The 72,089-nt window shown below is 37.6% G+C and overlaps 1 protein-coding gene and 1 non-coding gene across 3 annotated transcripts; both read right to left on the bottom strand.

Annotated features, from left to right (window-relative positions):
* Positions 1 to 19,538: 19,538 nt before the first annotated feature.
* On the bottom strand, positions 19,539 to 19,646 carry LOC148573964 (small nucleolar RNA R71). The gene has a single exon (XR_015906774.1). It is a non-coding gene; the product is annotated as a small nucleolar RNA R71 (small nucleolar RNA).
* A 38,342-nt stretch (positions 19,647 to 57,988) lies between these two features.
* Positions 57,989 to 62,793, bottom strand: LOC107627222 (uncharacterized). 2 transcript variants are annotated; one of them, XM_088505408.1, is made up of 5 exons: positions 62,505 to 62,793; positions 62,136 to 62,279; positions 61,743 to 61,852; positions 61,003 to 61,066; positions 57,989 to 58,817 (listed from the first exon to the last, which is right to left on the bottom strand). In XM_088505408.1, the coding sequence occupies exons 2-5, from the start codon at positions 62,191 to 62,193 to the stop codon at positions 58,399 to 58,401; spliced, it is 651 nt and encodes a 216-aa protein (XP_088361534.1). In that variant the 5' UTR covers positions 62,194 to 62,279; positions 62,505 to 62,793; the 3' UTR covers positions 57,989 to 58,398. The 2 variants fall into 2 exon arrangements, with proteins under 2 accessions (XP_088361534.1, XP_088361535.1); XM_088505409.1 differs by having other exon boundaries at positions 61,743 to 61,843.
* Between the last annotated feature and the right edge of the window lie 9,296 nt (positions 62,794 to 72,089).

The following is a 72,089-nucleotide window of genomic DNA, read 5'->3' as shown; positions in this document are numbered from 1 at the left end:
TCTGATCTAATTAAAACCACTCAAAGTTTCATGACTGAAACAAGGTCCTCCATTAGAAATTTGGAGGCACAAGTGGGTCAGCTGAGTAAGAAAGTTACTGAACTCCCTCCTAGTACTCTCCCAAGCAATACAGAAGAGAATCCAAAGAGAGAGTGCAAAGCCATAAACATGTCTCACATGGCCGAACCTGGAGAGGAGGAAGAGGCAGTGATCTCCACTGAGGAAGACCTCAATGGACGTCCACTGACCGCTATGGAGTTCCCTGATGAGGAACCATGGAAATCTGAGGCTCACACAGAGACCATAGAGATTCCATTGAATCTACTTCTGCCATTCATGAGCTCTGATGAGTATTCTTCCTCTGAAGAGGATGAAGATGTTACTGAAGAGCAAGTTGCTAAGTACCTTGGAGCAATAATGAAGCAAAATACCAGGTTGTTTCGTAATGAGACTTGGGAGGATGAACCTCCATTGCTCATCAAAGAACTGGATGACTTGACTAGGATGAAATTACCTCTGAAGAGACAAGACCCTGGAAAATTCTCAATACCTTGTACCATAGGCACCATGACCTTTGAGAAGGCTCTGTGTGACCTAGGGTCAAGCATAAACCTTATGCCTCTCTCTGTAATGGAGAAGCTAGGGATCATTGAAGTACAAGCTGCAAGAATCTCACTGGAGATGGCAGACAATTCAAAGAAATAGGCTTATGGACTTGTAGAGGATGTCTTGGTAAAGGTTGAAGACCATTACATCCCTGCTGATTTCATAACCTTAGAGACTGGGAAGTGTATGGATGAATCCATCATCCTTGGCAGACCCTTCCTAGCCACAGCAAAAGCTGTGATTGATGTTGACAGAGGAGAATTGATCATTCAAGTGAATGAAGACTCCCTTGTGTTTAAAGCACAAGGATATCCCTCTGTCACCATGGAGAGGAAGCATGAAGAGCTTCTCTCAATACAGAGTCAAACAGAGCCCCCACAGTCAAACTCTAAGTTTGGTGTTGGGAGGCCACAGCCAAACTTTAAGTTTGGTGTTGAACCCCCACATTCAAACTCTAAGTTTGGTGTTGGGAGGTTCCAACATTGCTCTGAATATCTGTAAAGCTCCATGAGAGGCACTGTCAAGCTATTGACATTAAAGAAGCGCTTGTTGGGAGGCAACCCAATTTTTACTTATCTATATTAAATTTATATTTTCTTTTGTTATTTTATGTTTTCTATAGGTTGATGATCATGTGAAGTCACAAAAAAATAATTGAAAAATCAAAAACAGAAGGAAAAACAGAATGAAAAACAGAACACCCTGGAGGAGAAACTTACTGGCGTTTAAACGCCCAGTCTGGCACCATTCTGGGCGTTTAACGCCAGAAATGGGCACCAGACTGGCGTTTAATGCCAGGAATGGGCAAGAAGCTGGCGTTAAACGCCAGAAATGGGCAGCAACCTGGCGTTTAACGCCAGGATTGACAGCAAGGGGCATTTTGCACGCCACATGGTGCAGGGATGCGAAATCCTTGACACCTCAGGATCTGTGGACCCCACAGGATCCCCACCTACCCCACCTCTCTCTCTCTTCGTCACCCATTCACCAATCACCTCAATACCTCTTCCCCAAAAACCCCTCACCTATCAAATCCTACCCTCTTTTCCATAAACCCTTCACTAATCCACATCCATCCATCATAAACCCCACCTACCTCACCATTCAAATTCAAACCACTTTCCCACCCAAACCCACCCTTAATGGCCGAACCATATGCCCCTCTCCACTCCTATATAAACCCATCTTCACTCCTTCATTTTTACACAACCTAAACACTACTTCTCCCCCTTGGCCGAAACACTAAGCCCCTCCATCTCCTCTAGCTCTTCTTCTTCTACTCTCTTCTTTCTTCTTTTGCTCGAGGACGAGCAACCTTCTAAGTTTGGTGTGGTAAAAGCTAAAGCTTTTTTATTTTTCCATAACCATTAATGGCACCAAAGGCCGGAGAAACCTCTAGAAAGAGGAAAGGGAAGGCAAAAGCTTCCACCTCCGAGTCATGGGAGATGGAGAGATTCTTCTCAAAGGTGCATCAAGACCACTTCTATAAAGTTGTGGCCAAGAAGAAGGTGATCGCCGAGGTCCCTTTTAAGCTCAAAAAGGGCGAATATCCAGAGATCCGACATGAGATCTGAAGAAGAGGTTGGGAAGTTCTCAATAACCCCATTCAACAAGTCGGAATCTTAATGGTTCAAGAGTTATATGCCAATGCATGGATCACCAAGAACCATGATCAAAGTGTGAACCCGGATTCTAAGAATTGGCTTACAATGGTTCGAGGGAAATACTTAGACTTTAGTCCGAAAAATGTAAGGTTGGCATTCAACTTGCCCATGATGCAAGGAGATGCACACCCATACACTAGAAGGGTCAACTTTGATCAAAGGTTGGACCAAGTCTTCATGGACATCTGTGAAGAGGGCGCTCAATGGAAGAGAGATTCAAGAGGGAAGCCAGTTCAACTAAGAAGGAATGACCTTAAGCCCGTGGTTAGGGGATGGTTGGAGTTCATCCAACGCTCAATCATTCCCACTAGCAACCGGTCTGAAGTTACTATAGACCGGGCTATCATGATTCATAGCATCATGATTAGAGAGGAAGTAGAAGTTCATGAAGTTATATCCCAAGAACTCTACAAGGTGGCAGACAAGTCCTCTACTATAGCAAGGTTAGTCTTCCCTCATCTCATTTGTCACCTCTGTAATTCAGCTGGAATTGACATAGAGGAAGACATCCTCATTGATGAGGACAAGCCCATCACTAAGAAAAGGATAGAGCAAACAAGAGATCCCACTCATGGACAAGAGCATGAGAAAACTCCTCATGAAATCCCTGAGATGCCTCAATGGATGCATTTTCCTCCACAAAACTATTGGGAGCAAATCAACACCTCCCTAGGAGAATTAAGTTCCAATATGGGACAACTAAGGGTGGAGCACCAAGAGCATTCCATCCTCCTCCATGAAATTAGAGAAGACCAAAGAACCATGAGAGAGGAACAACAAAGGCAAGGAAGAGACATTGAGGAGCTCAAGCACTCCATAAGATCTTCAAAAGGAAGAACAATCCGCCATCACTAAGGTGGACCTGTTCTTTAATTTTCTTGTTCTTTATTTTCTGTTTTTCGAAAATTGTGCTTTATGTTTATTTATGTTTGTGTCTTTATTACATGATCATTAGTGTCTAAGTGTCTATGCCTTAACGCTATGAAAATGAATCCATCACCTTTCTTAAATGAAAAATGTTTTTAATTGAAAAAGAAAAAGAAGTGCATGAATTTCGAATTTTAAAATAGTTTAATTATTTTGATGTGGTGGCAATACTATTGTTTTTCTGAATGAATGCTTGAACAGTGCATATTTTTGAATTTGATTGTTTATGAATGTTAAAATTGTTGGCTCTTGAAAGAATGATGGGAAAAGGAGAAATGTTATCTGATGATCTGAAAAATCATAAAATTGATTCTTGAAGAAAGAAAAAGCAGTGAATAGAAAGCTTGCAGAAAAAAAATGCGAAAAAGAAAAAAAAAGAAAGAAAAAGAAAAAGCAAGCAGAAAAAGCCAATAGCCCTTTAAACCAAAAGGCAAGGGTAAAATAAAAAGGATCCAAGGCTTTGAGCATCAGTGGATAGGAGTGCCCACAGGAATAAAATCCTGGCCTAAGCGGCTAAACCAAGCTATCCCTAACCATGTGCTTGTGGCGTGAAGGTGTCAAGTAAAAACTTGAGACTGAGTGGTTAAAGTCGTGGTCCAAAAGCAAAAAGAGTGTGCTTAAGAGCTCTGTACACCTCTAATTGGGGACTCTAGCAAAGCTGAGTCACAATCTGAAAAGGTTCACCCAGTTATGTGTCTGTGGCATTTATGTATCCGGTGGTAATACTGGAAAACAAAATGCTTTGGGTCACGGCCAAGACTCATAAAGTAGTTATGTTCAAGAATCAACATACTTAACTAGGAGAATCAATAACACTATCTGGATTCTGAGTTCCTATAGAAGCCAATCATTCTGAACTTCAAAGGATAAAGTGAGATGCCAAAATTGTTCAAAAGCAAAAAGCTAAATGCTCCGCTCATCTAATTAATACTGATCTTCATAGATATTTTTAGAATTCATTGTATATTCTCTTCTTTTTATCCTATTTGATTTTTAGTTGCTTGGGGACAAGCAACAATTTAAGTTTGGTGTTGTGATGAGCGGATAATTTATACGCTTTTTGGCATTGTTTTTAGTATGTTTTTAGTATATTTTAGTTAGTTTTTATTATGTTTTTATTAGTTTTTCAATAAAAATAACATTTCTGGACTTTACTATGAGTTTGTCTGTTTTTTTGTGATTTTAGGTATTTTCTGGCTGAAACTGAGGGACCTGAGCAAAAATCTGATTCAGAGGCTGAAAAAGGAATGCAGATGCTGTTGGATTCTGACCTCCCTGCACTCGAAGTGGATTTGCTAGAGCTAAAGAAGCCCAATTGGCGCTCTCTTAATTGCTTTGGAAAGTAGACATCTTGGGCTTTCCAGCAATATATAATAGTCCATACTTTGCTCGAGATTTGATGGCCCAAACAGGCGTTCCAAGTCAGCTCAAGAATTCTGGCGTTTAACGCCGGAACTGGCACAAAAGCTGGCGTTTAACTCCAAGAAAAGTCTCTACACATGGAAGCTTCAATGCTCAGCCCAAGCACACACCAAGTGAGCCCGGAAGAAGATTTCTGCATTAATTACTGACTTCTGTAAACCCTAGGCTACTAGTTCTCTATAAATAGGACCTTATACTATTGTATTTTAATCTTTTGATCATCCTGGAATCATGTTTTGATGATTGAACCCTCTTTGGGAGGCTGGCCATTCGGCCATGCCTAGACCTTTTGTTCTTATGTATTTTCAACGGTGGAGTTTCTACACACCATAGATTAAGGTGTGGAGCTCTGCTGTTCTTCATGAATTAATACAAAGTACTATTGTTTTTCTATTCAACTCAAGTCTATTTCTTCTCTAAGATGTTCATTCGCACCCAAGAACATGATGAATGTGATGATTATGTGACACTCATCACCATTCTCACCTATGAACGCGTGACTGACAACCACTTCCGTTCTACATGAACAAGCTTGAATGCATATCTCTTGGGTTTCTAATCTAAGATTGGAACCTTCGTGGTATAGGCTAGAATTATTGGCAGCCATTCCTGAGATCCGAAACGTGTAAACCTTGTCTGTGGTATTCTGAGTAGGATCTGGGAAGGGATGACTGTGACGAGCTTCAAACTCGCGATTGTGGGGCGTGTGACAGACGCAAAAGGATCAATGGATCCTATTCTGACATGATCGAGAACCGACAAATGATTAGCCGTGCGGTGACAGCGCATTTGGAACGTTTTCACTGAGAGGACGGGAAGTAGCCATTGACAACGGTGATGCCCAACATAAAGCTTGCCATGGAAAAGAGTATGAATGATTGGAAGAAGGCAATAGGAAAGCAGAGGTTCAGGAGGAACAAAGCATCTTCATACGCTTATCTGAAATTCCAGCCGAAGAATTACATAAGTATCTCTATCTTTATTTGATGTTTTATTTATCTTTTAATTATCAATTCTCCATCACCATCTGAATTCGCCTGACTGAGATTTACAAGGTGACCATAGCTTGCTTCAAGCCGACAGTCTCGGTGGGATCGACCCTTACTCACATAAGGTATTACTTGGACGACCCAGTGCACTTGCTGGTTAGTTGTGCGGAATTGTGACAAAGTGTGATTCACGTTTAAGAGCTCCAAGTCCTTTGGCGCCATTGTTGATGATCACAATTTTGTGCACCAACAACCAAGGTGGCAACAATAACCTTTGATGGTAGGACAATTCCAACCAAGGTTGGAGAGATAATTCTAACCATGGCTGGAGAGATAACTTTAACAGAGGAGGCAGAAACAATAACGGAAACTAGAGGTAGAATAACAATAACAATAACAGACAGCAGAATCAGAACCAACCTTATAGAGAACCTCACCTTAGACAATTACAAGGAACCCAGCAAAGCCAACAACAAGTCTCTCAGACTACTTATTCTAATTCTTCATCAAATAACGAGATACTCCGTTCTATTGCGCAAGGACAGCAAGACATGCATGCTCAGCTTAACTCTAGTCTGAATGGCTTAACTGCCATTATACAAGCTCTCGTCTCCCGAATGGATTCCTCACTTAATTCCACACATCAACCTTTAAGCTCTAATGGAATTCCTTCTCAACCACTGCCTAATCCCAAGGGTGGCATCAACGCCATCACCCTAAGGTCCAGAACCACACTACAGGAGAGGAACCATGATGGGCCAAACCCTTCAGAAAATGTGTCAGTAGAGGATGTGGTGGAAGTAGAAGATGTTGAAGAGGAAGAAGACGTACAGAATATAGTTGAAGAAGAGGAAGCTCAACCACAGAATGAAGCACCAAAGGAGGCAGAGCTGAAATTCGCGCCCCTCCTATTCCATTTCCACAACTTGTAAGGAAGCCCAGAAAACAGATGGAACTTGACCCCAAAATGGTAGAAATATTCAAAAAGGTCGAGGTAACTGTTCCCCTTTTTGATGTTATTCAATAGGTACCTAAATACGCAAAGTTTCTAAAGGATTTGTGCATACATAAAGATGTGATACTTTCTAACTGTATGTGCCATTTAGGAGCATGTGTTAGCATAATGACTTTGTCCATATATGATACTTTGAGGCTCTCTCCCTTAAAAAGGTCGGCAGCTCGTTTTGTGTTGGCAGATAAAAGCATTATTACAGTAGTTGGAATTGCTGAAGATGTACTATTGAGCATTAAAGGGCTTACATTTTCCATAGATTTCTACATCCTAGAAATGCCCCCTAATGACATAAGAAGACCATCATCAATTCTGCTTAGAAGAGCATTCCTGAAGACTTCAAAGTTCAAGCTGGATGCATTCTCAGGAACTTACTCCTTTGAGATAGATGGCAGAACAGTGAGTTTCAGTTTGAATGAAGCTATGAAGCATCCTCCGAAAGATCATTCTATCTTCCAGTGTGATGTTATTGATAAAACTGTAGCTGAAGTTCACCAGGAAGAACTAGAAGAGAAATACATGGAGCAAGGTTCAAGTGTGGGGACACTTTCTGAAAATAATGAGAAAACTCTACCTTTATCACTAGCCCCGAATGATCCAGAGCCTAGCTATGAGCAGAAATTAGAGTTAAAGCCCCTTCCTCCACACCTCAAGTATGCTTACCTTGAGGACAAGCAGAAGTTTCCAGTCATCATTGCAAGGGAACTCACTTCTCAACAAGAAGAGCAACTACTCAGAGTGCTGAGAAAACATAAGAAAGCAATTGGATGGAGTTTGGCAGATATAGTAGGCATTAGTCCTTAAATTTGTGAGCACAGAATATTCTTAGAAGAGGGAGCAAAGCCTGTCCGTCAGCCTCAAAGAAGATTGAATCCCACCATCTTAGAAGTTGTCAAGAAGGAAGTGACCAGGCTACTTGAAGCAGATATCATTTACCCGATTTTAGATAGTGAATAGGTCAGCCCAATACAAGTAGTGCCAAAGAAGTTTGGAGTCACAACAATAAAGAATGAACATGGAGAGCTTTTGACAACTAGAGTGCAGAATTCATAGAGAGTTTGCATTGACTATAGGCGTCTCAACCAAGCCACTCGCAAGGATCATTACCCCTTGCCATTCATTGATCAAATGCTTGATCGCCTGTCAGGTAAATCTCATTATTATTTTTTAAATGGTTATACAGGATACTTTCAAATTCATATAGCTCCAGAAGATCAGGAGAAGACTACTTTTACATGCCCTTTTGGAACGTATGCTTATAAAAGAATGCTCTTTGGCTTGTGTAATGCCCCTGCTACTTTTCAAAGATGCATGATGAGTCTTTTCTCTGATCTTATTGAGAACTGTATGGAGGTTTTTATGGATGATTTTAGTATATATGGTGATTCATTCAGCCTTTGCTTGGATAGTTTATCTAAAGTGTTAGACAGATGCGTTAATACAAACCTTGTATTAAATTTTGAAAAATGTCACATTATGATCAAACAAGGAATGTACTAGGACATGTTGTGTCTAATACTGGCATTTTTGTAGATCCAGCAAAGGTCGATATTATTTCTAGTTTACCTTACCCCTCCTCCGTGAGGGAAGTCCGTTCGTTCCTTGGCCACACAGGTTTTTACAGGAGATTCATTAAGGACTTCAGTAAGGTAGCACTACCATTATCCAGATTGCTGCAGAAAGATATTGAGTTCAAGTTCAGTAAGAGCTGTATGCAAGCGTTTGATAAGCTAAAAACCGCTCTGACTCAAGCTCCAATTGTAAGAGGACCAGAATGGAGCCAACCATCCGAAATTATGTGTGATGCCTCCAACCACGCAGTAGGAGCAGCGCTGGCTCAGCGCAAAGGTAAGCATCCTTTTGTAATTGCTTATGCATCTAAGACTTTAGATGCTGCTCAGTCTAATTATACTACTACTGAAAAAGAGCTTCTTGCTATTGTTTTTGCTCTGGATAAATTCCGAGCCTATTTACTTGGTACTAAGGTAGTAGTGTATTCAGACCATGCAGCTCTAAAATATTTATTAGCTAAAAAGGAGTCCAGACCAAGGCTAATACGTTGGATACTGCTGTTACAAGAATTTGATTTAGAAATTAAGGATAGGAGTGGTAACCAGAATTTAGTGGCAGATCACTTGACTCGCCTTGAGCACATTAAGGGTGACTCCACTCCTGTTAATGATAATTTCCCATTTGATAACTTACAAGCAGTATCTGAAGTAGTTCCTTGGTATGCACCCGTAGCTAATTATCTAGTTAGCCATACTTTTCCTCCAAATTTTAATAAGCACCAGAGAGACAAGCTGAAAAGCGAGTCCAAATATTATATATGGGATGACCCATATTTATGGAGGTGTGGTGCTGACTAGGTAATTAGACAATGTGCTCCTCAATCAGAATTCCAGTCTATTTTAGAGGCCTGCCACTCATTTGAGAGTGGAGGACATTTTGGCCCTCAAAGAACAGCTAGAAAAATCCTAGACTGTGGATTCTAGTGGCCTACCCCGTTTAAAGATGCTGCTGAATTTTGTAAATCTTGTTCCCCATGCCAAAGATTTGGTAATATATCCAAGAGGGATGAGGTGCCTCAACAGCATATGCTTTTCTGTGAAATTTTTTATGTATGGGGCATTGACTTCATGGGTCCATTTCCAAATTCTAATGGTTACTTCTATATACTGTTAGCTGTAGATTATGTTTCTAAATGGGTGGAAGCAATTCCTACCCGTACTGATGATGCTAACACTGTTGTTTCCTTTGTTAGAAATCATATTATCTGTCGCTTTGGATCACCACGAGCAATCGTGAGTGATCAAGGCACCCACTTTTGTAACAGGAGACTAACAAGATTACTGAAAAGGCATGGGATAATTCACAAGGTAGCCACATCTTATCACCCCCAAACCAATGGAAAAGTAGAAGTCTCTAACAGAGAGATTAAACGTATTCTGGAGAAGACAGTAAAACCTCATAGAAAGGACTGGAGTGCCAGGCTACAAGATGCACTCTGGGCATATAGAACAGCGTACAAGACACCCATTGGGATGAGCCCCTTCCGCTTGGTATACGGAAAGGCTTGCCACCTTCCAGTAGAGGTGGAACACAAGGCTTTCTGGGCTGTGAAGGAGTGCAATATGAATCCTACAAAAGCTGGTGCTGAAAGAAAGCTACAACTAGCAGAACTAGAGAACCTTCGCCTAGAAGCATATGATAACTCCAGGCATTACAAGGAGAAAATGAAGGCTGTCCATGACAAGCACATTAAAAGGAAAGAATTCAGACCAGGGGAGTTAGTTCTACTATATAACTCCAGACTGAGGCTCATGCCAGGTAAACTGAGATCAAGATGGGAAGGTCCTTACAGAGTAGAAAAGGTAGAGCCATACGAAGTTTTCCACCTGCGTCATCCTACTAGCTCCAAATTTCTAAAGGTCAACGGACATCGCCTAAATATTTATCATGGTGAGAAGACAAAGAATCAAAAGGAACTAGAGATCTTCCTCTTGGAAGACCAACCAAGAGATGCAAAATGAGCCTGAAGAGCATCCAACTTAAGGACGTAAAAGCAAAGTGCTAGGTGGGAGACAACCCACCATGGTATGATCATTCCGTTTCAGTCTTAGTTTTAATTTTTCTTTATTTTTATGATGTTAATGACTCTTCTCATCATCCCTGCATATAGCTGCATATAATTTGCATGAGCATTTTTCATATTATTTAAAAAAAAAAAACACACGCACGCGATGCGTCCGCATCACATGTGCGTAGGGAAGAGAGCAAAGTTAAACAGAAAGTCACGCGAAAGCATGGCTGGAGGCGTACCTTAGGCACAAACATGCTCACGTGTCTGCGTCACCCACGCGGCCGCGTCGCCCACGCGGCCGCGTCGTTTGGAAAATGGCCTCCCACGCGTCCGCATCACTTACGCGAACACGTGACCCTGTAAAATAGACATAAATAGGTGTATGGTAGCATGTTGTGATGGAGCTAGGTTGGACTGGTGCTAAAAGCACCAACTACATCACGCGACCGCGTACCCCATGCGGCCGCGTCATTTTCAAAGCATCGCCATTCACGCGATCGCGTCACCCAAATGTTTTGGCAAAATAAGTTTTAGACAGAAAGTTGCGCGAACACGTCGCTGCCCTCGTGCCAATCGCACAAATCAAGTCATGCAACCGCGTGACCCATGCGTCCGCGTCACTTGACAAATTCATATGCCACGCGACCGCGTGAGCCATGCGTCCGCGTCACATGCGGCGCACAGAATTTTCAAATCAGCCAAAATATCTTATCTTTTCCTCCCCAAATCCTAATTTTTCTTTTCCTTTGTTATTTCTTTCTTCCCCCTTCTTCTTTCTCTACTCATTCTCACTTTTTACCTTCTACTTCGTTATTTTTCACCAACCATCATCAAGGTTCTTTTCTTTCTCTCTTTACTTTTTACATTCCCTTATCAATTTTATTTATGTCTTAAAATTTTCTTTTCACCTTTATTATCTATATTTTCCTTATTTTCTTCCTTTTTATTCCTTTTTATTGGTGTTGAAAATTTATTTCAGTCTTTATTTTCCATATTTTGCTTGTGGATTATCATGGATTTGTTTGACAATTAAATATTACTTTTCATAAGGGTTGCTTGTATGTTCAAATTTACTACTTCCAATAACACATTCAACATGCATGCTATGTGTTTCTGAAAAGACCTGTATGGCATTGCACATTATTTTAATTTATTCTATCCCGCTACTTTAATGCCTGCTTTTCACAAAATCCCTTTTATATTTTATTGATTAAAATATAATTGTCAATACAAACAGATTGTTAGTTTGAATGATGAGGTAATCTAACTTGTACATTAAATGCTTGATCTATGCTACTCATGCCTTTGCCAGCATGCCAATAAACATTTTGCATTTAATTCCCATCACATGCATTTACTATCTTACCTTTGATGAACTTTTCACATGTAGTCTAGACCATGTGTTAATGACATCCTTATTTATCATGCATGGATTACCACCCACATTGTTCACTCCCTTGCTCGAACCCTTAGCTTTACATATTACTTTCTCTTTCTTTTTTCAGGATGGCCACCAAGAAAGGAAAGGAGAAAGCCACTCCCAAACCACCAGCAAGAAGAGGAACAAAAAGAGTATTAGTGGCAGAGCCATCTTCAACAGCAGTAAAGCCCTCAACAAAAAGAATCAAGAGGATCATCAAGGTCGATGAAAAATAAAAAGCTTTTCCAGCAAAGGACACTGCGCGGTTTCCTAACCGCTACTGTGAGCAAATGTTACCCATCCTGGCAGAGAGGAATTACAACAATGAATACCTTCTCATCCTCCCAACGCGCATTGTTGAATTTGTTGAGCCGCAAATTGAACAAAGACATTGGGAATTCCTACGGAGACAGCCACGGCAGGTTAATCTTTCATGGGTAGTAGAATTCTACTCTAACTTTCACATGCCAACCATGCAGTCTGTCTATGTCCATCAGAAGCAAGTCCGCATAACTGAAGAGGCCATTCAACAAGCTTTAGATCTTCCCCTTGCTCCGGAAGGATTGGACACATTCCAAGAAGCCTCACTCAAGTGCCAGACATACCAATTTGACTGGGACGCCGTTCTCAGAGTTATAGCACAACCTGGCAGCTTATGGATCTACGGATACCATCGTTCTCGACCTAAGGGAATATCGTCTTCAGCACTTACCTTGGAGGCTCGAGTATGGGCACAGATCATGTCCCATTATGTATTTCCGAGCACTCACGAGTCCTCCTTCACTGCAGACATGGCTATTTTACTCTGGTGTATCCTTACAGACCAACACCGAAACTTACCATGACACATCCGGAATGCAATGAGACACGTACAAATTATGGGCAACTTACCTTTTTCCGCCTTGGTTTCAGATCTCGTCTTAGCAGCCGGAGTCTCCTACAGAGCTGGGGACACCAAAGCCATACTTCCACAGGATGATCAGTATGTCCCTAACGGGAAATATATCAGACCACCAGCAGCCACCACAAGCCAGCCTACAGAACCGGCTGAAGACATTCCTCCTTCGACACCACAAGCACCTACAACAAACCAACTGCTCCATCAGATACTTGAAAGGTTGGATCGGCAGGAACACAAAGTAAAGCTAAGAGAGCGCCGTAACAAGCGCCGATTCACATACCTCAATGAGCTACTTATGGGAAACTACAAAGACCCAAACACCTCGGAGTCCACTTCATTTACCAGCACAGGGAGCCATGACGGTCCCGATGGTGGAGATGCTGCTATCAGCCCCCCTTTGTTCCTGACAGATGGCACCGAGGATGGTGCAAAGCCTTAAGTGTGGAGAGGTCGGTCAGTACCTGACTTCCGGAGGTAATTTCTTTCCCTTAAAACACCAATAAAATATAATATTTAGTTAATTTTTCTTTTATCTAGATATAATAGATTACATAGAAATAGGTTATTCACATGCATGTTCTACTTGATTGAAAATAATAAGTTTCTTCTAAGACCTTATTTTTGAAAAATTTCACTAACTTAAAGCAGAACTTTTGTGTGAAAACTTGTTTGAAGTTGTATTTAGAACATAGTTTAAAAAGCTAAGAACACACAACCTGTGAGATTTGAGCTTAATTGCATGGTTACATTATTATTTTATTCTTGTGTGTTTGCTTCTCTATGATTGTAATCTTATTTTGTTTCATCCTATATGTCCAATGTTTAATATATTATATGTATGCGTATGATTGAGGCTATTATTTGTTTAGCTCACTTATCCCAAATAAGCCTACCCTTTAAATTACCTTTGTCAGCCACTTTGAGCCTTTTTATCCCAGTTGTTCTATATTTTACCACATTACTAGCCTTAAGCGGAAAAACAATTAAATATCCCAATTGAATCTTTGGTTAGCTTAAGATAGAAATTGTGTGTTAATTAAGTATGGGAAAATTGTAGGAACAAGGGTTAATAAGGGAATGTGTCATGATAAAATAATGGGAATTTGGGTACCTACTCATGTGAACTTATGAAAATTTAAAATCCATGTGCATTGATAAGTTATGTTTATTTTTATTTAAAAAAAAGTAATAGTAATTAAGTAAATAAATAAGGGGACAGAATTACCCCAATGCTAAGTTAATGAATTTCAATGCATATGTGATAGAATTAAAGAAAAGTTGATATATGAGTATGTAATGCAAAAGTGGGAAATTTTTGGGTAGCTAGGCATGAATTTAAAAGTATATAGAGTGTATGTTAGGCGAGAGCTTAGGTTAATTAAAGATTCATATTATAGCTCACTTGGCCATACATATATCCTTACCCCTACCTTAGCCCCATTACAACCTTGAAAAGACATCATGATGTTTGCATTGGTATATTAAATATTGTTGATTGGTTAGGTGAAGAACAAAATTTTAGAAAGCATGACTAGAGAAGAGTAGAGTGATTACCCTATACACTTGAGAGATTAGAGTGCGTATACACCATCAGTGAGGGTTCAGTGCTTACTTCTATGTTCCCTGCTTTCATGAGCTGTCTTCTTACAATGTTACCTGTATTTACTATATGAATTAAGTTAGTGAAAAATTTAATTTATATTTGTCTTGGAGAGCTTATTTACTTTTAACCAAGTAGACAAGAAGCATATAGTTGCATTCATATATATATAGGTTGCATTGCATTTCATGAGTTTTGCATTTCCCTATTCATTTACTCTATCTCCTTCAACTAAGCATGAGGACATGCTATTGTTTAAGTGTGGGGAGGTTGATAAACCATTATTTTATGATTTATATTGTGTTTATTTGTGTGGTTTTATCAAATCTGTACCCACTTATTCATATAATTAGCATGCATTTACAATTCCTTCCCAAAATTGTTCATGATTGAAAACTTGCTTCCTAGAGACTTTTAATTATGTATTTTGATTCTCATTTATCCCATTCGATGTCGTGATTCGTGTGTTAAGTGTTTCAAGCTTCATAGGACATGAATGACTTGGAAACTAGAGAGGAGGCTTGCAAAAATGGAAGGAACACAAAAAATTGAGGAGATGACCAGCGAGCAATGATGCAAGCTCATGGCCCACGCGAACGCGTGAAAATGGAGAAATCGCAGCGACGCGGACGCGTGCCCGACACAAACGCATGGATTGGAGTCTGCACATCTGGCGCGGACGCGTGACTAGGAAAATCGCTGAATGACGCGAACGCGTGGACGACGCGAACGCGTGACCTGCACGATCTGCAAAAATAACATAATACGCTGGGGGCGATTTTGGGCCGCTTTTTGACCTAAATTTTAGCCCAGAAATACAGACTAAACCTAGGGAACATGCAGAAACTCAAGGAGGCATCCACACACATTCAGATTCACGACATTAGGATTACTCTTAGTTTCAGATCTGAGTTTTTAGAGTTACATTACATTGATAGTTTATGCTTTTGCTTTTGATAGTGGATGTTGAAGAGTCATTACCGCCGTTGAAGACATTACTTTAGTTTGTTTCCTTATTCCCTTATTTTTAATTATTGATTATGTTCAGATGATTATGTTGCGCTTTGAATTTATTAATATATAAAGTCATTTTTATTTTAATTAATTTTAATTCTCTACTTTATTTTATTCAATTATGTCTTCGCATATTTTTATGATTATTAATTTCATGTCAATGGAGTAGATCCTCCACTTGACATGGGGGTTAATTAAGAGGAGATACTTGAGTTGGAATGCTCAATTGCCTGGTTAAACTGGACGTTGTTGGTTAATTCCATACCTACTAACACTAGACCTCCCCAAGGGAGAGGGCTAGGATCTGAGGGTAAGAGTTAGCTCAATCACCATACCTTTCCTTATTTAGTAAGGGAAAATCGAGTGAGAACAACAACCTTTTTACACCACACCTGAGAAGATCCCAATAAGGATAGAAGTTTCACTTAATTATTCCCACAGTCAAGGTCTTTTTCTATTCAGAGCATCAATAATTATTCGTAGTTTATTTTTATTGCCTTAATTCACAATTATTTCAATTGCTCATTATCAAACACAACATTCTGGGAATTTTTTGATTAATAAATTAGCACTCTTTCCTGCAACTCGTTGGGAGACGACCTGGGACTCATACCCCCAGTATTTTATTTCTAAAATTTGTGACAACCCTTTTCTAAATTGGTGAGTGATGAGCGGATAATTTATACGCTTTTTAACATTGTTTTTACATAGTTTTCAGTATAATTTAGTTAGTTTTTATTATATTTTTATTAGTTTTTAAATAAAAATCACATTTCTGGACTTTACTATGATTTTGTGTATTTTTTTTTATTTCAGGTAATTTTTGGCTGAAATTGAGGGACTTGAGCAAAAATCAGATTCAGAGGTTGAAGAAGGACTGCAGATGCTGTTGGATTCTGACCTCCCTGCACTCAAAGTAGATTTTCTGGAGCTACAGAACTCCAAATGGCGCGCTCTCAATTGAGTTGGAAAGTACACATCCAGGGCTTTCCAGCAATATATAATAGTTCATACTTTCCCTGAGTTTAGACGACACAAACTGGTGTTCAACGCCAGTTTCATGTTGCATTCTGGAGTTAAACGCCAGAAACAGGTTGCAAAGTGGAGTTAAATGCCAGAAACAGGTTACAAACTAGTGTTCAACTCCAAGAGAAGCCTCTACACGTGTAAAGCTCAATGCTCAGCCCAAGCACACACCAAGTGGGCCCCGGATGTGGATTTCTGCATTATTTACTTATTTCTGTAAACCCTAGTAACTAGTTTAGTATAAGAAGAACTTTTTACTATTGTATTTACATCTTTGGATCATCTTTTGATCATGTTTTGATGATTGAACCCTCCCTGGGAGGCTGGCCATTCGGCCATGCCTAGACCTTGTTCTTATGTTTTTTCAACGGTAGAGTTTTTACACACTATAGATTAAGGTGTGGAGCTCTGCTGTTCCTCATGAATTAATACAAAGTACTATTGTTTTTCTATTCAATTCAAGCTTATTCCGATTCTAAGATATTCGTTCGAACCTCAATATGAATGTGATGATCGTGACAGTCATCATCATTCCCAACCTATGAACGCGTGCCTGACAACCACTTACGTTCTACCTTAGAATGAATGAGTATCTCTGGGATTCCTTAATCAGAGTCTTCGTGGTATAAGTTAGAATCCATGGACGGCCATTCTTGAGATCCGGAAAGTCTAAACCTTGTCTGTGGTATTCCGAGTAGGATTTGGGAAGGGATGGCTGCGACGAGCTTCAAACTCGCAAGTGCTGGGCGTAGTGACAGACGCAAAAGGATCAATGGATCCTATTCCAGTATGATCAAGAACTGACAGATGATTAGCCATGCAGTGACAGCGCATTGGACCATTTTCACTGAGAAGACAGGATGTAGCCATTGACAACGGTGATGCCTAACATACAGCTTGCCATAGAAAGGAGTATGAATGATTGGATGAAGACAATAGGAAAGCATAGGTTTAGGAGGAATGAACGCATCTCTATACGCTTATCTGAAACTCTCACCAATGAATTACATAAGTATCTCTATCTTTAATTTATATTTTATTTATATTTTAATTATCAATTCACCATAACCATTTGAATCCGCCTGACTGAGATTTACAAGGTGACCATAGCTTGCTTCAGGCCGATAATCTTCGTGGGATCGACCCTTACTCACGTAAGGTTTATTACTTGGACGACCCAGTGCACTTGCTGGTTAGTTGTGCGAAGTTGTGACAAAGAACTAAGATTATGAACGTGTGTATTAAGTTTTCAACGCTGTTACCAAGGAATGAACCGTCACGATTTCCGCGCACCATATTTTTGGCACCGTTGCCGGGGATTGTTCAAGTTTGGACAACTGACGGTTCATCTTGTTGCTCAGATTAGGTAATTTTATTTTAATTTTAAGATTTTTATGTCTAATTTTCGAAAAATACAAAAAAAAGATTTCTTCTTTTTCGTTTTTCCCAAACTAATTTTTGAAAAAAACCAAAAAAATTAACAAAATCATAAAATCAAAAATAATTTGATGTTTCTTGTTTGAGTCTAGTGTCTAATTGTAAGTTTGGTGTCAATTGCATGCTTTTATAATTTTCTTTAATTTTTAAAAATTCATCAAATGTTCTTTATTAATCTTCAAATTGTTCTTGATGATTTGCTTTGTTTGATCTTTGCATTTTTATGTTTAGTATCTTTTTTTGTTTTCCATATGCATTTTCAATTTGTTAGTGTCTCAACATTAAAAATTTTTAAGTTTGGTGTCTGGCATGTTTTTCTTTTCTTAAAAATTTTTTCAAAAATAAGTTCTTGGTGTTCATCTTGACATTCAAAGTGTTCTTGCATGCATTAGTTGTTTTGATTCATAATTTTCATGCATTGAGTCTTTTTGATGTTTTTCTCTTTCTTCATTAAAAATTCAAAAATAAAAAATATCTTTCCCTTTTCTTCTTCTCATAATTTTTGAAAATTTGATTTGATTTAGTCAAAAGTTTTTAAATTTAATTGTTTCTTATGAGTCAAATCAAATTTTCAATTTAAAAATTCTATCTTTTTCAAATCTTTTTCAAAAATCAAATCTTTTTCATTTTTTTCTTTCATATTTTCGAAAAATTTTAAATTTTGATTTTCAAAATCTTTTTCTTATTTCTATTTCATATTTTCGAAATTAATGCTAACAATTAATGTGATTGATTCAAAAATTTTAAGTTTGTTACTTGCCTAGTAAGAAAGGTTGAATCTTTAAATTTTAAATCATATCTTTTTGTTTCTTGTTAGTCAAGTAATCAACTTTAATTTTCAAAATTAAATCTTTTTAAATTTATTTTTCAAATCTTTTTCAAAATAGGTTTGAATCACATCTTTTTCAAAATCAATTTCAAAATCTTTTCTAACTTCTTATCTTTTCAAAAAATTGATTTTCAAATCTTTTTCAATTAACTGCTTGACTTTTTGTTTGATTTTAAAAGTTTACTCTTTCAATCATATCTTTTTCAAAACTACCTAACTAATTCTCTCTCTAATTTTCGAAAATCACCTTCCTCTTTTTCAAAATTCCTTTTTAATTAACTAATTGTTTTAACTTTTAATTTAATTTCATTTTTTAAGTTTTTGAAATTTTAATTTTAATTTTAAATTAAAAACAAAAGTATTTTTATTTTAATTTATTTAATTTTCGAAAATTCTTTTCTCTCATCTCCTTCTAATTATTTTATTTATCTACTAACACTCCTCTTTTTCTTAAAAATCCGAACCCTCTCTATCTTTCTGTGTTCGAATTTCTTTTCTTTTTCTACTCACATAAAGGAATCTCTATACTGTGACATAGAGGATTCCAAATTTTCTTTTCTGTTTTCTTCTTTTTCATATAAGCAGGAACAAGGATAAGAACATTCTTATTGAAGCTGATCCTGAACCTGAAAGAACTCTGAAGAGGAAGCTAAGGGAAGCTAAAGTACAACTCTCTGGAGAAAATCTAACAGAAATTTTCGAAAAAGAAGGAGACATGGCCGAAAATAATAACAATGCAAGGAAGATTCTTGGTGACTTTACTACACCTAATTCCAATTTACATGGAAGAAGCATCTCAATCCCTGCCATTGGAGCAAACAATTTTGAGCTGAAACCTCAATTAGTTTCTCTGATGCAATAGAATTGCAAGTTTTATGGACTTCCATCCGAAGATCCCTTTCAGTTCTTAACTGAATTCTTGCAGATCTATGATACTGTTAAGACCAATGGGGTTGACCCCGAGGTCTACAGACTTATGCTTTTCCCATTTGCTGTAAGAGACAGAGCTAGAATATGGTTGGACTCTCAACCTAAAGATAGCCTGAACTCTTGGAATAAGCTGGTCACGGCTTTCTTAGCCAAGTTCTTTCCTCCTCAAAAGCTTAGTAAGCTTAGAGTTGATGTTTAAACCTTCAGACAAAAAGAAGGTGAATCCCTCTATGAAGCTTGGGAGAGATACAAGGAACTGACCAAAAAGTGTCCTTATGACATGCTTTCAGACTGGACCATCCTGGATATATTCTATGATGGTCTGTCTGAATTATCTAAAATGTCATTGGACCATTCTGCAGGCGGATCCATTCACCTAAAGAAAACGCCTACAGAAGCTTAAGAACTCATTGACATGGTTGCAAATAACCAGTTCATGTAAACTTCTGAAAGGAATCCTGTGAGTAATGGACGCCTCAGAGGAAGGGAGTTCTTGAAATTGATTCTCTGAATGCCATATTGGCTCAGAATAAAATATTGACTCAGCAAGTCAATATGCTCTCTCAGAGTCTGAATGGATTGAAGGAATCATCCAACAGTACTAAAGAGGCCTCTTCTGAAGAAGAAGCTTATGATCCTAAGAACCCTGCAATAGCAGAGGTGAATTACATGGGTGAACCCTATGGAAACACCTATAATCCCTCATGGAGAAATCATCCAAATTTCTCATGGAAGGATCAACAAAAGTCTCAACAAGGCTTTAATAATGGTGGAAGAAACAGGTTTAGCAATAGCAAGTCTTTTCCATCATCCACTCAGCAATAGACAGAGAATTCTGAGTAGAATCCACCTAGCTTAGCAAATATTGTCTCTGATCCATCTAAGGCCATTGTGAGTTTCATGAATGAAACAAGGTCCTCCATTAGAAATTTAGAGGCACAAGTGGGCCAGCTGAGTAAAAGAATCACTGAAACTCCTCCTAGTACTCTTCCGAGCAATACAGAAGAGAATCCAAAGAGAGAGTGCAAGGCCATTGATTTGACCATCATGGCCAAACCTACAAGGGAAGAGGAGGACGTGAATCCTAGTGAGGAAGACCTCCTGAGACGTCCAGTGACCAATAAGGAGTTCCCCTTTGAGGAACCAAAGGAATCTGAGGCTCATCTAGAGACCATAGAGATTCCATTGAACCTCCTTTTGCCCTTCATGAGCTCTGATGAGTATTCTTCCTCTGAAGAGGATGAAGAAATTTCTGAAGAGCAAGTTGCTAAGTACCTTGGTGCAATCATGAAGCTGAATGCCAAATTATTTGGTAATGAGACTTGGGAAGATGAATCTCCCTTGCTCACCAATGAACTGAATGCATTGGACAGGCAGAAATTACCTCAAAAGAAATAGGATCCTGGCAAATTCTTAATACCCTGTACCATAGGTACCATGACCTTTGAGAAGACTCTATGTGACCTGGAGTCAGGAATAAACTTAATGCCACTCTCTGTAATGGAGAAACTTGGGATCTTTGAGGTGCAAGCTGCTAGAATCTCATTAGAGATGGCAGACAACTCAAGAAAACAGGCTTATGGACAAGTAGAGAACGTGTTAGTAAAGGTTGGAGGCCTTTACATCCCTGCTGATTTCATAATCCTAGACACTGGGAAGGATGAGGATGAATCCATCATCCTTGGAAGACCCTTCCTAGCCACAGTAAGAGCTGTGATTGATGTGGACAGAGGAGAGTTGGCCCTTCAACTGAATGAGGACAACCTTGTGTTTAAAACTCAAGGATCTCCTTTTGTAACCATAGAGAGGAAGCATGAAAAGCTTCTCTCACTGCAGAGTCAACCAAAGCCCCCACAGTCAAACTCTAAGTTTGGTGTTGGGAGGCCACAACCAAACTCTAAGTTTGGTGTTGAACCCCCACATTCAAACTCTAAGTTTGGTGTTGGGAGGTCCCAACAATGCTCTGAACATCTGTGAGGCTCCATGAGAGCTCACTGTCAAGCTATTGACATTAAAGAAGCGCTTGTTGGGAGGCAACCCAATGTTATTTAATCATATCTATTTTATTTTCCTTGTGTTATTTCGTGTTTTATTAGGTTGATGATCATGTGAAGTCACAAAAACTACTAAAAAATAAAAAACAGAATGAAAAATAGCATTAAAAATAGCACACCCTGGAGGAGAGCAGTCTGGAGTTTAAACGCCAGAAACAAGCATCTATCTGGCGTTTAACGCCAGATACAGGCACCAAGCTGGCGTTTAACGCCAGATACAAGCATCTGCCTGGCGTTAAACGCCAGAAACAGGCTACATTTGGGCGTTTAATGCCAGAAACAAGCAACAGTCTGGCATTAAATGCCAGGATTGCACAGCAAGGGCGTTTTTCACGCCTAACTGGAGCAGGGATGTTATGTCCTTGACCCCACTTGATCTGTGGACCCCACAGAATCCCCTCAGGATCTGTGGACCCCACAGGATCCCCACCACTTCTTCTCTCCTCTTCACTCCTTTTCATAATTCTCTTCCCCAAATACCCTTCACCAATCACCTCAATCACTATTTCCCATCACCTCTTCACCACTCACATCCATCCTCTCTTCCCCATAAACCCTACCTACCTTCAAAATTCAAACTATTTTCCCTCCCAAACCCAACCCTAATGGCTGAACCCTAACTCCCATCCCACCCCTATATAAACCCCTCTTTCCTTCTTCATTTTCACACAACATAACCCTTTCTTCTTCCCTTGGCCGAATACACACCCCTCTCCTTCTCCTCCATTCTTCTTCTTCTACTACTACTTTCTTTCTTCTTTTGCTCGGGGAGGAGCAAACATTTTAAGTTTGGTGTGGTAAAAGCATAGCTTTTTGTTTTTCCATAACCATATATTGCACCTAAGGCCAAAGAAACCTCTAGAAAGTGGAAAGGGAAGGCAATTGCTTCCTCCTCTGAGTCATGGGAGATGGAGAGATTCATCTCAAAGGTCCATCAAGACCACTTCTATGAAGTTGTGGCCAAGAAGAAAGTGATCCCTGAGGTTCCTTTCAAGCTCAAAAAGAATGAGTATCTGGACATCCGACATGAGATTCGAAGAAAAGGTTGGGAAGTTCTCACCAACCCTATTCAACAAGTCGGGATCTTAATGGTTCAAGAGTTCTATGCAAACACATGGATCACTAGGAACCATGATCAAAGTGTGAACCCGAATCCGAAGCATTGGCTTACCATGGTTTGGGGGAAATACTTAGATTTCAGTCCGGAAAATGTAAGGCTGGCGTTCAACTTGCAAATGATGGAAGAGAACGCACGCCCCTACACAAGAAGGGTCAACTTTGATCAAAGGTTGGACCAAGTCCTCATAGACATATGTGAGGAAGGAGCTCAATGGAAAATTGACTCAAGAGGCAAGCCGGTTCAACTAAGAAGGCATGACCTCAAACCAGTGGCTAGGGGATGGCTAGAGTTCATTCAACGCTCAATCATTTCTACTAGTAACCGGTCTGAAGTTACTATAGACGGGGCCATCATGATCCATAGTATCATGATTGGAGAGGAGGTGGAAGTTCATGAGATTATACCTCAAGAACTTTACAAGGTGGCTGACAAGTCCTCCACTTGGGCAAGGTTAGCCTTTCCTCACCTCATATGCCACCTCTGCAATTCGGCTGGAATTGCCATAGAGGGAGACATCCTCATTGAAGAGGACAAGCCCATCACTAAGAAAAGGATGGAACAAATAAGAGATCATGGACCTCAACAAGAGCATGAGGAAATTCCCCACCATGAAATCCCTGAGATGCCTCAAGAGATGCACTTTCCTCCACAAAACTATTGGGAGCAAATCAACACCTCCCTAGGAGAATTAAGTTCCAACATGGGACAACTAAGGGTGGAACACCAAGAGCACTCCATCATCCTCCATGAGATTAGAGAAGATCAAAGAGCTATGAAGGAGGAGCAACAAAGACAAGGAAGAGACATAGAGGAGCTCAAAAGCACCATTGATTCTTCAAGAAGAGGAAGATGCCACCCTCACTAAGGTGGACTCATTCCTTAATCTCCTTGTCTATTTATTTTACTTTTTTTCGATTTTTGAGCTTTATGTTTTATTTATGTTTGTGTCTTTACTATATGATCACTAGTGTCTAAGTGTCTATGCCTTAAAGTTATGAATGCCCTATGAATCCATCACCTTTCTTAAATGGAAAATGTTCTAAAAACAAAAGAACAAGAAGTACATGATTTCGAATTCATCCTTGAAATTAGTTTAATTATTTTGATGTGGTGACAATACTTTCTGTTTTCTGAATGAATGCTTGAACAGTGCATATGTCTTTTGATATTGTTGTTCATGAATGTTAAATATGTTGGCTCTTGAAAGAATGATGAAAAGGAGAAATGTTATTTGATTATCTGAAAAATCATAAAAATAATTCTTGAAGCAAGAAAAAGCAGTGAATACAAAAGCTTGCAGAAAAAAAAAAGAGAAAAAAATAGCGAAAAAAAAAAGAGAAAGAAAAAGAAAAAGCAAGCAGAAAAAGTCAAAAGCTCTTTAAACCAAAAGGCAAGAGCAAAAAGCCAATAGCCCTTAAAACCAAAAGGCAAGAGTAATAAAAAGGATCCAAGGCTTTGAGCATCAGCGGATAGGAGGGCCTAAAGGAATAAAATCCTGGCCAAAGCGGCTAAACCAAGCTGTCCCTAACCATGTGCTTGTGGCGTGAAGGTGTCAAGTGAAAACTTGAGACTGAGCAGTTAAAGTCAAGGTCCAAAGCAAAAAAAGAAGAGTGTGCTTAAGAACCCTAGACACCTATAATTGGGGACTTTAGCAAAGCTGAGTCACAATCTGAAAAGGTTCACCCAGTTATGTGTCTGTGGCATTTATGTATCCGGTGGTAATACTGGAAAACAAAGTGCTTAGGGCCACGGCCAAGACTCATAAAGTAGCTGTGTTCAAGAATCAACATACTGAACTAGGAGAATCAATAACACTATCTGAATTCTAAGTTCCTATAGATGCCAATCATTCTGAACTTCAATGGATAAAGTGAGATGCCAAAATTATTCAAGAGGCAAAAAGCTACTAGTCCCACTCATCTGATTGGAGCTAAGTTTCATTAATATTTTGGAGTTTATAGTATATTCTCTTCTTTTTATCCTATTTGATTTTCAGTTGCTTGGGGACAAGCAACAATTTAAGTTTGGTGTTGTGATGAGCGGATAATTTACACGCTTTTTGGCATTATTTTTACATAGTTTTCAGTATGATTTAGTTAGTTTTTAGTATATTTTATTAGTTTTTAAATAAAAGTCACATTTCTGGACTTTACTATGAGTTTGTGTGTTTTTCTGTGATTTCAAGTAATTTCTGGCTGAAATTGAGGGACTTGAGCAAAAATCAGATTCAGAGGTTGAAGAAGGACTGCAGATGCTGTTGGATTCTGACCTCCCTGCACTCAAAGTGGATTTTCTGGAGCTACAGAACTCCAAATGGCGTGCTCTCAATTGCGTTGGAAAGTAGACATCCAGAGCTTTCCAGCAAAATATAATAGTTCATACTTTGCTCGAGTTTAGATGATGCAAACTGGCGTTCAACGCCAGTTCCATGTTGCATTCTGGAGTTAAACACCAAAAACAGGTTGCAAAGTGGAGTTAAACGCCAAAAACAGGTTACAAACTGGCGTTCAACTCCAAGAGAAGTCTCTACACGTGTAAAGCTCAATGCTCAGCCCAAGCACACACCAAGTGGGCCTCGGAAGTGGATTTCTGCATCATTTACTTATTTCTGTAAACCCTAGTAACTAGTTTAGTATAAATAGAACTTTTTACTATTGTATTTACATCTTCGGATCATATTTTGATCATGTTTTGATGATTGAACCCTCCTTGGGAGGTTGGCCATTCGGCCATGCCTGGACCTTGTTCTTATGTATTTTCAACGGTAGAGTTTCTACACACCATAGATTAAGGTGTGGAGCTTTGCTGTTCCTCATGAATTAATACAAAGTACTATTATTTTTCTATTCACTTCAAGCTTATTCCGATTCTAAGATATTCATTCGCACCTCAATATGAATGTGATGATCGTGACAGTCATCATCATTCCCAACCTATGAATGTGTGCTTGACAACCACTTCCGTTCTACCTTAGATTACAGGAGTATCTCTAGGATTCCTTAATCAGAGTCTTCGTGGTATAAGTTAGAATCCATGGACGGCCATTCTTGAGATCCGGAAAGTCTAAACCTTGTCTGTGGTATTCCGAGTAGGATCTGGGAAGGGATGGCTGCGACGAGCTTCAAACTCGCGAGTGATGGGCGTAGTGACAGACGCAAAAGGATCAATGGATCCTATTTCAGTATGATCGAGAACCGACAGATGATTAACCATGCAGTGACAGCGTATTGGACCATTTTCACTGAGAGGACAGGATATAGCCATTGACAATGGTGATGCCTAACATACAGCTTGCCATAGAAAGGAGTATGAATGATTGGATGAAGACAATAGGAAAGCAGAGGTTCAGGAGGAATGAACGCATCTCTATACGCTTATCTGAAACTCTCACCAATGAATTGCATAAGTATCTCTATCTTTAATTTATATTTTATTTATATTTTAATTATCAATTCACCATAACCATTTGAATCCGCCTAACTGAGATTTACAAGGTGACCATAGCTTGCTTCAGGCCGACAATCTCTGTAACACCCTCACTATCAGAAATCACGCTTCCGGCTGCGCCACTCTGATAGCAAGAAGTATTACGACTACTTTACTTACTAAATACTAAAATAGGAGCCTATGATTTGACACTGTATCGCTGATTTCTTTGGAAACTGGGAATAAATACTTTATCTTAAGAAAAATACAAGCAGGCATAAATTCATATACAAGACTCCTTACATAATAACTCATAACATAATATACATATAAAATATACAACTCCTATCCCTCTTACAAACTGGTAATAACAAAGACGAGGTAAGAAAATAATCTAATTAATACAACATATAAGCCAAACGCAATATAACCCTTCATAATGCTTCATCCGGTTCCTGAAAAGATAAACCTGTAGGGGGTGAGAACCTAACTACATGGTCTCACCACGGAGTTTCAAAGTTGTCATAAGAAGATATTTAATAAGAAAACTGTTTTCAAGCTCAGTGATTATCAATGCCTTATGAAGCTTTTAAAAACCAATACGTAATCATTCAAAACCTTTCTAAAGAAATCATGTTTAATCTTTCAAAAATCCGAAACCATTTTCTTTCTTATAAGAATATCTCAATCAGAAACAAACCACGCAATCAAACAACACAATCATTAATTTAGCACCAAAGTTCATTCTCAAATGTAGCACGCCAGGACAAACACAGGCAAGTCAGACAAGGAAAGCACAAGTAGGTAGCAGTTACAGCAAATAGTTCAAGTAGCAGTTAAGAATAGTTTAGCAATTAGGCAAACCAAAACAAGTTCAAACCCAAGCAAAGCATACAAATGCATATGATGCATGCCTGTCCTATGGCTGATGAGGCTCATCTGTCAATTATCCAGCCAACCTGACAAGTCTGAATTGTCCTTAGACTGTCCTCCGACGTGCATCCCCAAGAGTCTATGCATAGCTTTTTATCAAATAATCAATATTGCTCAATGGGGGTAACATTCCCGGGAATTTATATAGTGCCCGGTCACACTTACGTCGTAGGGTCAACAGAGTATCGAGTTTTCAACCTGGTACACGTGGTGGCAAGCCATGGCACTTAATCCAGGGAACCTCGTATCTCAGATATTTCAAATTCATAAGCCATATGAATAATTCCAAGATCATATCTCAACTTTCTCAACATTCATCAATCCAAATCTCATTTTCAAATTCATTCAAAACCAAATTTCAAAAATAATCCTCATCATCCTTCTTTTCGTCCGTTCGTTAACAATCCCAATTCAAACATAATTCCTTCTTCGATAAATAAATCAATCTTAAAACATGTAATGTTTAAAAACAAATCTTTTTAATTAATTACTTCAAATAAAACTTCCAATTTTATAAAATTTCGGCAGCATCTCCTCTAAAACTCGGACTTTGCCACCCTATTCGGGTCCCATCTAAACATTTTCTCAAACCTTTTGCAAACCTCAATCATTTTCCAAGATTCAGCTAGTTCCAATATCAAATTATTTTCAAAGCGAATCGGTGCCCATAATAAATCTCTTTTTAAAATCAAACCAGCTCAAATACTAAATTATTTATAAAGTCATTTATAAAGTCACTAACTCAAAATTAAACCATTTCCAAAGCCAATTCCTTTACATCATCAAAAATAGCTTCAAAACCAAGAAAAATCATTTTTCATAATAATCAATTAAATAACCTTTCAAACTAATTTCTTTTCAGCAATCACAAGCTACTCAAGCAATCAAGCAATCAGTCATTCAGTCCAGCAAACAACCACATTTAGAAGACAATTATAATCACAGGCATATGTTCTCTCACATTAATATCTATTTATCACAACTCTGTAATATAAATTAGATTTTAAGAAAAACCCTACCTCAAAGAATCAAACCCGCAGCGATTTTAACGCGATAAACCCTCTTTTCACCTTATTCTGCAGCAGCTACGTTATGATTTGTATTCCAAGCACCCTCTGCTAGCGAAGAAGATCGGCAAGAAAAAGTAATAACCGCAAACACAGCAGCTTTAGCTAATAGCCAGAATAAACACAACCAAGCAAGGCAAAGAGGAACATTACGCACTAATAAAATAGAATCAAAATGGAGCATTATGGCAAGATAAGGTACAATAGAATTTGTCTTACCAGAAAAGAAACAAAAGAATGGGGAACAGAGAAACTATAGCTTCGACAACATTTCCTTTCAACAATTAGAACGGCGAATAAGGGCACAGCCGAGCAGAAATGGCAAGCCAGTGGCGGCAGTAGCATTAATTTGAACGATTAAGGCAGTAGAGATACCAACAATAATCAAAACAGTGAAATAGGGTTCAGGAAAGCAGAAACAGGGTTACCGGTGAATCTGGCCCGGTTCGGCAACAGCGTAGTCTTTAGTGGTGAGACGCGGCGGTGGCAACCCTGGCGACAGCCAGGCGTGACGGTGGCTGAAGCTTCGTCGACGCTGACTTGGCAGTGGCCTGAACGGCGACGGCAAGGGGTGAACGGCGGCGACTGGGCAACACTGGCTCTGACGGCGCGCATGTCTCCTTCCTCCTCCTCTCTTTAATCACGTCACTCCCTCTCTCTGCGGCGGTGCCACAGCAGCAGTGATGGGCTTCAGCGGCGGTGAATCGCTGGCGACGGACGTTCAGCAGTGGCGAACGGCTTCTACTCGGTGGTCTCGACGACGGCGCGGCGAGGACGACGATGGCGACCCTCCCGCGGCGGTGGCGGCATAGTTGGCAGCGTGAATCCCTTCTTCCTCCTCGCGTCTCTCTCTCTCTCTGCCCGATCTCTCTCCTCTGCTCGTGCATGACAGAGGCTCGTGAACGGACCAGGGCTCCTCGCGTAGCAGCTCTTCAGAACCGTGGCAGCGGCGTGATGACGGCGCGGTGGCATGTGGCAGAGCACTTTTCCCTCTCTTCTTCCCTTCCTGTTCTGCGTTTCTTTCTCTTTCCTTCTTTCCTGTTTCTTTTTTTATTTCTTTCTGAAGGGGATGGGGTTGGGTCAAGGGAGTGGCGGTGTGGAGTGGCAGTGAGGTAGGGTTAGGTTAGGTTAGAGGTAGGATAGTAAATTACGGTTTCTGATTGGAAATTTTGGGATTTGATTTGGGGCAAATTGGGGTTTTGTTTAATTTTAATAAAATTGGAGTATAAAGTATTAATATTTTAAAAACTAATTTAATCTCTAAAATTACTTTAAAATATTATTTGTAGTATAAAAATACTAATTGATTCTCAATAATTTACTCTAATTGAAAATATATGATAATATAATTAATTTTCTTTATCTTTAACTTAAAGTATTAAATGATATAAATATAAATCATCTAAAATTAAATCATATAAAATTCTTATTATTTCATAACTACCAACTTTATATTTAAATATAGAAAATAATTCTATAATTATAAAATTAGGTAAAATTCTAATTAATTATCAAAACCTGATTTAATTTTTGATTTAATTAACTTTAATAAAATAATTTCTGAGAATAAAATTTCTAATGAATAAATGAATTGAAATTAATTCATAACAAGATTTATTTAAAATTTCTAGGTCTTACATCCTACCCACCTTATAAAAATTTTTGTCCTCGAAAATTGATACAAAATAAAAGAGATTTTCATATTACTCATCTTGATCTTATTTAAAGAAAAGGCAAGAAGTTCTCAATATATATATACATATAGTTTCAAATACTAGGATTTTCATATAAAAATATGAATGGTATAAGTATAATGTGAAACAAGGTTACAAGATAGGCTTGATGCATAAAATGATATGTTTCACACATGTGATAGTAAAATAAAGCGATAAAAGGTTATAAAATGGGTTAGGATTAAAACAACGTGCTTAACGTTCACATTTGACCTCACACCAACTTCAGAGATTCAATTATTCAAACTTTAACTTAACTTATTCCCTCCATCCTCAATCGTACTTCATCGAACAAATCATCTGAAGGTTTTCAACCACATCAAACACTTTGCAAATCTTAATGGTCACAAACCCGACATCAACAAAATCCTTTCACATGAAATAAGGGTCCACAACTCCCTGCAACGTCGTACATTTACAAATTTCACCTTTTGCGTCTACCAAACGTACCCTAAAGAATTAATGTGTCGTTTACTAAGTCCAATAGGTACACAAGATATCAAAACTAATCTCGAGTATACTCACAAGGATAACAGACCTTAGAAAAGAAAGAAAAGTAATAAGGACCGTGTTCGCGAAAATTTGAAAGAATTGTTGAAATCACAAGTAGACAAGGATAAATAAGTAATGAAGAATTGGAAAAGAGATCAACTGATAACTTTAAGGTAACTCTTAAGTCGAAGGAATTCGATAGGATCAATAAGATGAAAAGCAACACAGTATTTTAAAACGAATTCAAGCTAAATCAAGAAATATGAGGTTCACAAAAGAAGAATATCCAAACCAAGAACAAAGTTTATAGAACTCAAGAGTATGGTTTAAAAATATTTTCGAATGCATTGTTCGTAAAGAATGGAAAACTTAAGGGGAAATCATTTCATGTTCTAAAAGAAAGAAAAAAAATGGGTAACAAACATCCTTCAAAAGATTAATAAAAGCGTAAATGTGGCATTATTTTAATATAAATTCAAATGGGAATAGATTACACAAACTTTGTAAATGAAAAGATTAATTTGGTTAAGAGCTAAATTGTATTTTCTCTTTTTCAAGCATGTATGAAAACTACAATCTTGTTGGAAGAAAACTTGACATAAAGTTTTACTCATAAAAGAAAAGATGATGCATTACAATCGAACAGGTTTAAATCATATACAGGAATTTTCAGAATATAAAGTAAAGGAGTGTAGGCTGAATTGAAAGCGATTTTATTAAAATTTTAATAGACGGTTATATCGCCCCGAAACAAGTCCAAATCACATCAAAGAGAGGCACTGCTCAAGTAAGGCAATTCAAAGTCAGGGACAACTTTGCATAATAATAAATCAAAATTTGTTTACAAAAGTTTAAAACAAAACTCCAATAATATACTTGAAGTCACAACTTTATAAGGATGTTCAATAATATTAAGATGCGCTAAAAAGGAACTCAATAACTTAAAAAGTTGATTCAAAACTTCTTCAAAATGGTTCAAACCACCAACAAATAAGAATGGTCAAAAGTCATGAAGTCTGCCGGAAGGAAGAATCAAAATGCAATTAGGAAAGAATTTTAATTTCAAAGGACTCCAATAAAAACCATAGAGGAAAACAGGGCAATTGTTTACAAAATTCAAGAGAATCATCAAAAACATAAATATTACGTCATGCTAAAACAAATTCAAGTCGAACTAGATTATGCAAGATTTGTGAAATGAAAATTAGTTAGACTAAGGATAAAATTTTTCATCGAAAACTTTGAAAGATTTTTTTTTAAAGAATCTTGAAAGATACTCGGATGTAAAATCACATAAGAATACGTTTAAAAACTGTGAGAAGGTTGAAAATAAATCAAGTTGTAGTTAATGAAGGAAATCCAAAGAAGAAATTGTTTTCACATGTCTATAGAAAAATAGGTAAAGTATTGCAGATAAACAGATTTAAACCATATAAAGAAATTCTTTAATCCATATAGGAAAGTATATGCTAAGTTAAAAATGATCTCATAAAAAAAATTCGAAGGGTGGTTGTGAAACAGAATTTGGTAGGGAAAGAGTCAATTCAAAACTTTTTCAATTTAAAACAAGAACCCTAGGAATAGACTGTAAGGGATGATACATTTCACCAACACAAGCTCAGTTTACATCAAGGAGATACACAGATAATAAAGCAGTCAAGGTTAGGAACTATGATGTTGAAATTTAAGAGATAATCAAGAATATGATCAAGTCAAAGTATACATTAAGTATAATGCAAAAGAAGCAAGTTACATAATTAGCTTAGTTCGAACCATAACTTTCAAGGTTTAAATCGCTCAAGACTTAAGGATCATACATCACACCAAAACAGGTTTAAAATCTGATCAATGAGAACAAGATTTCATGAAGAAGAACATAGTCAATACTAAAGATGGATATGTTTTGAAAGTCTCAGGTAGATCCTCAGGAATACAACAAAACAAGGTTATGGACGAATAATAAAATATGATTAGAAAATGGTCAAATCATGGTTCAAAGAAGAAACCCTAGTCAAGGAACTTCCATGAGAATAGTAAAGAAGAAACAATATACCAACCTAAGCAACGTAAGCAAGAATCATAAGTTGAAACCAAGCACGAAAAGCGAATTCCAGTATCCCCGAACCACGTGACTCGTATTACCTATTATTTATGAATTCCAATTCGCCTATAATTACCTACTAACTTTCCCGTTCACATAAGTCATTAACATTAAGTTGGCCAGACTTAACATCAACAAATATGCAACGGTAAGTTAACAATATTAATTAATAGGCAGTCATGTGCATAAAATTCTAATTCTTGTTACCTGGACAAGACCTACAACATGACAAACACTCAGAGAATGCAATGAAGAATGGTCAGTCCATCCCCAAGGTTCTAATTAGGATGAACTGCTCTGATACCATAATGTAACACCCTCACTATCAGAAATCACGCTTCCGGTTGCGCCACTCTGATAGCAAGAAGTATTACGACTACTTTACTTACTAAATACTAAAATAGGAGCCTGTAATTTGACACTGTATCGCTGATTTCTTTGGAAACCGGGAATAAATACTTTATCTTAAGAAAAATACAAGCAGGCATAAATTCATATACAAGACTCCTTACATAATAACTCATAACATAATATACATATAAAACATACAACTCCTATCCCTCTTACAAACTGGTAATAACAAAGACGAGGGAAGAAAATAATCTTATTAATACAACATATAAGCCAAACGCAATATAACCCTTCATAATGCTTCATCCGGTTCCTAAAAAGATAAAGCCGTAGGGGGGTGAGAACTTAACTACACGGTCTCACCACGGAGTTTCAAAGTTGTCATAAGAAGATATTTAATAAGAAAACTGTTTTCAAGCTCAGTGATTATCATTGCCTTATGAAGCTTTTAAAAACCAATACGTAATCATTCAAAACCTTTCTAAAGAAATCATGTTTAATCTTTCAAAAATCCGAAACCATTTTCTTTCTTATAAGAAAATCTCAATCAGAAACAAACCACGCAATCAAACAACACAATCATTAATTTAGCACCAAAGTTCATTCTCAAATGTAGCACGCCAGGACAAACACAGGCAAGTCAGACAAGGAAAGCACAAGTAGGTAGCAGTTACAGCAAATAGTTCAAGTATTAGTTAAGAACAATTTAGCAATTAGGCAAACCAAAACAAGTTCAAACGCAAGCAAAGCATACAAATGCATATGATGCATGCCTGTCCTATGGCTGATGAAGCTCATCTGTTGATTATCCAACCAACCCGACAAGTCTGAATTGTCCTTAGACTGTCCCTCGACGTGCATCGCCAAGAGTTTATGCATAGCTTTTTATCAAATAATCAATATTGCTCAATGGGGGTAATATTCCCAGGAATTTATATAGTGCCCGGTCACACTTACGTTGTAGGGTCAACAGAGTATCGAGTTTTCAATCTGGTACACGTGGTGGCAAGCCATGGCACTTAATCTAGGGAACCTCGTATCTTAGATATTTCAAATTCATAAGCCATATGAATAATTCCAAGATCATATCTCAACTTTCTCAACATTCATCAATCCAAATCTAATTTTCAAATTCATTCAAAACTAAATTTCAAAAATAATCCTCATCATCTTTCTTTTCGTCCGTTCGTTAACAATCCCAATTCAAACATAATTCCTTCTTCGATAAATAAATGAATCTTAAAACATATAATGTTTAAAAACAAATCTTTTTAATTAATTACTTCAAATAAAACTTCCAATTTTATAAAATTTCGGTAGCATCTCCTCTAAAACTCAGACTTTGCCACCCTATTCGGGTCCCATCTAAACATTTTCTCAAACCTTTTGCAAACTTCAATCATTTTCCAAGATTCAGCTAGTTCCAATATCAAATTATTTTCAAAGCGAATCGGTGCCCATAATAAATCTCTTTTTAAAATCAAACTAGCTCAAATACTAAATCATTTATAAAGTCATTTATAAAGTCACTAACTCAAAATTAAACCATTTCCAAAGCCAATTCCTTTACATCATCAAAAATAGCTTCAAAACCAAGAAAATCCATTTTTCATAATAATCAGTTAAATAACCTTTCAAACTAATTTCTTTTCAGCAATCACAAGCTACTCAAGCAATCAAGCAATCAGTCATTCAGTCCAACAAACAACCACATTTAGAAGACAATTATAGTCATAGGCATATGTTTTCTCACATTAATATCTATTTATCACAACTCTGTAATATAAATTGGATTTTAAGAAAAACCCCTACCTCAAAGAATCAAACCCGCAGCGATTTTAACGCGATAAACCCTCTTTTCACCTTATTCTGCAGTAGCTACGTTATGATTTGTATTCCAAGCACCCTCTGCTAGCAAAGAAGATCGGCAAGCAAAAGTAATAACCGCAAACACAGCAGCTTTAGCTAACAGCCAGAATAAACACAACCAAGCAAGGCAAAGAGGAACATTACGCACTAATAAAATAGAATCGAAATGGAGCATTATGGCAAGATAAGGTACAATAGAATTTGTCTTACCAGAAAAGAAACAAAAGAATGGGGAACAGAGAAACTATAGCTTCGACAACATTTCCTTTCAACAATTAGAACGGCGAATAAGGGCACAGCCGAGCAGAAATGGCAAGCCAGTGGCGGCAGTAGCATTAATCTGAATGATTAAGGCAGCAGAGATACCAAATATAATCAAAACAGTGAAACAGAATAGAAGTGAAATAGGGTTCAGGAAAGTAGAAACAGGGTTACCGGTAAATCTGGCCCGGTTCGGCAACAGTGTAGTCTTTAGTGGTGAGACGCGGCGGTGGCAACCCTGGCAACAGCCAGGCGTGACGGTGGCTGAAGCTTCCTCGCGTAGCAGCTCTTCGGAACCGTGGCGGCGGCGTGATGACGGCGCGGTGGCATGTGGCGGAGCGCTTTTCCCTCTCTTCTTCCCTCCCTGTTCTGCGTTTCTTTCTCTTTTCTTCCTTCCTGTTTCTTTCTTTATTTCTTTCTGAAGGGGATGGGGTTGGGTCAAGGAACTGGCGGTGTGGAGTGGCGGTGAGGTAGGGTTAGGTTAGGTTAGAGGTAGGATAGTAAATTAGGGTTTCTGATTGGGAATTTTGGGATTTGATTTGGGGCAAATTGGGGTTTTGTTTAATTTTAATAAAATTGGAGTATTAAGTTTTAATATTTTAAAAACTAATTTAATCTCTAAAATTACTTTAAAATATTATTTGTAGTATAAAAATACTAATTGATTCTCAATAATTTACTCTAATTGAAAATATATGATAATATAATTAATTTTCTTTATCTTTAACTTAAAGTATTAAATGATATAAATATAAATCGTCTAAAATTAAATCATATAAAATTCTTATTATTTCATAACTACCAACTTTATATTTAAATATAGAAAATAATTCTATAATTATAAAATTAGGTAAAATTCTAATTAATTATCAAAACCTGATTTATTTTTTGATTTAATTAACTTTAATAAAATAATTTCTGAGAATAAAATTTCTAATGAATAAATGAATTGAAATTAATTCATAACAAGATTTATTTAAAATTTCTGGGTCTTACAATCTCCGTGGGATCGACCCTTACTCACGTAAGGTTTATTACTTGGACGACCCAGTGCACTTGCTGGTTAGTTGTGCGAAGTTGTGACAAAGAACTAAGATTATGAACGTGTGTATTAAGTTTTTAGCTCCGTTACCAAGGAATGAACCGTCACGATTACCGCGCACCAGTGAGGCAGATCTTAGCCAGTTAAGAGCTATACGTGCAACGCTGTCTCTTAATTGAATCTCTAAATTGGATAACTTCTGCCACGCACCAACGATCCTCCGTGCTATCAACAATGTGCAAAGGGCGGTTGGGACCGGAACCTTCACTGTCCCCTTTATCAGAGCTTCCGTCAGTTGGGTTTGAGGTGGATGTGAATATCTCAGGTTCCTCCATGCTAGGGGTAACACAACGCAAGAGCTTCTTGATGTAAGTGTATCGGTGTTGGTTGCGCCGCTCATATCTATCAATCTTTCGGTGTAGATTTTATATCCTTTGATGGGTGGATCTTTGCCGTGGTGGTGACGATGAGGTGGGAGGAATAGTAGATGGGAGGGCTATGTCAAGGCTTGGGTTGTTCATAGGAAGATGTAAGTATTTTCCGCTTGGGACCACATCGCCCTTAGCTGGAATTATAGCCTTCGTGTCCATGGCTTCCCAAGGAACACCCGCCACAGCAACTAAATCAGATACCAATGCTAAAAATGGCAAATTACTCCGGGCGTGGACTTGACCCATCGCTTGCTTGATAAGAAGCGGAATGTTCACCGGTCTCTCCGTGAGAACACACCAAATAAGCAAGGCGAGATCTGCCGTGAAGGACAACTTGTGGGTGCTAGGTAGCACATAGTGGGATAGGATTTGGGCCCAAGCTCTAGCTTCTACAGTGAGAAAACGTGCGTCAATGCACTTGGGCCGCATCCGGAGTCGACCATGGGTCCAAAATGTCTCTGGTTCAACAATGACTCGGAGGATCGAGTCCCAATCAAATCCAAACTCTTCTCGCTGACGTAAGACCTCTTGGTAGTCATCCATGTCACTTGGTACCGATAAAACATTAAGCACTTGCTGAATAGCCTCCTCTGAAATTGAGACTTGCTTTCGGTGTACGTATACCGATTGAAGAGAGGGAAGTTAGTAGTTAGTGTAGAATTCTACCACCCATGAGAGGTTGTTCTCTTGTGGTTTTCTCAGAAGAAACTCCCATCCTCACCATTCAATGCGGGGTAGAATATAATGAGCTACCTTGTCTGGCGGGGCGAGTAGATGTTTGGCATGATAGTTCCTTTCAACCATGGCGGGAAACACAAGTTCACAGAAGTGGTTAGGGAACCTTGGAGAATCCTTTGGCGGTTTGCTCTTCTCTTTTTCATCAATAGAAGCGGGTGCCTTCGCCTTCTTAGATAGGGGTTTGGCTCCTAATGTAGGGTGCACCTTGGAGTTTGACTTTTGGGGTGCCCTCTTTGTGGCTAGTTTCCTTAAAGCTTTCTTGTTGCCTTTCTTGGTGGCCATTCTGAAAAAGGAAGGGAAAGAAGGAAAGCATTAAACCCAAAGGATCATCTCAACAAAAACATGCAAGTGAAAGATAGTGCCCAAAAGAGATAGTGCAACAAAGTAGTCATAGAGGCATGGTTCACAACACTTGGCATGGGATGCAAGAGGGAGTAAAGCATGCAATATGGCATGAGAAGAATAATCTCAAGCATCCATAACAACGAGCAAGTCATGTTCAATGAGTATCTAATTAGCAAGCATACACTCTAAGCAAGCAAAGTGGACTCAATGCATTTAGAATAAAGCAAGTGAGTGAGGAGGAAGCACCAAATTGAAGGTACATGATTAAAATAAACCAAAATGGCATTCATGTATTTCCTCGAACACTTGGTGTGCAGTTATCAAGCAATGAGCAATTATGAGATACTCAACCAATTAGAAGCCCAAAATGAAGTATTAATAATCACACAACATCACCTACTGACAAAGATAATGAAAGATAACAAGAAGATCTACTAAAGCAAATGAAAACTCAAATTCAACATCCATGGAAAAGCAAGAAAAAGGAAAAGTAAACAAACAAAAGTAAGTAGTAAAATCATGCAACTAAAAGAGAAAATAAGTGAATCAATAAGAAACATCTAACTTGAAAAGAGATTATGCAAAGAAGATAATAGATGAGATATAGAAGAAGTAGAACCTTGAGAAGTTTAAAAGAATCAAGGTAGAATTTTCTTGTTGTGAAAATGAGAAAGAGATAGAAGAGATGTAGTGCCACCGGAGGTGGTGGTGGTCGCCGGTGAGTAGCCGGAGACGGTGGTGAAGTATGGAAGAAGAAGGAGAAGAGAAGAGGTGATGGGAGAAGAAGAAGAAGAAAGGAAATAAGAAAATAGGTGAGAAAGAGGGAAGAGATAGGGTGCGCCAGGTTTAAAACTGGGTCGCGCGAGCGCACGGTGCGCTAGCACGTCGATGAGGGTGGAGCGAGGGGCGCGTACGCGTCCAGGGCGCGTATGTGTGAAGTCAGTTGGTCTCCTGGCACAGAGTTGGCACAAAGTAGGCCTAACTCTCGGGTTATTTGTACCAAAGTTGGCATGCAACACAGGCGGTGCGGACGCGCACAGTGCGTGGATGCGTGCCTGATCGAGTTGGCCACCAGCGCTGACGCACCAAGTACGCCTACTGTAACAACCCTAATTTTCGAGTACGCGAGATCTTTTCTAAAGGCACGGATTTCTCCGGAAGATGAGTAAAGAGAACACCTCTTCTATATCAACAAGTATCTCGATCCTCATTGTCATTATGTCATCCTTAAGCTAGAACCTTTTCTGAGGCAAGCTCGATAACGTAATCACGAAGAACCTAGTTTTTGGACCGTACCAGTTAGGAGTTTTAATTCTGATTTTCGTAAATAGTCTCAGTTTGATGAACCAGACTCGATTCATGATAGAAGAGAGATAATAGTATAATATTAGTATTATATTAGTATTAGAAGATGATTGAATGATATTATAAGGTTACCTGGTCTGTTTTAGTTAAAAACAGAAAAATTATTTAACTGGGTTCACAGTTTACTGGTGTAGCTTAGCACCAGCACTCTCTGATGACTTTAGCAATGCTAAGGCCTCATTATACATGTTTTACTCTCATAATAAATATGTTACTAGTGTCATTTATGCTAGTAGCTCAGAAAATAATTTTTAGAGATGTTTTTACAAGTGTTCCGATACATCTAGTTTTAGTAGTTATACACCTGAGATATTTTAATATTATTTTAATCCACCTCCAAGCCAACCAATCACAACTCACCTTACACCCCCAAGACCTCCAAAGCTGTCTCATTTCATCATTTTGGCCGAAAATAACAAGAGAGAAAAGAGAGAAACTTTCATGAACACTTAATCTTCAAAGCTTGATTTCTTCTGAACCAAAACTCAAATCAAAAATCTGATTTCACCAAAATGATCCTCTCTTCTTCCTCTACATAACCATGTAACTTATCAATGCTGGAAATAAGGTGAGATGGCTGTTCCTTTGCCCTTTCAATTCAGTTTTCAAGGAAACATGCTTAAACATGTGTTTTCTTGATGTTCTTCCTTAGGAATCATGCTTAACTTGACTTGAGGGCCAAGAAACGTGACTTTCAAGCAATTATAAGGTTAGAAATCACCTCCTAACGTGCTGAGGGAGATTTGGTTAGTTGATGGTTTTTGGATTTAAAGTTGTTCTTGATGTGTTTTAGGAGGAAAAAGTGCTTAAGGACCACCTAAAAGTATAACCGAATTTGGAGCAGCAAAACCAGGTAGGGTGTGACAAATTTAATCTTGATTGATTGTGTTTGAGATGTGTGATTATGATATGGTTTGGTTATACTTGAAATTGATTGCTTATTTGAGTTATTCTTGGTGAAAGTTTGTTGAATTTTTTATGAAATTTGATGATATTCAAGCTATGAATGTTGTTCTTGAGGGCAGCTGGAAAAACGAACCCTAGAGCTTAAATTGGGGTTCAATTTGTGTTAAAATCATGTAGAAAAGATGGGGTTTTAGTGGCTGCTAATTTATTATGAATTATAGTAAAAATCGGTTGCTGAAAAGACTGAAAAACGGGTAAAAACAGAGAAAGAATTTGAAGAATTTACGAAGAACACGAAGAACACTTTGAGTGTGGTGAAGAACATTGAAGAACACCTTTTAGATCTTAGAAAGGGCAAGGAAGTAATTATTTTGGTGTTTGAGGGGTTATTTGGTAATTTCTGAAAGTTAGGGTGGTTAAAGTAGAAATATTAAAAGTTACGGGTGGTAAAAAGTGAATTTTAAAGGTTAAAAGTAAAAGGTAAGTTAATTTTCGAAAATTTAGTATTAAAATAATAAATAATAATAAAATATTAAATAATAATATTTAATTAAAAATAATATTTTAATAAAAATAATAAAATAATGCGAAAAAGGCAGTTTTCTGTAAAAGCTTTAGAAAGACAACTTTAAGCGCAGAATCTCATAATTACCTTCATAAAACACTTAGGGAGTGGTAATAACATGTTAGTGAGGCAAAGATAAATGAAAGATAAGAAGTTAAAGAAAAGATAAACACCAAAGAAAAGTCTGTAAAGTTTTAATGACAGAAAAACAGACAGAGATTAGTAAACGAACTAGGAGCAACATAGTTAGTTCTTGAGTTGCACCGAGGGTTAGGTATAATATGAAAAGTTAAACTGTTTCAGTATAGACTTAACGAACCTATACTTGGGACAGGCTAACTATTCATATCGAAATTTACATAAGCTTTAAATACATATGTTAAGCAGAAAAATCAAAGCAGAGTAAAGAAATACAGAGAACAGAGTAACCAGAGAAAAGTAAAGAGATACAGAGAAAAGACTAATCAGAGCAGAGTAAAAAGACAAAGAGAAAAGAGTAATGTGATAAAGAGAAATGGTTTGAGTTACGATGTTGTAAAAGTAAAAGCTGTAAAGTTTGTATAGCATAATTGAACAGAGAAAGAAAGAGGTATTGCATAAGAATGTGAAAGTGATGATGAATAATGATAATGAGAATGATTATGTGATGATCTGCTGCGTGAAGGCAGTCAGATAGATGGTGGTACGACCACTGAGAGTGCTTTCCTGGGATACTTAGCTATAATGCTATTCTGTAAGACAGAGGACTCTTACAGAGGTATCGAGAACACACGACTAGCATATACTCCTGTAAGTCAAAGGACTCTTACAGTGAGAGTGTGTGTATGCTCCTGTAAGTCAAAGGACTCTTACAATGAGAGTGTGTGTATGCTCCTGTAAGTCAAAGGACTCTTACAGAGAGTGTGTTGGGCAGATATAAGTTAACTAGCTCCGCCATGCAAGTCAAAGGACTCTTGCAGTGGTTTGCCTCACAAGTCAAAGGACTCTTGCGAGGGGCATTGCCAACAGGGAAGCCTTACCTGGTCAGAGGACTCTGGGTAACGTCGGGAGCGGGTATGTTACCGACAAATGAGCTCATTATCTGCACTAGGGCTAGACATGCATCATTCTTGTCTGCGCATCATTCTATGTTGCATTCCTTTCTGTATGTGGTCTATTTCTTTATGTTTGTCTACTTTCATGCTATTTCTGTGTTTTATTTTCTTGTATTCTTTTGTTTGTGTTCTGCTATCTGTTGTCTCTACTTTCTCTTTCTATCTTTATCTTCTGTTTACTGCTTCGCTATATTATGTTATTTGTCTGCTAATCGACCCCAAATAAATGAACATAACTAATAACCCCGGCCCTACTAAGAACTCCCCAGTTCTTACCCCTTCTCTCTCCCTTCCCCCTTCAGATGGAAGTATGAGTACCCTTCCGTAGTTCGTTGTTGATGGTTCTGCAAAGAGAATTCTGCTCTAGATAGTCTTCTGAGTCTAGGGTGAATCTCGTTCTCTGTTTACATGTATATACTGTGAGACCAGTGATGGGATATTTTCGCGGAGAAACGAATTTCTCCAAAACACCCAAATCTAACCGGCAAGTGCACCGGGTCGCATCAAGTAATAATAACTCACGGGAGTGAGGTCGATCCCACAGGGATTGAAGGATTGAGCAATTTTAGTTTAGTGGCTGATTTAGTCAAGCGAATCAAGATTTGGTTGAGAGATTTGTGATTTGCAGAATTTAAATTGCATAGAAAGTAAAGGAAATGGGTAATTGGCATGAAATTAAAGATAACTGGAATTTAAAGTGCTGAATCTTAAAGAGCAAGAAATTAAATGGCAGAAACTTAGAACGCAAGAAATGTAAATTGCAGAATCTTAAAGTGTAAGAAATGTAAATGGCTTGAATTTTAAAGGGAATTGGGAGTTGGATTTGCAGGAATTAAACGAGGAAAAGTAAAATTGCAACAAGCAGAGAAGTAGAAGATTGCTTAGATTGAATCGGAACTAAAACAGAGAGGTAAATGAGCTTGAAAGCATTAAACAGAGAATTGAAAATGGAAATTTAGATCTCAGGACCCAAGAGACTAGATAACCAAGTCTAGATCTCAATGCCTTCCTAGATCCAACAAGAACAATTGCAAAGGAATTGTAAATTGAAAAGAAAGTAGATGAAGAACAATTAACAGAAATTAAATTCAATAAGCAGTAGAAGAAACAGAGAGATCTTCGGATGAGATTGAAACAGAATTCCTTCAATTCTCCAACCCAAGATCCAAGGCAATTGCAATTAAAATTGAAAGCAATAAAACTAAGAGGAAGAGAGTGGAACTCTCCTTCCCCGAAACTAAGAAATTAAAGATCACTCAATATCCAAAGCTCTCCGAAAACTATTATGAAAACTCAAAAGGAAAGCTCCCTTAAGAACTTGAATTCTATCCTATTTATACACTTTCTTCAAATGATCTTCAAGCCTTGAGTTGGGCCTTTGCTCTTGGTGGAATTGGGTTGAGAGAGGCCTTGGTTGATTGCTCTTGGAGTTTGGAGAGGAACCAAAGTGAACCAAGTGAACCGGGTTGGAGTTTTGCAAAAGTTTGAGTAAAAGTTTGAGTAAAAGTTTGAGGCAAACTTTTGGTCCAACTTTTCATATCAGCCCCCATGTTTTGCTGATACCCACGTTGGTGCAAAAGTTAGGGGTCTAACTTTTGCTCCAACGTTGGCCTTCCTTAGTGCACTTATGGCGCCAATGTTAGCCCAAAAGTTAGGGGCTAACGTTGGCGCAAACTTTTGCTCCCCCTTTGTGTTTTTCATGTGCCAACGTTAGCCCAAAAGTTAGAGGCTAACGTTGGCGCAAACTTTTGGTGCCCAGGGAGTAACTTTCATGTGCCAACGTTAGCCCAAAAGTTAGGGGCTAACGTTGGGGCTAACTTTTCATCCAAAAGTTTGTGCAAAGGTTTGAGGCTAACTTTTGGTCCAGCTTTTTGCTTCCTGGTTCATTTTCACTTATTCCATTGTCCTCTCTTTACTCCTAGCCATTCCTTCTTGCTTCAACCTTTCTCCAAGCTTTCTTCACCTATCATTAATCAACCAAACACATCAAAGCTATGCTTAAAATCATGAGATATTCATTTTATCATAATATGTGACAATTATAGCATAAAACCTCATGAAATAGCATGAATTCATACATGGTTGATTCAATCAAAGGAAGCATGAAAATCTACCCAAATTAGCTTACTTGTAGCTCAAGAAAGTGCACAATTCAAGTGAAAACAAAAGAAAAAGACTAGTGAAACTAGGCTAAGATGACTTATCATCAACCAGCTAATGTCTGCACCCCGTTTGTACGTGAACTTTAACCTAAATCCTATGTACGAGACTCCTGTTGTGTGGCTACTTGATAAGGCACCAGAGAGACGTCATATGGCAATGACTGATCGTACAGAGGAGTAGCAGATGATGTTCTACCTTTTGGTGACGTTCCACCTGACTTGAGTTTTGAAGATCTAGAACGTACTTTCCCTCGCTTTAGTAGTTTAGAGGGACTAGGCGAGTATAGAGTCTAGGATAGCCTAGGTGCCAGCTTAGGGACCTCTTGAACAAGTCAGGACCTGGGATGTTGTATGTATATATATATATATATAGATATATAGATATTATTTAGCTATATCTAGGGGTATTCTAACTAGTAGTCTATTTTCTAATAAAGGCTGAATTACCGAATGCTGTCAACTACTTGTGATGTATTTATGTGTGGTTGTTTATAACAGTTTTACCTGTTATTATTTGTGAATTGATTATAAATGATTCTGTTTATTAATTCAAATATTTTCAAAAAAAAAAAGGTACCTCGCTAACTAACTACGCTTTTAACAATGAATCAGGCTCATATAATAAATAATAGATAATAATTAGGATGACAAATTGGTAGCACTCAGTTACTGGTATGTCCTAGGCGTACTGAAAATTGGGTCGTTACACCTGCGTGTCAGTGCGGGCACAGAATAGGCACACTTATGGCAACACTCTCTAGTTTTTATACCAGGGAGTTCATATTGCACAACCGGCTCACGCGCGTACAGTGCGCTTGCGCGCGGATGGCTAAGTGGGGAGGGGCGCGTAGGCGCCACGCACGCTTGCGCGTGGGTGCCTGGCACGATATGCACAAGGTGGGCATAACTCTCTGGTTTTTGTACCAGGAGTGTGAAATGTGCCACCAGCATGCGCGCGCACAGCACGCTCGCGCGCGGATGCCCCTTCCCCCCCCCCCTTTTTTTTTAACAACATAGAAAGGGCTATTCTAACATATTCTTGGCATGTGTTTAAACTAGTAGTCAAAGAGATATTCAAAAATTTATGCACTATTCAAAACATAGCATTCTCTCTACTTCAACAATTCCTCAATACCAAAATGAAGAAATCTATATAAACATCCTAGTTATCCAACAAGATCAACAAAACTAGCATTCCTATGCAATCAACAATATCAAGAAGTCACAAAATGTACAAAAATCTAGAGCTAAAAGCAAGAAGGTATACACAAGGAAGATCTTACCATGGTGGGGTGCCTCCCACCAAGCACTTTTCTTTAACGTCCTTAAGTTGGACAGTCAGTCGCTCAAGCTTCTCCTCCTCTAGGTGCATCCGTTAGTAGAAACACCTCTAGCTCCTTTGGGAGCTTGTAGCCATGGTACTTCTTCACTCTATGTCCATTCACCTTTAAAGTTGCTTCACTTTTAGTATCAAACAATTCCACCACCCCATAGGGCTTTATCTCTTTCACCTTGAAGGGTCCTTCCCATCTAGAACGGAGCTTGCCAGGCATGAATCTAAGCCTCGAGTTGTAGAGGAGAACCTCATCACCTTCTTGAAAATCCTTCTTCCGGATGTGATGGTCATGAAATGCTTTAGTCTTTTTCTTGTAGATCCGGGCATTCTCATATGCTTCGTTCCTCAAACACTCGAGCTCCTCTAGTTGTAATTTCCTGGCCACACCCGCCTTGGTTAAATCCATGTTGCACTACTTTACCGCCCAATAGGCTTTATGCTCAATCTCCACCGGAAGGTGGCATGCCTTACCATAGACAATCCGGAAGGGACTCATCCCCAACGGAGCCTTGTAGGCCGTCCTATATGCCCATAGTGCATCTCCTAACCGGAGGCTCCAATCCTTCCTTTGTGGATTGACCACTTTCTCCAAGATTCTCTTAATCTCCCGGTTGGACACTTCCGCTTGTCCGTTGGTTTGTGGGTGATAAGCAGTGGCAACCTTATGCAATACTCCATAGTGCTTGAGCAGTGCCTCTACTTTCCTATTACAAAAGTGGGATCCTTGGTCGCTCACGATTGCTCGTGGCGACCCATAACGGCATACAATGTTATTCCTAATAAAAGAAATGATGGTGTTGGCGTCATCAAGGCGGGTAGGTATTGCTTCTACCCACTTTGACACGTAGTCAACCGCTAACAAAAAAAAACGGTCCCATAAAGTTAATGCCCCATACATCAAATATCTCACAGAACAACATAGGTTGCTGAGGCATCTCATCCCTTTGGGACGTGTTTCCCGACTTCTGACACTGATGGCAAGACACACAGAATCGGTTAGTATCCTTGAATAAGGTTGGCCACCAAAATCCATAATCCAACACCGTTTTAGATGTCTACTGTGGGCCAAAGTGGCCACCACATTCGGATGAATGGCAAGCTTCAAGAATGGGTTAGATTTCAGATTTCGGGACACATCTTCGAATTACTTGGTCCACTCCCCTCCTCCACAAGTGAGGGTCATCCCAAATGTAGTATTTGGAATCATTCCTTAACTTGTCTCTTTGGTGTTTAGAAAAGTTAGGAGGAAAGATTTTCGCAACCAAGTAGTTCGCCATTGGTGCAAACTAAGGAAAGCTACCCGATACAGCATGAAAACTTTCCAATGGGAATGAGTCATCGATCGGAAATGGGTCAAATTTTAAATTCTCAAGATGGCTTAAATGATTCGCAACCAAGTTTTGAGACCTACTCCGGTCCCTAATCTCAATGTCGAATTCTTGCAAAAGCAAGATCCAACGTATGAGTCTAGGTTTGGACTCATTCTTTGTCAATAAGTACTTTAAAGTTGCATGATCTGTGTATACCACTATCTTGGACCCTAGCAAATAAGATCTGAATTTATCTAAAGTATGAACAATAGCTAGGAGTTCTTTTTCTGTAGTGGTATAGTTGGATTGTGCTGCATCCAATGTTTTAGAAGAGTAAGCAATGACATAAGGGATTTTACCTTCGCGCTGTGCAAGCGCGGCACCTACAGCATGGTTTGACGCATCGCACATTATCTCAAATGGTAGCGTCCAGTTGGGGCCTCGCACAATCGGTGTTGTGGTAAGAACTCTCCTTAGCTCTTCAAATGCACTCACACATGCACTGTCAAACTCAAAGTCCACATCTTTTTGGAGTAGGCGCGACAATGGCAAAGCAATCTTGCTGAAATCTTTAATAAAGCGCCTGTAGAATCCTGCATGTCCTAAAAACGAGCGGATCTCCCTCACAGATGAGGGGTGAGGTAAAGTGGTGATAACATCGACCTTGGCCGGATCTACAAAAATGTCTTCATGAGATACTACATGTCCCAACACTATACCTTGTCTTACCATAAAGTGACATTTTTCAAAATTGAAGACAAGGTTAGTGTCAACATATCTAGCTAAGACCTTGGCCATGTTCTCTAAGAAACAATCAAATGAAGTTCCATAAACACTGAAGTCATCCATAAAGACTTCCAGACAATTCTCCATCAGATCGAAAAAGACACTCGTCATAAACTGCTGAAAAGTAGCAGGTGCATTACATAGTCCAAATGGCATCCTTTTGTAGGCAAAGGTGCCAAAAGGGCAAGTGAATGTGGTCTTTTCCTGATCTCTAGGAGCAATATGAATCTGGAAGTAACCAGTGAATCTATCAAGAAAATAATAATGGGATTTACCCACCAAACGGTCCAACATCTGGTCGATAAAGGGCAAAGGATAGTGGTCCTTCCTTGTGGCGGCATTCAAACTTCTATAATCGATGCGCACTCACCATGCTTTTTATACTCTCTTGGTGACCACTTCACCATCATCCTTTTTAACCGCACTAATGCCCGATTTCTTGGGAACAACATGCACCGGACTCACCCACTCACTGTCAGAAATTGGGTATATGATACCCGCATCAAGTAGCCTAGTGACCTCCTTCTTTACCACATCAAGGATGGTCGGGTTGAGCCTCCTTTGCGGTTGCCTAACCGGCCGAAGCTCCCTCTTGGAGAAAGATACGATGCATGCACTTGCGAGGGTCAATCCCCATAATATCGGCTAGGCTCCAACCAATTGCCTTCTTGTACTTTCTTAGAACATCTAAGAGCTTCCCTTCTTCTTCACTAGAAAGCTCACTAGCAATAATGACCGAAAACTTTTGGTTGTCCTCTAAGAAAGCATACTTCAAATGAGATGGAAGAGGCTTTAGTTCACTCCTTGCCTCAAGCTGAGGTTCCTTTACATTAAGCTCACAGGGTTCATTCTCAACAACTTTCTCTTGTTCATCCTCTTGGTCATCCGTCTCTTCAACAATAGGGTAGCATAATTTATTGTAGTCTTCTTTTCGCACTTCCACTACCACTTCATCGATTACATCACATCAAAGAACGGAATGCTCTTCGGGAGGATACTTCATGGCTTCTTCCAAATTGAACTTGATAGTCTTGTCTCCAACCTCAAAGGAATATGTGCCGGTGAAGGCATCTAACTTGAATTTAGAGGTCTTAAGGAAGGGTCTACCAAGTAGAATGGAGGATGAGCTTCTATTTTCTGTTGGAGGCATTTCAAGGATGTAAAAGTCAATCAAAAAAACCAAGTTCTTGATTGCCACAAGTACATCTTCTGCTATTCCCATCACAGTGATCACACTTTTATCGGCTAAGGCAAACTTCGACGCCGACTTCTTTAATGGAGTTAAATTTAACCGCACAAAGATGGAAAGCGGCATGATGCTTACGCAAGCTCCTAGATCACACATACAGTCATGAAAAGTGCACCTACCAATACAACAAGACACCAAACAAGGCCCAGGGTCACCACATTTTTTTGGAATAGGCTCCATCAAGGAAGAAATCGAACTACCCAAGGATAATGTTTCCAACTCTCCTATCCTATCCTTGTGTGTACACCAGTCTTTCAAAAATTTTGTATACTTCGGAATTTGTTGGATATCATCAAGAAGTGGTATAGTTACCTCAACCTTCTTGAACACTTGAAGCATGTTCAAATCAAATTCCAAAGTCTTCTTTTCTTTCTTCACCATGGAAGGGAATGGGATAGGAATGGACTCATCTACTATAGCTTTCCTCTTGGGTTCCTTAAGGCTTACTCCTTCTTCCTCATGCCTTTTATCTACCTCCTCTTCTTCATGCGGAGCTTCAACAACCACTTCTTCCTCATGAATGTCTTCCATGACCCTAGGAGGTATCTCCTCCAATGTAGTCCCCGACCGTAGAGTGATGGCATTGAGACCGCCCTTGGGGTTTGGAAGGGGTTGGAATGGAAGGTTAGAAGAGCTTGAGGGTTGGTTGGTGTTGTTGTTGGAGGAAGGCATGGACATCTTTGAAAGCATGTCGGCGAGGTTGGCCAATTGAGCGCCCAAGGCATCAAATTGAGCCTTGTTGCTCTCATCCCGTTTCTCCATAGCGGCTCTAAGCTCATCAACTTGATTGGTGGAAGATGAAGAACTTTGGTTGGATTGTTGTCTATGGTGTGGTGCTTGGTATTTGGTGTAGTTGCTTTGGTTTTGGTTGTGGTGATTTTGGTTGGCTTGGTGGTTGTTGTTGTTATGGTGGTATTGGGATGAAGATTGGTTGTTGTTGTGATGATAAGAAGAGTTATTCCATCTTTGGTTTTGATTGCTCCCTTGTACATTATCCCTCCATCCTTGATTTTGATTACTACCATGAGAGTAGTTATTTTGGCCTTGAGAAGGATAGGGTGGACGGTTGTTGTAATTCACATTGGCTACGACAAAGGCATGCTCCTCTTGAATTTGATGGCATTGATCGGTGTAATGTGTGATGCTAGAGCACAAACCACAAATTCTAGGAGGGCCTTCAAGTTGAGCAACCGGGGGTGGGGCTTGGATGGCTTGGATGGAGTAGTATTCCTTTTGATCTTTTTGTATTTACGTGAGGATAGTGGTTATGTCCCCAAGCGCTTTGGTTAAGCTTGCTTCGGAAAGGGATGGTTCTACCACACCCTTGAGAGGATTAATTCTCACTCTTACATGTTGTGTAGCCTCGGCAACATCATTTATCAATTTCCAAGCTTCTCCCTTCGTCTTGTTTTTTGAAAGGGAACCACCATTAGAAGCGGTGAGCAATCTTCTATCTTCCACACAAAGACCTCCGGTGAAGTAGCTAATGAGCAAGTGAGTGTTCAATCTATGGTGTGGACAAGATTCCAATAGCCTCTTGAACCAAGTCCAATACTCATATAAACTCTCTTGGTCCCTTTGCATTATACCCGAGATCTCCTTTCGGACGTAATTGGTCTTCTCCGGTGGAAAGAACTTATTTAGAAACTCTCTTCTCAAGAAATCTCAATTGGTCACAATCTCATCCGATAGCGAATAAAACCATGTCTTTGCTTGCCCTTCAAGAGAGAAGGAAAAGGCAAAAACCATAATAGCCAACTCATCGGCCCATGCCTTCGAGCCGTAGAACAAGCAACTTGAAAGTCTCTTAGATGTCGGATGGGGTCTTGACCCGGCAACCCATGATATTTAGGAAGTAGATGTATCAAGCTACTCTTCAACTCAAAGTTTGGATCAAGGTTGGGATACCTTGCTTGCAAAGGTTGAAGTATGATATCCGGAGCTCCTTGCTCATGCAAAGTGATCCGTCGTGGCTCCGCCATGTATGGCTCACCTGTAGGATGCAAAGATGTATTAGTAGTGCCAACAGAAGAATATGAAGTAGCGGACTCCAAGTCACTCTCGGTACCGTCTAGTGATTCGGTATGTTCCTCAAGAGAGGCCGAAGTACTAGCCATATAGTCCAATCGCCGTCTAGCTTGCCGAGTGTGTAACAAGGCTCTTTTAATCTCAGGGTCAAACTCGATAAGCTAGAATTCGGTTGAGACCGAGTCATTAAACCTGAGAGTCATAGCACACATACAAAAGAAATCTAAACTATAGCTAAGTATTAAAAGAAAGTAAACTATCTACAATATTCACATATTCACATAACCAATATCAAGGCATATGTTGCAACCATTCCCCGGCAACGGCGCCAAAAATTTGATGGTCAAGGAATACCGTCGGTAAGGAATTTCACAAGATTTTTGCGTTGCAAGTATAGCACTCAACCGAAAAATAATCCGCAAATCAAATTTCGAAGGAATTGGTTGTCACAAGTTCAACCCCAATAAAAGTAACCAAAGTATTCAAACCTCGGGTCGTCTCACAAGGAATGGGCAAGCATATGCATCAACATTGGTTAGAATTGGGGTGCAAGTCATGAGCAAGAAATTAAACTAAGAATCCTAACAAGCAAGTAATCTTGAAGTGCAAGAAACTAATTCAAATAACTAAAGCAAGATGTGAGCAATTCCAAACTAATAAGATAACATCCAATATAAGTCTACTCTAAAACTAAACAAATAACTATGACTAAGACAAAGCAATTAGGATTTTTGGGTTTTCAAATATGAATGATAAAGCAACTCTTGGATAGACATGGGAATTAGGATCACTATCCTTGTCTAATAACCATATCTTGACAATTATGAGGAACCATACTCATTAAGTTTACTTTTATACTTGAAGTATATTAAATGGTTTAGTCAACATCAACCCATAAGGTCCAACCTAGCTACTAATTGACTTAGAAGTGGGCTAGTGTCAATGGTTATCAAATTGACCACTAAGGGTTCCCAAATCATCAAATCCATTAGACCCAATGACTCAAGTTTACCCAATTCCCTTATCCTAGGCCAAGAGTAAAGAGAACTACTCTATAATCAGAGGAAACATTTCATCAAACACATGGTAAGTATTACTAAAAGACATATTCAAAGTGCAATTAAATTGAAATTAACAAGTACCCACTAACAATTATCAACATACAATCACTCAAACAACACAATTAACCATGAAAATCATCAATGTAACATTAGCAATTCAAGTTTCACAATATTCATGAAATGGGTATAAAATGACAATTGATAAGAAAACATAAATCTAACACAAGATGTCAACAAAATTATGCTAAGGAATTCAAATTAAAAAATCAAAACTAGTAATTAACAAGATCCATTTTAGAATTCAACAAGGGAAGATCAAATCAAACTAGATCTAGAGAGGAACAAGGGTTTCTCTCTCTAGAAGAACAAAAATCAAAAACTAGCTAAAAATTGTGTCTAAGTGTGAATGAATGATCCCTGCCTTTCCCCTAGCATCCTTGGTTCTTTTTTATACAGAACCAGCTTGAATTTGGGCCTCTTGAGCCTCAGAAATCGCCAGGCACAATTTCCTTTAATGAGGTCACGTGCAGCTTGTCTCACGTACGCGCCATGCGTGCGTGCGCGCCGATTGATTTTGCGATCCACGCATGCGTGCTATGTACGCGTGTGCGCTGCTGTGGATTTCTCTAATCCGCACGGATGCGCCGATCTACACGCGCCGCTTCCAGCTGTCCACATCCACGCGCGCGCGAGGTGCGCGTGCGCGCCCATGCTGAAATTTTCAAAATCCAAATCTTCATGTTCCTTCCTCTTGTGCATGCTTTCTTTCTCTCTTCTAGGCCATTCTTGTCCTATAAATTCTGAAATAACTCAATAAACACATCACGGCATCGAATGGTAATAAAAGAGGATCAAAATATAGCAATTTTAAGGCAAAAGAAGCATGTTTTCCATCATGAAGCAATATTAGGAAGAGAACACAAAACCATGCAATTCTTGTGAATAAGTGTGAAAAATATTGACAAAACCCCCCAAATTCTATACAATATAAACCACAAAATTGGGGTTTATCATTGTGCGTGCGTGCGGCTGGTCTCATGTGGGGTACGCGTGCACGTCGCATGCGCCGCATCACTAAACAAGTGTGCCGCCCAGATTTCAATTCTTCCCCCTCCCAAATCCTAATTCTCTTTCATTCCTAATTCTTCCTTCTTTCTTCTTCCTTTCTCACTTTCTTCTCCTCCCTTCTCATCCTTATTCCCTTTCATTCTATTTTACTTAATTTATTTGCATGCTTTCATTCACTGCATTTTAATTTTGTGCATGTTTTTATTTTCTTTTCTAAGTTTATTATTTTTCTATTGGTGTTAAATGTTCTCATTCAACTGTTGCATCTTTTCTTGCATTATTTTGGTACTTTGTGACTTGTTTTAAATTGTTGGGTATTATTAATTATAAGTCAATGCTAATTTCTATGACACTTGTATTCCATTTACATTGATATGCACTTATACTATCTTGCATTACCCACACTCTCTCCCATTGTTACAATTTTTGCACTATTGATATGCCATTTGCTTCTACTATTTTTTCACTTGCATGTTGTAGCTACCATGTAATTGAGACCCGCATTATTTGGCATTAACCCACCCATACCTTATTTGTTTTCTTATCTTTATTTCTGGGTTACTTTTCTTCCCTTTTCTATTCTTTCAGGATGGCCATCAAGAAGGGAAACGGAAGACTTTTACATGGGGCGAAAGACAAGTTCCTACGCACAATCTTTAGAGAAAAGTATCAGTTGGAGCCACCCGTCAGTTGGGGCGAAAGACAAGTTCCTATGCACCGAGGACGGTGCAATCTTTAAGTGTGGGGAGGTCGATACCGACTTCCGTGGGTTAGTTACTTCCTTTCTCAATACCAATGTTTAATTTATTAGTTGTTGCATTTCCATATTTGATTGCATGTTTGTTTGATTTTGTGCATATTCTACCACTGCTTGGTTGAAGCGATGAATTCTTTTCCAAGAAATTATTTTATAGCATTTTACTAATTTGAATTAAAATTTTTTTTTGAACATGTTTGAAGAAATATTATATTGGAACATGGTTTAGAGCTCGAACACACAAAACCAGTGAGATTTTGAGCCTATTCGATTGGTTGCATTTTATCAACCAATATTTTTTTTGGTGTGTGTTGTTCTCTCTAAAATTGTGATCTTTGTCTTGCTTAATTCTATATTTACATTGTTTGATGTATGTATGCACTTATATGATTGAGGCCTTGTTTCACTGAGCTTACATACCCATATGGCTTTAACCTTTTCATTATATTTTGTAAACCAATGTTGAGCCTTTTAACCCCATTTATTCTTTACTTTAGCTCATCATTAACTCTAAGCGGAAAATAATAATGTCCTTAATTTAAATCCTTGGTTAGCTTAGACTAGTGAGAGTATTCATGATTTAAGTGTGGGGAAGTTGGGTTTGCCAATATTTGGTTTGAGAATTGGGTGTTGTATATTCTTGTGAAAATGTGCAAAACAATAGTTGAGCATATATTCTTGCATTCAATATCTTAATCGTATGCATCGAGAAAAACAAAAAAAAAATAAAAAAAGATAAAAAAAATATAAAAAAAGAGAGAAAAAGAAAAGAAAAAGAGCAAATAATAAAATGGGAAAAAATGCCCCAAAGTAAATGGTGTTAGCAATGCATATGAGTTGTACTCAAATTGGGATGCATGGATATGTGGCAAAACATAGTTAATGGGTAGTTAGATTTTGTATTCTAATTACATGGATTGTTTTAAGTTAGGTGGAAAGTTTAAGTTAATTAAGGATTCATATTTTAGTCCACTTGACCAAATACAATCCTACCTTGACCCTAACCCCATTATAACCCTTAAAAAACCCCTTGATATGTGTATTTGTGCATCAAATTAATTATTGATTGGTAGAAGAAGAGCAAGCCTTAGAAAGCAAGGTTAGTAGAGAATTGAGAGAATCGAACCTTAAACACTTGAGTGATTAGAGTGTATACACTTTTGGTGAGGGTTCGATGCTCGATTCTTTGTTCCCGGCTTTCACGAGCTTTCTTCTTACAAGTTTACTTGTACTTTATTTTTTTTTGAATTAGTGGAATCCAGTTTATGTTTGTCTTGGAGAATTTGTTTACTTTTAACCAAGTAGGTAGAAGTATTTTGCATGTAGTTGCATTCATATATATAGGTTGCATTTCATAAGTTTCACCATTCCTCTTCACTCTTTTGGTTCTCCTGAGCTTAGCATGAGGATATGCTAATGTTTAAGTGTAGAGAGATTGATAAACCCCACTTTTAGGATTTATCTTGTACTTAATTGAGTGGATTTTATCCATTATTCTCACACTTATTCATATAATTCGCATGTTTTATATTTTCCTTCCTAATTTTGTGCTATGATTGAAAACATGCTTCTTTGGCCTTAAATTTGCTATGTTTAATCCTCTCTTATTACCATTCGATGCCTTCATATGTGTGTTAAGTGATTTCAGGGTTTATAGGGTAGGAATGGCTTAGAGGATGGAAAGGAAGCATGCAAAAGTGGAAGGAATACAAGAAATTGAAGAAATTGCTAAGCTGTCAACCCTGACCTCTTTGTACTAAATCGACCATAACTTGAGCTACAGAGGTCCGAATGAGGCGGTTCTAGTTGCGTTGGAAAGCTAGCATTCGGGGCTTCAAAATGATATGCAATTTCCATGTTTTCCATGCAGTTAGGCGACGCGCACGCATGCATGATGCGTACGCGTGACCTTGCGAAAGTTCAGCGACGCGTACGTACGCGTACGCATGATATGCTCTACGTGCAGAAATTGTAGAAAATACTGGGGGCGATTTTGGGCTGGTTTTGGACCCAATTTTTGACCCAGAAAATACAGATTAGAGGCTGCAGAGTGGGGAAATGATTCATTCATTCACACAACTTTCATTCACATAATTTTAGGTTTTAGATATAGTTTTCTAGAGAGAAAGGCTCTCTCCTCTCTCTAGGTTTTAGGATTCCTTTTAGTTCTTTTTAGTTTCAGATTTCTATCTTAGTTTAATTAGTTTCTCTTCTACTCTTATTTCTTTTAGCACTTTAGTTTATTTATTTCCGTTGTTGATTACTCTATGTTGCTATTTAAGTTTATAAATTCTCATGTTAGATTCAATTTCTTATTAATGCAAGTTGAGGTATTTCATATTTTCTGCTTCTTTTATTATTTGTGAGTCATTGATGTTTGCAATTGGTCGTTTGGATTTACTATTCCTTGCTAGTTTTCTATGTTTTTATGTTATGCCTTCCAAGTGTTTGACAAAATGCTTGGTTGGGTTTTAGAGTAGATTTTTCTCCTTTTGGCTGTGGTTGAGTAATTGGAGACTCTTGAGTTATCAAACTCCTTTGTTGATTGATAATTGAAAGTTGCTAGTTGATTTGGATCCCTCTAAAGCTAGTCTTTCCTTAGGAGTTGACTAGGACTTGAGGAATCAAATTAATTCATCCACTTGACTTTCATTCATAGTTAGAGGTTAACTAAGTGGGAGCAATGGACAATTGATGTCACAATTGAAAAGGATAGCTAAGATAGGACTTCTAATTCTCATACCTTGCTAAGAGCTTTATTAGTTATTAGTTTAATTCTTGCAATTTACTTTTCTTGTTCCTTATTCAAAACCCCAAAAAGATACAATCTCATAACAATTATAAGTACACTTCCCTGCAATTCCTTGAGAGATGACCCGAGGTTTGAATACTTCGGTTATTATTTTTATAAGGGTTTGTTACTTGTGCCAACCAAATTTTTGTATGAAAGGATTATTTGTTAGTTTAGAAACTATACTTGCAACGAGAATTCATTGAGGAATTCTAAACTGTCAAAAATATGTTCATCATGGTGTTACATTAATGGTATCACAGTGGTTCGTCCTCATGAGCCTGAGGGATGGACTGATTGTGCATCGTTGCACACTCTGGGTCGTTTTTTTCGTGCTATTTAGGATATCTGTTTGATATGCATAGCATGCTTGTTTGTGAGTGCCTTTGGAGATATTGAAGCATTAAGCTTGAGATATTGAGACTGATCACCTTGATATCAATTTTTTGGAGTGGAAAAAAAACCCGAATGGCAAGTCACGGATGAGGTCGATCACGTTAACGGAGAGGTAGTGAGGATGACTAACCTAGCCTATGCATTACGAACTCAACATGTTCCGAAAAACCAGTTCGTGGAGTTTGCGGCATACCAGTTGCTGAGTGCGGCACAGTACTGGAGGTAATGGAAGTGCCGACTAACACAGCTACGGAATGAGGGTGTGTCATCCGAAAGACCAACTGATGCTTTTGTGAATTTTAATTAGGACTTTTTATTTCTAACTGGTGTGGCCTTGAGCCTTGTTAAAAAAAAGTTTTAAAGCTTAAATTGATTTTGAAATTTGGTTTGAAACTTTTGGTTTAAATGTTTTCGTTTTGAAACTAAGTCGAAACTCTTGGTTTGAATAATATGGTTTACAGAAAAAGTTAGTTCTAAGATTTTGTTGATTTTTTAATTTGGTTTGTAATTTAACTTATCAAAAGGGGTTCAAATTGAAAAGCTGTGATTTAAGGATTTTAATGAATTTAAGAAAATAATTATTTAAAGTAATTGATTTAAGAATAAATAATTTTGAGTTTTTTTGAAAAAGTTTTGACATTTAAAAGGTTTAGATTGAACTTGTTTTGAAGGCTTTGGAAAATATTGCAAAATTAGTATTTCCTTTAAGGAAAAATTTCGGATTCTTAATGATGATAATCAGAGTGACGCAGCGGAATGCGAGAGGGAACATCGACATGGTAGGACTATGATGGACAAGATTATGAGACAACGTTGGAAGTAGAACGCTTCGTATCTCACGCGATTCGAATTTTGGGGACAAAATTCCTAATTAGGAGGCGAGAATGTAAGAACCGGCTTAATTGCTTTAATAAAATAGTAATTTAATCACCCAAAATAGGTTTGAAAATATAGAAATGATATTTTGAAAATTGAATTTATTATTTTGAAAAGATAAAAATAATTTGAAATAAAAAAACGGGCACTAATCTTAAAGGTTTTGGCCTAAAGTGGGCCAAACGGGTTGAAACGGCTAACGGGTTGGACCGGGCCAAAGGTCCAACATATATATATGTGTGTTTAATGAGCTTTAAGCTCATTTTGATGCAATGAGAAAGAGAGAGCTCGGATAGATGATGGTGGGGGGTGAAACCCCATTGTCACTATTCATCATCACCTTCTGGGAGCCATAACTTGAGCTACAGAGCTCCGATTGACGAGCCGTTTACAGTCACGCGAAGTTCTTATCATGCATGTGCAAAATAGCTTAAGGCACAAAATGCTTACCTCAAAATGCATCATAGCAAAACTTTTCTATTTCTTATTTATTTGTTGTTGTCTTGCCATGCTTTAACTCCTATTCTTTTATATATATCCAATGGCTTTCGATACCACCTTATTTTGCAAGATTGATAAAAGTCTTCGATAAAAGAACTTATGAGGGAAGTGACTTCCGCTCCATATTTGAATCATGAAGTATTTCTTGTCGATGTTCATTATTTGTTTTAGATAATAAATTTTTAAGAGAAATACTCGATGGTCATCACAATTTATTATTTTTAAAAATTATTTTTGTTTTAGTCTAGTCAATAACATACTTTTAATTCAAATTTTTAAATATTGATTGACTACTAGTCAAAAATAATAAATTATGTTGATCCTCTAACATTTTCTCAATAGTTGATATTATCAAATTTAATAGAAACTCAATAAATAAAATACATAGAATAAAAGATACATATATATGTCGTTGGGAAAAATGGCATGAATTTGATTGAAATCACATCTCCAATTAAAAAATGCAAAGTAAAAAAAATAAAAAATAAAAAATCGTAATTTACAAACTTACAAAATATTACTCTCTTTTTCCTGCCTCCAGCCCTTTGTCTTTAGAGCATCAAAAATTCAAAATCCTTCTCACTCTCTCGTTCTCTATTAGGAGTGGATCCTCTCAAACGAAAAATTCACTTGACTATGTCTGTGTTTTTACCTTTTCTTTTTTCTGTTGCATCTATTTGACTATATCAAGACTTATTCAATTAAGGGTAGAAATTCATACTTGACCAATTTTCCAATTGAGAATACTCATTCCTCTCTTCAACTTGGCACCAATTATTTGATTACAAGTTTATGATATATTGTATAATGATTTAAGTTAAAAACTAATTGGGTACGGGTCCAGATTCAGGCCCAGGACTAGAACCCAACTCTTGAGAAAGAGAGATATCAGATAAAGAATCTCCCTTAGAGGCCCTTCGGGTTCTAGGAGAGGACTTCTTTACGGGACTGTCTTCAGAGGTACTAGTCTTTGTTTTCCTACGAGGTTTAGGGCCCGTCGGTGGCGTGTCATTGGTGGGTGACTCGGAGCCCTGGGTGGAGCCACGGCGGTGGCGACGGTGGCGGGATCCGCCGGAGGAGTCGTTGTTGGAAGAGTCTGCGGTTGGATCCGAGGAGCGGTTGCGACGTGCGGTCTTGGTCTTGGCTGAGTTAGAATCACCATCGATTGATTGGTGTCTTGACTTGGGAATCAAATGTCTAACCTTGGAACCTTTGGAACTTGCTTTGTTGCCTTCTGCTGCACCTGTTAACGTAAATAAAAAAAAAAAAAAAGTAAAAAAGAAAATGGTTACGATCAAGAATTCAAGATAGAGGCAATTGAAATTTTATGTAAAATCCAAAGAGAAAATTAAATATGTAAAATATTAAATTGTAAAATCGTTGAATTTAGTAAAAATTTGATAAAATTGGTCAATTAATTTAAAATATAATATCAAAAAGTTTGAAGAGTTAAATAAAAATTTTAGCTATAATGATTAGGGTGATTTTGACCTTTTTAACCTGAACTAACAAGCAAATTGATTTTTTACTTTTAAGAAAAAGAAAATAATTAATAACTCAAGAAACAATATCCCAAATTACTATTTAAAAAAAATTTTTAGTCTAATAATTTAATTAAATCAGTTTTTAATATTTTATTTTATTAAATAAATTAGTCTTTGTCAATAAAAGTCATAACAAATTTTAAGAAATTTTAAATTGTTTAGATAAGTGATGTAAAAATTAATATATCTAGTAAAATAAAAGTTTAAAAACTGATTTGGTGATTAAAATTTGTTGAGAACTAAATTATTCGATTAAAAATTTTTTAACAGACTGATTTAAAATATTACTCTAACTTAAATGATGCAGCAACAAATATACATAAATAAAAAACTGTACATTTTTGTAATAACCATCTTAAACAAGATTGTCAACAAATATATATAACTAGTAATCCAAAGTTTTTAATTTTTTTTTTTATTAAAGATATGAGACTCGAACTCGTAACCTTTTAATTGAGAATGGGGAGATTATGCCATTTGAGCTATTACTTATTGGCAAAATTTGAAAAGATAGGAGATTCGAACCAGCAACCTCTTAATTGAGTATGGGAAGTCTATGCCATTTGAGCTATAACTAGTAATCCAAAGTTTTTAATTGTTAACTCTTAAATGTGTGTAATAATAAAGGATGATGCTGATGATGATATACTAGCGGATTACATTATAATATAATTCACTTTGCGTAATAGTAATAAATTTAGGATTGATCACAATGATAATAGTTTGGTTTTCATTTCGATTCAGATTTTATGAATAAAATATTGAGAAAATACCATTCTCTTCTCTATGAGATATTAAAATGACATTCTCCTCTCTTTTATTTATAAAATATATATTTCTTTTTTTTATCACTTTAAAAAACTTCCTCTTTAATCCATTTTAAATTTTTTGTGTTAATTAATGTTAACTTTATCTATTTTTCAAGAAAAAATAAATTATTTTTTATAAAAATACCCTTTCGCAAAAAATTTATTTTTTATTATTAAATTTTGCTTACCAAAATACATTTTAATAAATTTTTTTATTAATTAAATTATATTTTTACTAAAATATTTTTAAAAAAATTTAATAATTAAATTTTTTTTCTAAGGCACCCTTTAATAATTTTTTAATTATTAAATTATAATTTTACCGAAATTTTTGTTAACAATTTTTTTTTGTATTTTACTATTAATTTTCGATATCAATATATATTATTTTAACATTAAATAAAAAATCTTAGTAAGATTATTTTTCAATATAAATATATATTAATTGTTATACATATTAACAATAGTAAGGTTTTTTATTTAATGTTAAAATAATATATATTGATATCGAAAAATTAATAGTAAAATATAAAAATAATTGTTAACAAAAATTTTGGTAAAATTATAATTTAATAATTAAAAAATTATTGAAAGATATTTTAGAAAAAAATAATTTAATTATTAATTTTTTTAAAAAATATTTTGGTAAAAATACAATTTAATTAATTAAAAAATAATTTATTAAAGAGTATTTTGCTAAACAAAATTTAATGACAAAAAAATAAAATTCTTGTTAAGAGGTATTTTTATAAAAAATAATTTATTTTTTCTTAAAAATAGATAAAGTTAACATTAGTTAACACAAAAATTTAAAATGAATTAAAAATGAGATTTTTTAAAAGTTATAAGAGAGGAGAATATACATTTTATAAATAGATGAGAGAGGAGTGTCATTTTAGCATCTCACAAATAAAAAAAGTGGTATTTTCTCTAAAATATTTTATGAATTAACTTTCCTTAAGAAATGATTAATTTTCTTTGTCAACAAAATATAAAATAGAGTTCAAGAACATATCAAGTAAAAATAGTTATTTGACAATTTTGTAGCCGATCTTTCTTTTCTTTATAAACGAACCTTCTTTTTCTTTTTCTTTTGTTGTTCCTGAAGAGGGTTCAGTTCCTGATTTAAACTCGGTCATCTGCACAAGTTTTCGAATCTCACAATAATATAAGATATAACAAATTCCTGGTTTTAGGGATAGAATCAGTCTTAAAATGTAGTTACCCATGAACACAAGGTAAAAGTTAAATGTACTATATAACAGTAACAAATATATAAAACATATATAAAGTACACCTTGAAAATAAATTAAATAATATATATTTATAAATAAATACATAATAATTGATTTTTATATTTGATTTGGTAAAATTTTTTTAAAAAGTGTTTATATTTTTTAAATTTATTATTTTATATTTGATAAATAAAAAAGATTACAAATTTCTCTTTATAGATTTTAAAAAATAGAAATATTTTTAAAAATATTTAAAATAAAATTGACTTGTACTTATTAAAATAAAAAAATTTAATATAATCTCATAAATTAATTCATTTTTAAATTTAAAAACTATTTTACTAAGTATAAGTTATTATTTGTACTTATTAAAATTAATTTTTAATTTAATTTATCAAATATAAATACTACAAACTTTTTAAAAAGTAAAACTTTATTGAATCAAGTCTTAAATGTGTAACTAGCATGTTTGCTATACTGTACATGATGTGATAATTAGCAATATTGCATACTGCAACTTAAAATCATAGATAAAATTAAACAGAATGAAAGAAGAGATATGAGATGGCGAGCATTATACCCAGCTTGGTGCATTTTGTGATGGATCATCTGATCCAATGTGTGCCACATGTTTTACATCTGTTGGCATCCCAATTTGGATTTCTTCTTCTTTCTCTTCTGCTGAGAATCCTTACAAATTATTCAATGGCTCACGATTTTTAGTTTTGTGAAGTGAAAAAAAAAAACCCTAAAATTTGTCTTTGTAATAATAATAATGAATTATTCCTATAGGAATATCATTACTAAGAAACTGAATCAATTGATAAATTAAAATCTGAAAGGATAAAAAAAAAAAAAGCAAAGCATGGCACAACGTATGGCATAACCCCTAATAATAAGGAAATGTATTTAAATTTTCTATTTAAATTTCAATTTCAATTTCAATACGAGAGTGAAGCATTATTATCCTTACCAAAAATCTGGGATATGTATCTAAGTCCTTTAAAGAAACCTTTCACTTTGATCGACATTATATAGATGAGTCTCTCAATATACTTGCACCAGAAACCTTCCAATGAAAAAGGTGCTGGTGCTTTCAATCTTCAACTAAAATTTTCTGAAAGGATTAAAAAAAAGACAACATGATCACATCATAATTGTGAATCTTCTTTATACAAATTAATCTTCTTGCCACGTATATTATTTAATGTTAATTCAGTCTCCACAATCCATTTCATTTGTTTGTCTTTTCGAGAAAGCTTGAATTGAAAAAAGAAACTAAAATAAAATAAAATTTATATATGAAGATCACAAAAACAAAAGAAAATGACAAAATAATTACCTTGAGAACAAATTTAGCTTTAATCATATGACTTTGTTTGCCATCTTAATGTTGAAATCATATATAGAATCTCAAACCTGTGTAGTGAAGAATACATGTATCAAGTGGGCAATATACTTGGAGAGGGAGGAAAAAAAATTTATTTAGTGAGAAGAACAAAATTAATAAGAAGGAAAAAAAATGAAAAACAAATCAATTGAACAAAATTTCCTTAGCTGTTCTTGGTTGGTTGTTATTTTTCCTTCAGACAATGAAACCAACCAAGAAGAAGGAGACTTCGGTGTGGAAAAAAATCTCAAAAGTAAAAATCCAAAGAGCATTGGCTTTTGTTTGAGTCAAATCAAAAACCGATAGCTGAACGCAATTTTAGGTGAGAATCCAGATATGTAGGTACTAACAGTTTTCATGTGCTAACAGCTATATTTGGGGCTCAACGTTTTGGATGGTTTATGAATAATGAAACCACGAGAAAGAAGGTTGAGAAGCTAAGGAATAATTGATGAAATATTTGCAAACCTAAATTCATTCTATTAATAATGTTATTTAGATTATTTTTTTGTTAATTTAATATTAATCATAATTAATTATAATAAGAATATATATAATAAAAAAATAATTTAAATAACAGGTAAAAAAAGGAGAGGAACAAAAATAGAAAATATAAATGTGAGTAAGACAAAACTAAAAAGAAAGAAAAATAATTGGGAGAATTAATTGATAAATTTAATTATCTTTTTAATTTTATAAAATTGACACTTGTTAAAATTATACTCAATTCATTAAGGTGTGTTTTTTTCCTGATCACTAATATTTTGTTCCTATTTTGCCGATAGTAAGTGAATTACAATATTATTAAATCTTCAATTCTAATAAAATATTTAAAACATAGTAGTATTCATTGTTTTTATACAATTAGGTTCAAAATTTAATTTCAATTTATTTCAGATATATAAAAAAAGATAAAATAATAAGAATAATGTATTATTTTAATCGTCTACCGTTTGTGTTAAATTCTAATTTAGTTTTTAACGTTTTAAAAATCTTATTTTAATTTAAAAAATTTTTAATAGATTCAATGTGTTCCACTTTTTAATTTGATATGAATAATTAATAAAATAAGTTACATGAATATTAACAATATTTTTAATTAAGTCATTTCTTTTTATTTCTGCGTATTAAAAAATCATAACCAAACTTTTTTTATAACATTTTTTATATATTCTCTTTTTCATATAAAATTTTCGTAGCAATTAATCATTAGCGATCCAAAATCTAAGAAAAATTATTTATATTGGTAATCGTTGGAGAATTAATTTTACTTACGTACTAAAATCGAACGTTATTATATCTTTAACATGTTAATTATTGTTTGTGTCAAATTTAATAATGAGACAACATTGAACCCATCTAAATGTTTTGAAACTAAAATAGGATATTTGAACTCTTATAGGCTAAATTAACATCTAGCTCAAATGTTAGAGATGAAACAATACTTTTTCAAAATAATAATCTAACGCATAGAACAAAATTAAAACGGCCAAATCAGTAATAACATAATGAAAAAAAAGAAAAAGAAAAAGCACATATCTAATGCACTAATTTTTTCCAAAAAAAAACAAAATAAAAATCTTCATCATGTTGATTTTAACGTCTATTAATTCAAATATTTTGTTGTGAATGTATCTCGTTATTATTGAGGCCAGAATAAGTAAGAAAACACTACGTGCGTATTTAATCTGCTAACGAAATAATAAGAAATAAAAGTTTTTAAATGTATCTAGAATATTGGTGTTTCAAATATTTTAATGGTTGATTTTAATTAATATATATTATATATAATTTTTATAATTGAAATTAATAATTAAAATTATTGAAATACCAGTATATTCTTAAAATTCTTTCTATTTTTGTATGAGAGTTGACTCCGAGGTATAGCACGTTCTGGTAATACTTAGATCGGCTTTCCTTGGAGTAATGGGAGAGGAACGTTGTCTTCTACTAGAGGGGCGGCGTTGGGTACCTGAAAAGGGACTCCAACGCTCAAGTAAGTGTAAGTATGAGAGAGTTCAGAAGGAAAAACTAGAGTGAACAGCGTACCTATCACTTGAGTATGTAATTCGTATATATTGGGGTTTGTTGAGGGTGGTTATGCGGATTTTTTGGACTGGATGGAGCCTCCATCCGTTGTGTCCTTTATTTTCAGAGTTGAGGAGAGATTTGGGGAGAGTTTACGCGTTAGTTCAATTCCGAGTTTGTTGTTGTTTGTTTAACTCTAACGGATCATAGCCCCAAGGTTGACCAGTTTCTTGATTTATGAACAGGTTAAGCTTATACCTGTGGGTTATAACTCGGAACTGGGTTTCGCGGGAATTTTTTGTTTTTGTGCCGAGCTATAACTCAGAGCCCCCAAGCTTAACTTGTTCACTGTTTTCACTTCGAGTTGTTGTGATTTGAATTTTCGCGCGGAGTGCTTAGTAGGAGAGAGAGTTTTATTTTGGAAAATAAAACTGCATTTAATGCACTTTGGGTTATGGAAAAGAGTGTTTATGATCGGGCCGTTGGTTGAATTTCATGATCCGCACGTTGGACGGCTAGGGTTTGTTCTGGGAGGTGTAACGTTTGTGGTAGGGGTAGTGGGCTGACTGTCTGGTTTTTTGTTCTATCCATTTGCATGTGGTTTTTCGTTTTTTCTTCTCTCTTGTTCGCGGAAGATGAGTAAAGGTTAGTTGTGCTCTTCCTTTACTTGCTTTGTCTTGTCATTCTTCTTTGTCTTCTCTTCGATACTGTTTTTTAAAAATGGAGAAGGGGAAGAAGGTAGAGATAGGGTCAGCTATGAAGACAGAGGTGAAACTGGTTGAAGACGTGTGGGTTTGGGATCCAGTGAATCCTTATTCGTGGGTTGCCGAATCGGTGAAGGGCTATGCTTCTGTATTTGATGATGATCTTAGTGTTGTTCAATTAGGTTCTGTTTCTTCATGGGTTAGGGAGGGTAGTGATTTGAAACTTAAGTTTCTTCCTTGTTCTGCTAACGATCGTGTTTTCCATCGTGGAGAGGGGTTTAAGTTCTTTTTCATTTATAGCTGTATTTTTGTTGACCTGGGCGTTAGGTTTCCTTTTTCCGAGTTTGAATGTGGTGTGTTGATGCAGTTGAAGTGTGCCCCGTCACAGTTACATCCTAATTCGTGGGCATTTGTTAGGGCTTTCCAGATTTTGATGAGTTGTTTGGAGGTTGAACCGTCGCTGGAGGTCTTCTTTGCGTTGTTTCAGTGTAAGGGGGTTAGGCGAGGATGTTGGTTGAATTTAGCTAGTGTTCCTGGACGCGCCATCTTTAGTTTGTATAGGTCCTCCTATAAGGGTTTCAAGTCAATGTTTCTGAAGGTAGGCATTGTAGAGGGTGAGTATCCATGGTTTGTCGACGAGTGTCTTTTGGAGAGGTTTCCTCTGTTCTGGGTTCCCAGGCCTAGGCAGATACTTGGTATGGATAATATGGAGTATAGGAATGAAATGCTTGTGGAGTTTTTGGTGAATCATATCTCGTCGTCGAGCTTGCTATCAGTTGTTGATCTTCTTGACTTAGAGGGTGATAGCGATGCCCTTGATGGATATATAGGTAACTGCTTTCAACCGTTTTGTGTGTTGTTTCTTGTTTGTGAATAATGATGTATCTTCTTTGTGTTTTTGTAGTTGAGAAGGCGCCGAAAGTGACCTCGTCCAGTTTGCGAGCTTTCTTCCGAACGAAGAATGTTGAAAAGTAAGGTTCAACCAGTTAAGCTATGGCCGAGAAAGGTGCTGAGGTCGACCAACCTTCGCCTAAGAAGGTTAATTTTAAAAGAAAAATGGGGGAGGTAAAGAAGGGTAGGGTTGTGGCCGAGGAGGAATTAGGGCCCGAGGTTAACCTGGATCAAGTGAAGAAGTTTACAGAGAACCAGAAGGTGTTGCATAGCTATAGGGGTGATGATGATTTGACGTCTTTATGGAGCGAGCATTTTCCTTTCACCGTGATGGCGGATGAGCATGTGCAGAATCCTTCAGATGTTAAGCTTATTCACGAAGTGGGTGAGGTTGGGATTGCCCAGTATTTGCAGGTATGGTTGAGGGGTTTTCTTTTTGTCTTGTATTTGTTTTGCTGGTTTTCATCTTTGTGTTTTTCTTTAGGTTATTGGAGCGCGCTTGATGTGTGTTGGTCGGATCGAAGAGTTAAAGCTTTCCAGGGTTGTCTTTGACAAAGCTTGAATGGATCAACTTATTCGTGAAAATATGGAAAAAAGTGGTAAGCTTCGAGATGCATTGGACTTGGTGAACCAGCTAGGGGAGAAACTTAAAGAGGCTGAATCGTCATTGAAGAAGTCTGGTGAGGAAAAGGCTGTTCTTGAAAGTAGGATTGTTGAGCTTGGGGTTGAAAAGAAAAAAGCTGAGGATGATAAGGAAAATCATGGTCTTGAAATGTTTGCAGCTGGCTTCGATAGGGCTGTTGAGCAAGTGAAGTTCTTGTTTCCGGATGGCAATTTGTCGAGGATGGACCCTTGTAAGGTCATTGTTGGAGGTGAGTTGGTTGAGGATGACGATGAGGTCGAGGGTCAGGGGGAGAATCCTGCTTTATAGTTTAGAAAAGGAAAAACTTTGACTTATGTATGTTAGTTTTTTTTATTAGGCTGTTGGTGCCTTTTTTGAAGGCCAACTTTGTTATTTTGAATGTTTAGACTGAAACTTGTTCCTCGGTCAGAGGTTTGGTTATTGCTGTTCTGGTATGTTTTGAGTAAGTATTATGCCTACTTTTGTGTAATGGTACATTTGTGCAGGGCTTTAGATAGATTGCGTTTGCTGATTTGAGAGATTGAGTTGTTGGGTGGTTATACCCGCGTTTATCTTTGATGAGTTTTTCTTATCGAAAATGTGACGTTTGCATTGTTGGGATTTTAATAAAGTAGTGTAAATAGGAATATAGTCATAGTATTAATGTATTTGGAAAGTGCGGGGTGGTGTACCTCATTAAAATCTTTCCAGCAAAACCCTCCTTAGGGAAAAATCTGGTAGTAGAAAAAAGAGTGCATCACCGTGTCCGACTTATACATTAGCTGAAATATAATTTCAGGGATGATATGTTCCATGTGTTTGGTAGGATAGTTCCATCGAGCTTTTGTATTTTGTAAGCCCCCTTGCCGATGACTTTGTATACTTTGAATGGTCCTTCCCAATTGGCACTTAATTTGCCATGTCCGTGTGGCTTTCGTATGTCTTCGACCTTTCTGAGTATGAGGTCGCCTTCTGAAAATGTCCTTGGTTTGATTTTCTTGTTGTATTTCCGAGCTATAGCCCGTTTTGTTGCTAGCTGTTGCAGTGTTGATTTGTTGTGGTCTTCCTCCATTAGGTCAAGCTCGATTTTTCTCCTTTCTATGTTGTCAGTTTCGTTTGTATTTGCAGTTCTGTTACTCTGTAGGGATACCTCGATTGGTATCATAGCGTCACTCCCGTACACTAGTCTGAACGGGGTTTCTTTTGTTGAAGACTGTTCCGTGGTGTTGTAGCTCCAGATCACTTCCGGGATGAGCTCGGCCCATTCGCCTTTTGAGTCTTCTAGTTTTTTCTTGAGGCCCTACAAAATTATCTTATTGGCGGCCTCTGCTAGGCCGTTAGTTTGTGGATGTTCAACTGAGGTAAATTGTTGGTTTATTTTGAAATTTTGTAAAAAGTTTGTGAATCGTTGATCTATAAATTGTCTTCCATTATCAGTGATGATGGATTGAGGTATACCAAAAAGACACAGTATGTTTTTCCATACGAAAGAAATCATTTTTTCAGAAGTGATTTTCGCTAATGGTATAGCCTCTATCCATTTTGTAAAGTAATCTATAGCAACGATTAGAAATTTGACTTGGCCTGGAGCTGAGAGGAATGGTCCAAGGATGTCCAGTCCCCACTTGTTGAACGGCCAGCATACCTCAGACATGTGTAACTGCTCGGCTGGGTTGTGGATGATTGGAGCATGGCGTTGGCATTGATCACAGTGGGTTACTTTGTGCATGCAATCTTGCTTTAATGTCGGCCAATAATAACCGGCTCGGAGAATCTTGGCGGCTAAGCTTCGGCCGCCGATGTGGGTGCCACAGACTCCTTCATGGACCTCGTCCATGGCCAAATTTGCTTCGGTTGTACTTAAGCATCGTAGGAGGGGTCTCGTGAACCCCTCTTGTATAGCTCGGTCCCCATTATGGTGTAAAAGCTCGTCTGTCTTTTGAATTTCTTTGCGTCTTGAATGTTGTTGGGCACTATTCCTGTTTTCAGGTAAGTTATTATTGGTGATCTCCAGTTGTCTTCCTGTGAAATACTTGCAATTGTTGTTAGGGTGACACTGGGTTCGTCCAGGGTTAGTTGTGACAACATGGGGCTGTTGTATTGACTTCTTGTCGTTGCCAATTTGGAGAGGAGATCTGCTCTGTTGTTTTGCTCCCTTGGTATATGAAGAATATTGAATCTATCGAAATCTCTGATAAGGTTGTTAACCATTGCATTGTATTTTTCAAGTAGGGGATCTTTTACCTGAAACTTACCTGTTACTTGTTGCACCACCAAGAGTGAGTTGCATTTGACGTTTATTTGTGTTATTCCCATGGTCTGTGCGAGGCGTAGTCTTGCTATTAAAGCTTCATATTCTGCCTAGTTGTTACTCGCGTGGAAAGTAAAATGTAGTGATTGTTCGAGCTGTATTCCTTGGCCGCTTTCGAGGAGTATCCCTGCACCGGAGCCTTTGCTATTTGAGGCCCCGTCAACGTATAGCGTCCATGGGTTTTCTTTGGGAGCTCGGTCTTCGTGTGTCAGTTCGGCGACGAAGTCGGCTAACGTTTGTGATTTGATGGCGCCTCTGGGTTGGTATTGGATGTCGTATTCTGATAGTTCAATGGACCACTTGATTAACCGTCCAGCCAGTTCGGGCTTTGTCAGTACCTGCCTTAAGGGTTGTTCTGTCCTGACTATAATGGTGTGGCTTTGAAAGTAGTGTCGTAGCCGTCTGGCTGTCATGACGAGAGCGAGGGCTAATTTCTCCAGCTTTGGGTAGCGGGACTCGGCACCTTGGAGTGTTTTGCTGACGAAGTATACCGGGTGTTGTTGTTTGTCTGTTTCTGTCACTAGTACTGAACTGATAGCATGGTTAGTGATTGATAAATACAAATATAACGGTTTACCTATTTCTGGTGTTCGGAGGATTGGAGGGGTTGTGAGTAGGGTTTTGAGCTCTGTAAATGCTGTTTCACATTCTTCGGACCAGTGGAATTTTTCCTGTTTTCTCAATTTTTTGAAGAAGTGATGAGAGCGTTGTGCTATACAGGGTAGGAACCTTGCCAGTGCCACAAGTCGGCCGGTTAGTTGTTGTACTTCCTTGATTGTCCTCGGACTTCGCATGTTGAGTATGGCTTGACATTTTTCCGGGTTCGCCTCAATACCTCGGCATGTAAGCATAAAGCTGAGGAATTTCCCGCTTTGTACTCCAAAAGCGCATTTTTCCGGGTTGAGCTTCATATTATATCTTCGGAGTTGCTGGAAAATCTCTGTTAGGTCCTTGGCGTGGTTTGATGTTCGTGTTGATTTTGCCACCATATCGTCGACATAAACTTCTATGTTGCGCTCGATTTGTTTTGAGAAGATCTTGTCCATGAGGCGTTGGTAAGTGGCGCCTGCATTTTTGAGTCCGAATAGCATGACTTTGTAGCAAAAGTTACCGTTATCAGTGATAAAGGCAGTCTTATCTTGGTCTCCCTCGTGCATTAGGATTTGGTTGTAACCTGAGTAAGCATCCATGAAGCTTAAGCATTGGAAACCAGAGGAGTTGTCAACGAGTTTGTCGATGCACGGGAGGGGGTATGCGTCCTTTGGGTAAGCTTTGTTGAGGTCTGTGTAGTCGACACACATCCTCCATTTGCCATTATTCTTCTTTACCATCACGACGTTGGCCAACCATGTTGAGTACCTGAGTTCCCTGATGAACCCGACGGATAGTAGCTTCTGGGTTTCCTCCAATGAGGCTGTCCTTTTATCAGTTCCTAAGTGTCTCTTCTTCTAGACTATAGGCCGGATTGATGGGTTGATCGCCAGTTTGTGGCAGATGACATTTGGGTCTATCCCAGGCATATCTGCTGGAGTCCAGGCGAATAGGTCGACGTTTTGATTTAATAGTTCCACCAGTCGAGGGGCATAGGCCATTCCTGGTTGCTTGTTCTTGGGTCTAAGTCTGCCAGAGGAGGTAGCTGATCCGAGTTATACACTGCTTGGACATATTGTTGGTCAAGGTGTTGTGGTTGTTCGTTTTTTAAACTGGCGTTATAGCACTGTCTGGCCTCCTTCTGGTCTCCATGGATTGTCACCACTTTGTTATCCTATGAAATAAACTTGACACACAAATGTACAGTGGAAACAACAGCATTGAACGCATTCAACGATGGTCTGCCTAAAATAATGTTATAAGGACTTTTGCAATCTACTACCAAATATTGTATTTCTAAAGTTTTGCTGTTGGGGTAATCCCCAAAAGTAGTTTTTAACCAAATGTAACCTCGGATAGAGACTCGCTCACCTGAGAAACCTACATGTTCTCCGGATGATGGTTGTAGGAGTTTGTCACTTAGGTTCATCTTTTGGAACGTTGAGTAGAACAATACGTCGGCGTTGCTCCCTGGGTCCATGAGGATCTTCTTTACCAGGGGTTCTCCAACTTGTGCGGTGATGACTACGGGGTCGTCTAGGTTTCGGTCAGCGGCCTTGTAATCTTCGGGGCTGAATGATATTCCAGGCTTGTCTGAGATATTCGGCCGAGGTATTGTTGATTCTGTCATAGTCATCATGGCTCGGTATGACCTCTTTCGTGCCGAGCTCGTGCATCCTCCACCTGCAAAACCGCCAGAAATGCAATTTATTATTCGGCGGGGTAGATTGTTATCATTGTCTACCTTTTGCCCCTTGTCTCGGGGGTTGTCGATTGTTTTTTGTTGGTGGCCGAGGTCTTCAGTATTTTTTCTTCGACTTCGCGTGTCAATGTATTTATCCAGCAATCCTTGGCGTGCTAATTTTTTGAGTACGTCTTTTGCTATCACACAATCGTCTGTTGTATGGCCGTACTTTTGATGGAAAACACAGTATTTGGATTTGTCCACGTGCCTCTGGTCTTGGTAGGTACCGGCTCTGCTTGGGGGTTTGATGAGTTTAGAGTGTAGTATATCTTTTACTATGTCCTCTCTTTTTGTGTTAAAAGGAGTGTATGTATCGAACTTAGGTGTTAGTCTGAACGGTCTTTGGTCTGTCCTGCTGGTTGGATGCCTGCTTCGTCTGTCTTCTTCTCTGTTTGGGGCGGGTTTTTCCGCCCTCCTGAGTGCTCGGAATTCTTCCACCTCGATTTAGGTTGTTGCCCTTTTCTCGGAATTCGGCCAGTGTTTTGGACTTTGCTATGACGATGGACTCTTGGAACTTCCCAGGGCGGAGGCCACTCTTCAGAGCGTGGAGATGGACTTCGGGATTCAGATTGGGTATCTCATTAGTTGCTTCTGCGAATCTGGTCATATAGTCCTTCAGGCTTTCGTTTGGTCCTTGTTTGATTGT

This window comes from Arachis ipaensis, chromosome B2 (genome assembly GCF_059453495.1).
Source record: "Arachis ipaensis isolate K30076 ecotype BB chromosome B2, ASM5945349v1, whole genome shotgun sequence".
NCBI classification, from domain to species: domain Eukaryota; kingdom Viridiplantae; phylum Streptophyta; class Magnoliopsida; order Fabales; family Fabaceae; genus Arachis; species Arachis ipaensis.
This window is presented reverse-complemented; position numbering and strand designations above follow the sequence as displayed.

Bases quoted from the DNA above. Each gene is read 5' to 3' on its own strand.
- LOC107627222 (XM_088505408.1), bottom strand. From the start codon at position 62,193: ATGTCGATCAAAGTGAAAGGTTTCTTTAAAGGACTTAGATACATATCC. The intron at 61,853-62,135 runs GTAAGGATAATA...ATAATTTGTAAG, and splicing joins ATACATATCCCAGATTTTTG to GATTCTCAGCAGAAGAGAAA. The intron at 58,818-61,002 runs GTTCGTTTATAA...TTACGTTAACAG, and splicing joins AAAAGAAAAAGAAAAAGAAG to GTGCAGCAGAAGGCAACAAA.